Source organism: Gossypium arboreum, chromosome 10, assembly GCF_025698485.1.
Source record: "Gossypium arboreum isolate Shixiya-1 chromosome 10, ASM2569848v2, whole genome shotgun sequence".
Classification (NCBI taxonomy): domain Eukaryota; kingdom Viridiplantae; phylum Streptophyta; class Magnoliopsida; order Malvales; family Malvaceae; genus Gossypium; species Gossypium arboreum.
Genome location: NC_069079.1, coordinates 10,612,870 through 10,684,958, shown reverse-complemented (window position 1 = coordinate 10,684,958; position 72,089 = coordinate 10,612,870). Strand labels below are relative to the sequence as shown.

Sequence of the window (72,089 nt, the reverse complement as noted above, 5' to 3'; positions counted from 1 at the left end):
GAAATAAATGCTTTTTTGTTTAAAATTAAATATTTCAATTATTATATGTAATTTTATTCAAAACTATCAAAAAATAATAAAATTTTATTATATTTATAATATTAAAATTTTAAAATAAATAAATTTTAAAAATGAAAATTTATTTTTATTGAAAAATATAATTATATTTAATATTTAATTTTTATGAATAAACTGCTATTATAAAATACATTCAACACTTATAAAATTTTATATTTAATTCAAAATTGAATTTCAATACATGCTAATATCATACTATAATTCATTTGAATTTTTCGCGACAAAATTTAAATACGTATCATTTAAATATCAAACAAAAATTTTAAGCATAGCTCAAAGTCTTAAAAATAATTCATTAAATTTGAACTTGTTAAAATATTTAATTATTGATTTTGTAATGAAAATTCAATCCATAATTGTATTTCATGTTAAAGAAATTCATAATTAAAAAAAAAATCTTTAAAAGGAAAAAGGAAAGGTGATTGTGGTTGCACGCGTTAAAGCTAGAGTGAGGGTGAGAAAGAGAACCTACAAAATGTGTGAGAAGATGAGGATAACGTTTCATATTTAACTATATTGAAATGCAAATTTGGGATCCGAACTTGTTTATCCAATTTAACACTTTTTCTTTTTCTTTTTACTTAAAACCTAATTCTCAACCGAATAAATTAAGTTTAATTTGTGAATAATCCAATTATTTGTTTCCCATTCTTATCTTGTTTCATTATAAAATCTTTTCCAGTATTTTATTTATTTTGGAATCACATGAAAGATTTGTATTGGTAAATAATAGGTTTGAATTTTTTTAAAATTATATTTATAATTTTTCCTTTTTAAGAAAAGGACATAAATATGCTTATCTATACCTTTTATATTTAGTTAATTTTAAGTTGGATCAATTCAAGTTTTAGATTATTTTTATATTATTTTGAGTTAGATCAATTTTGAGTTTAAATAATATACATTTCTGAGTTATTTTAAGTTTAGTGGTTAGATTTTTTCAAGTTGAATTATTTAGTATTTAATCGCTTTGAGTTTAATTTAATAAAAATAATTTTGTTAAATCGAATCAATTTAGAATATCGATCAAATTTAATTTTTAAATTGATACTTACGATTAATTTTTCTCCTAATTTGGTATCTATTTGACCACTATTTTTATTTTATTTTTTTAGACCGACAATATGATATGGTGCATGTAATAAGTGAGACCAAGATTGTACAAATATCGAAGAAAATTGATGCAAAAAAAATTACATACTACTTTATTCAATTAGCTAATGTAATGTTAGTTTCAAGAGCCTATCAAAAGTGCTTTTCAACAATATTGTTTACTGTTATAAAAGTATTTTTTCCTCCAAAAACATTTTTAAAAAGTAATGAAAAACAAAGCTTAAGTGGTGATTGGTGTTTGCAGGTTAATAATGGACAACATGTTGGTTTGTCTACTACATTAGCTACATCTAAAGAAACAGACCAAAGATTGTAAAGAGGATATATCAAAAGCGTATGATAGAATTGAATGAAGTTTTTATTCAAGGATTCAATAGATAATAGCTTTTCATAATACAATCGGCTTCTTGAAATTAAATGGCACTTTGAAAAGAAAATGGGCTTCTTCCTTTTTCTATTGCTGCAATGTTGTGGGTTAAAGAAGGTCACTGAGACAAGTTTCCAATGGAAGCTTCAGCACTGCTTTTAGTTATGAAAGTTTGAAATTTACAATCAATCTTTACTTATTGTAAGGTACTGTTGGAGGCAATCGTGTAGTTTTGAGGTGGTTACTTTTAAACATGTTTTGAGATCCTAAAATTAATACGCCCACCACTTTGCTACTTTGGGTAGTGCTAATTCCTTTATATGGTGGCACCAACCACCTAATATGTGCTCATCTTCATCTCGAAGCACATTTTACATTAAAAACAATTAAATTTGTGATTATCACAAATATTTAACTTAATTAATCTATTCATTACTGACTTAATTATATTTAATTAAATTGAGATATAAAATTGGAATCCCAACTTTCAAAAGACCATAAATATAAAATTCGAATAAAAAACTATAAAAACCAAGTTGAGAGAAAATGAAAATTTCAATTACTAAAAACATATTTAAACCTTTTATATTTAACTAAATTGAAATGCAATTTTGAGATACAAAGCTGAACAATATTTTTGATTACATGTTATTTAAGTATATCTTTGTTAGCCCAAAATTAAACACTCAAATCTCGACTCTCAACCAAATAAATTAAAACCTTATTTAATATTATTTATTATTTATCGAGATAGAAAACACTTTTTTGATGGGTTAATTTAGCATTACTTCTAAGAATGGGTGAGCGTTCGATCGAATTGAATGAAAGAATTTCAAGTTAATCAAGTTTACTAAACCTATTTTATCATCCTAACTCTAATTTGAATTTTCTAAAAAACGAGTCAAGTGAGATGGAATTTGAATTGAATTGAATATATTTGTTCGAGTTAAATTTAAAAAAAAAATTTGGATCCTTATAACGACTATCACCCACCATAATCAAATTTATTATTAACTTTCATCTCCTCGTAATTTATTTATTAATCTTTTATATATGGGTTAGCTTCTTTGCTTGCTTAGTTGCTTCAATTATCTTCGATTTTTGTCACTATGTATTTTGAAATTAAAAATATATTAAATACAAAAATATGATTTTTAAATAAAATTTATCTTGAAAATAAAATGTGAAATTGATACCAACATAAAATTTTAACACAAGTATTTTATGGCACCATCAATAATTTAATTTTAATATAAATTTATAGAGATTTAATATGATTAAACAATTTAATAATATAAATAGTACAACATGTGAAATTTAACTTAATAATATAAATAGTAGATATAAATAAAATTATTACTATTTAGGTTTAGGGGTTGTTTTGGATGGTTTTTTATTTGGGGGTAAAAGGTGAAAAGTAAAAGTTTAAGGGAAAAATAAAGAGTTTTGAGGATTAGTGAAGTTAAATTTTAGGGGGAAAGTATCTTGGAAGAGAATATTCAAAAAAAAATTGAGGAGGAGGAGGGCGGGAAAGGGTTTGGGATAGATGGGGATGGGAAGGAAGTAAAAGTTTTTGGGAAAAAATAGAAGGGAGTAAAAATATTGGGCGGAAAGTAAAAAGGTTTGGGATTTTGGGGTAAAAATATAAAATATTATAGTTTGGTATTCAGTTTATTCGAATTATTCAAATTCAAAAATTAAACTCGATTCGAACTCAAAATTAAAAAAAAAATCGAGTTGACTCAAATAACTCGATTCATTTTATTTGAAATTTGAAAAAAATTTCGAGTCAAATCGAATTTTGTTCACCCCTACTTCTAAGAAGTATTTTTGGGACAAAAAATATTTTTAAGATAAAAATATTGCTAAATAATATGCTTTTAAGCTTTTCAAAAGTGCTTTTAAAACAAAAAAATACTTTGCAAAAATATTTTTTAGTCAAAAGTAGAAATATAAAATTTCAACTTTTGCTTTAAAAACATTTTTGAAAAGCAATACTAAACTAAACCTAAATGTTGCTAAACAATCCATTTATATTTATGAATTTCAAAAGTTAAGTGAAAAGAATTAGTTTAAATAGTTGAGAACCAATTAAGTTTAAAAACAACATTGTGGGAGAATTTTTGTTTTTGTTTTTTTGTTTTTATCATACTTATGATACATATTAAATTAATTTTATTTTATTTTATTTTATTTCATTTTACATGTTATGAATGCTATTAAGTTTATTATAGTTAATCTTTCATCTTTTACCATTCATTTTCTTTAACTTTTTACTTTTTATCTTCTTATAACCGTTTTTCTTATTTATGTATTAAAAATGAGGAATCTAATCACCCTATATATATATAGCACACTACTTATGATGTGTAGAAAAATAATAAAAATGCAATAGAAATCTCATCTATTCTTATATCTATCTCTTATCTATTATTCTTGTGTTCTTTACATTATTATTATTATTTTATAACATTACATTAATTTTGTCATTTTTATACAATACTAGAGGTGAGAGATGGGGATAACACAGTTTGAACTTGTGCCAAGTGAATATCTAGTAAGAGGTTTAACTACCGCTCCATTCAAGTCAAGACAATTTTGTCACATTAATTTATATGTATATGCTGAAAAAAAACTTATTTGAGAAATTATGTTGAAATTTTTGAAATTTACCGATCGGCGTTGTTTTTGGAGAGAGATAAAAATGTGCCCTGTAGGACGTGTTTTTAGGAGAGAGAATAAAAGCGCGCCCTGTAGGATGCTTTTTCACTTTGCTAAAAAGTTTTTTCTTTTTTTTTTCTTGTGATCGGAAATTAGAAGTTTGTAAATTTATTTTTGTTCGTGTTTGAGATAGACATTGTTATAGTTTTAAGGTATGTTTGAATTTATGGTAGTGTCGTAAAGCTAGGTGACCTACAAATTTTATCTGCCATATGAGTATGGAGCTATCACCCGAGAAGTTGGATTGCGTTGCAACTCAAGGTCACAGCTGACGATGATTATATGGTCTCGCGTTGAAGTGTAATTAGGGCTTCAAGTTTACAAAGGTTATGCTATCAAGGGATGGAGCATAAATGGGGCCCAGTTGACAATGGTTACGTGGGCATGACAACAAGTTTTTCCTCGTCAGAGGAGGATGCTTTATAAAACCCAAACAGAAGTACAAGGAAGAAAAACGCAATGACATTTCAATATAATCAAGTAATGGTTTTATCCATCACCATCAAAGGCAGTGACCCCGTTACTATAACCTATGACAGAATTGGGGTGTAACAGGTTTTACTAACAAGGTCACCGCTGTAACGCCCCGAATTTGGGCCTAGAAGTATTGGGCCTTGAGTATGGGTCCGTAAGGACGTTGTATATAAGTATTTAATTGTACAAGGAAATGACACAATTAAATGTCTGCTCAAGTGGTTAAGGGTCCTGAGAGGAGTTGGAAAAGTATTGGGTTCAAACCTAGGCTTTAGCAAAAATTTTGGTTTTAAGTAAAGCCTTTTAAATTATTGTGTTAAGTAAATGACACAAGGAAGCATGTGGTCTAGTGGTTGTGGCGTCATTAAGGTTGTAACGGAGCTTGGGTTCAAGTCTTAGCTCTTACAATTTATTTTGGTTTTTCTTTTAAAAGAACCTGGACTTTGGCCTATAGACATTATAATTAATTGAGGCTAAAATGGTAACACAAAGAGCCTTGTGGTGTAGTGGCAAAGTGGTGTGTTGTGTAACTGTGAGGTCTAAGGATTAAGTCTTGGGATGCGCAATGGATTTTTTTTTTTTTGCTGTTTGAGTTGTGTAGGAGGTGGAGTTGGACTGGAACTCTGTGGTTGAAGTGGTCATAAAAAAAATAAGGAATTTTCCTAATGGTAGAAAGGAACTCTGTGGTTGAACTTTGTTGGAAATCGGCAAAAGCCAAAAAGCTGAAACTTCGGCGTTTGAAGCTTCTCGAGCATGCGAATGCTTGTGGGGTAAACCAAGCCCACAAACCATAGGCGGTAGACTATAGAGGCCGCCACGAGCGTTCTCGTGTACTTGGCTTCGATGGGCCAAATAAGCCCAATGGGCCCCGTGGGCCTACTTGTGTAAATCTAACTGATAAGTGAGAAGTAGTTGGGCTTGTCATGTCATGTGCATGGCATAGGCCGTTAAGGGCTTCGTTGGGCTGGGAGGGCCTAACGGGCTTGTGGGCCCCATATAGATTAAATTCATGATAAGTGATAAATATTGGACCGCGCTATGTAGGTCACATAGCTGTAATTGAATTTGGGCTAAATGGGTCACACGAGCGTGTGGGCCCACTTGGGCCGAGTAATGGGCCTTGGGCCTATTTATACTGTTATGATCATTTAGGTTATCTGTGTTGCTGAGGCGACTGTAGACTTTCGGAGAGGTCGTTATCTGAGCTGAGACCCTAATATTGGTAAAATTACCAAAATACCCCTGTAGTCTAAAATGATCGTAATACCCCTGTATGGTAGAATGACGATTATGCCCTTATGTTCCGTATGATTGATGTGCTTATGATTTACATATATGATTGTACTGAGTATGACTTTGCATACACGTATTATTTATGACATGACATACTGCATGGGGTTGGGTTATTATTGACGGAAGAAGTGTACGGCCAGTAGCCGTTCTGTACAAGGCTTTCAGCCTTTCTGCGATACTTATAGCTTATAGTCGTTCTACTAACTGGCAGCATTACTACGATATTTACGGCCTTTAGCCATTCTGTCTACGGCATTAAGTCGTTCTGTTGACTTAGTGCCGCAACCGGTGCTAAGCTTGGTGTGTTAGCTGGGTGGGTCGATTTTATCCCCAAATAGTGTGTTAGTTGGTACGGGTGGTGTATTGGTTGGACTGGGTTGGATATCCGTCTGCATATCTGTATCTGATATTGATTCTGTATTGGGCTTAGGCCCATCTGATTCTGTTAATGGGTTAGGCCCAACTGTTACTAATATTGAGAATGGGCTAGGCCCAATTGATTCTGATGAGGGCTGAGACCTAAGTGAAATTGTACTGGACTTGGGCCCACACTCATTGTTCTATTACTGTAATGGGCTCCGGCCCAGACTAATTCTAAATTCTATCTGTTTACTAACTGTTTTAATTTAGGAGGGAATTATACACTGAGTTTTCATAAACTCACCCCGTCTATTAACTGTTCAGGTAATCCCCAGCCTTAGGTGATTTGGAGCCGCGAGAGACTCAGAGGTGGCCACACGACCGCTGATGCTCTGCTGTAGGCTTTTTATTTGAATTTTATGTTTTGGGGTTTTAATTCTGTAATAAGGCCTTTGAGGGATTAAATTTTTAATTGAGCTTTTGATTTCCTTATTTAAAACTGCTAAACACGAATTTTCAAAAATTAATAACTATTTTCAAAAACACTTAAAATAGACATTTTTATATTTCAAACTTTAATAGCTTCCGCGATTTGAAATAACTTAAAGTATCAATGCCAAACATTAAGTAAACGTTTTTAAAGAGATGATTTGCTAACCTCTAGCAAAAGGTTTTAATTATAGAAATGAACTTTTAACGACAACTCGATTTTTGAACGACATTTTGATGTGACATGCCAGATTCGGCTATAACGTCTAGGCCGAGTTTAGGGTGTTACAACTGCCTTCAGTGGAGATGGACAACACGAGTTACTTGATTATACTAGAAGGCCCCTGTGTTTTTCTTCCTTGCACTTCCGTATGAGTTTTATAAAGCATGCTCTTCTGATGTGGAGAAACTCATTTTCGTGCCTACATAACCACTGCCAACTAGGGCCCTAGTAATGCTTCATCCTTTGACAACATAAAATTTGTAAACTTGAAGCCTTAGTTACACTGCAACCTGAGACGGTAAAATCATCGTCAACTTGGACCTCGAGCTGTAATACGATCCCAACTTCTAAAGTGATGGCTCTGTACTCACACTGAAAGTGAAATTTGTAGGTTACTAAGCTCCACAATATAACCGTAAACCCAAACACAACTTAAAACTATGACTATGTCTCCCTCAAAGCTAAAGAGAAATAAATCTTTAAACTAGGAATTTTCAACACGTAAGAAAAATAAAAAAAAATAATTTAAAAGAGACTAAGATATATTGGAGTAAGGGATGAGAACGACCATTTATATAGGGGATAGAGTAGGGTAAAAAGGGATTTTTTTTAAATTTATCCCGGGAATCTCGAGTTACAGGGGCTCAAAAGCAGAAGTAATCAAGTTACAGTCGGGGTTGAAATGTGTAGAGAGAAAATGCCTCCTGTAGGGAGCGTTCTCAGCTGACATGGCAGTGAAACACTTTCTATAAGATGCATTTTCCATTGACATGTCAGATATGTGGCCTAAAAATATGCCCTGTATGAAGCATTTTCATTGTTATGTCAGCTTAAAACGCTCATTGCAGGAGGCATTTTCTCTCTTGGCATTTCAACCCCCACCCTAACTTACTTACTTCTACCTCTGAGCCCTTACAACTCAGATAAAGTTCATTATAGCTGTCTTCCTGGAAACACCACTACAGGGGAGTGTTTTCTCCCCCACAAATTTAAACTTTAACTATATACCTCAAAAACTCGTGATGTCCAGGGCATATGTACAATCCATTTAGTTTCCAAACCTACACTTTAATCGGATTGTTTCCATAAGGATACTTGGTATTAAGAGAAGAGGGTTGTCGTGAAAAACTTGAATTTTGTACCTCTGTTGTTATCCAAGCAAGCTAATTCATTAAATTACATGTAGGTCTTTTAATTTGGGTGATGAGAACTATATTTTTTTATTATTTTCTCAATTTTAAACAGGTGGAATAGACTGTTTTGTTCAAAATGAGCTGATGAGTCAAAGTTGTTATCCATTACAACAGTTAAATTTATGAGACCAAAATTGGGCTTGATTTATGAGACCAAAATTGGGCTTGTTTTTGTATCAACCCAATCTGAGTATCTGGCATTCAACAGAAGCATAAAGTTAAAAGAGCTTTGGATAAGGATTAGGTGCAAAGTGGGGATTTAGAAAAGAATTTTGATCCTGAAATGTAGATGTCTAACGTCATTTAACCTCGCTAGATATACCATTTTTGATATCACAAGGGACAACGAGTTGGAGACGGTGTTCGAATCTCATTGCTATAGTGGGAATGTTGTATTAGAGTTATATGTCGATTTTTTCAAAGAGGACAAATGTGCCCTGAGCTCGATTACACTGTGTCCTCCAAATTCCATGCCAAATCAAAAAGCAGAAATTTTGATCACACGATTGTGCAGTAGATTCACATCATTGCTACAAAGTGCCTACCAAGACACCTCGGAACCATCATCAATGACAATGCATTCATCGCTTTCACCACTTAATTGCAACTTCAAGGAATAGTCGAGCGTATTTGGTTATTGAGCGTACGACACACCTACATGACATTTTATCAGTTCCTTTGATTTCAACTTTGGCATGTCGATGTTTAACACCAGTAACACGCACACTGGTACGCCATCAAGTTACTGAGGTAGGCCAAACATAAGTGATTTTGGGATTGACATTAGATTTAGAAGAATGAATGATATACTCCTGACAACCTCAACAAATAAGGGTACATCCAACCCTAGACTTGTAATCGAGGTTGATAACAAAGAGGGACAAGAGAATGAAGAGGGGTTTGAAACTAATAACGACCCAATAGAGGAGCTTGGACCAAATGGCGCGAAAAGTACAATAATTTTATAATCGAGTCTCATTCCTATTGAACTAAAAAAATTTGGTTCTGATGGTGAAGCTTTAGACATTGCTCGATGGGATTACCTGGGTTTCACAACGTACAAACCCTTACCCCACATGCACACTATCAATCTTGCTACTGAAGGTGGTTTAGAATCCTAAAACCTCCTTCATAGAAAACTAGGGCAAGCGAATTCGACAACAAATTTCAGCGACTCAGAGGTTGGGATAGAGTATGACTCAAAAGATGGTTTTGTAGCTGCAATTAAGCAGTATAACATTCAGCTTGGCATCAACTTCACTGGTACATGCTCTCGATTTGAGAAATATGAGTAAAAGTGCGCAAGTGTGGAACAGGATGTCCATGGAAAATCATTACATCTATGAGGAAAGAGTCAACATTCTGGATGATCAAGAAGTTTACTGCTCCATATACATATGTTGTAGCCAGTATGTATCATGGTTAACAACACCAACTCAAATTCTAACCTCTTTTTTTTTTTTACATTGTATTACATATGGTGACCCGATTTTTTTTTTAGGCATGCTGAAATGTCATCCGAAATTGGATTCAGACATGATATCTAACTTTATATTACCCATGGTCAAAGCAAGTCTTAGGATTTCGGTTCAAATTTTGATCGCACACATCCATTACGAGTTCGATTACACAATGTCTTACCACAAGGCATGGTTGGAAAAACAAAAGGTGTTGGAGAATATGTATAACGGGTGGGAGAAATCCTACAATAGATTATGGCAATGGTGTCAGGTGCTAGAGCCGTACGTACTAGGTTCCGTAACAAAGCTTGCATATTACGACGATCGCTTGGTCCTTAGAAAAAGACTTTTCTATCATTTTTTGGTACTACAAGCCACTTGTCCAAATTGACGGCACATTCATGTCCAAAAGATACGACCATAGATTATTGTTAGCTATTGCACAGGATGGTAATAGAAAATCCTGCCAATAGTTTTTGCAATAACGCTCGAAGAATACGAAGATGACTGAGATTTCTTTTTAACTAACTTGAGAAGGCATATTGTGTTGCAACCCGATGTATACATCATTTCCAATAAGGGCATTAAAATACAGGTTGCATTTGATCGACGTTCAAGCCTATGGGATCATGCATACCATAGGTACTATTTACATCATCTAGGTTCCAACTACATAAGTGATACCATAAGGATGTGGAGCAGTGACATGTCATTAACATGGATACGTTGTGTATAGTATTTCTTTCTTGTATAACAGCTTGGCATATACATTTAGGTCGCGTTTCTTGAATACAATATTGATTTTCATTGAAAAGGCATGAACTCATCCAACATTAATTCCATGAAATATTGGAAAGAGTACGAGCTATAAACTAACTGGGTGCGACGTACCTTAATGGGATACCTACAGAACAGTGGACGTAATTGTATGATAGAGGACTACAATACGGGCACATGATAATGAACCAAGCGAAATACATTAATTTTGTACTAAAGGGGACGTGTCATTTGTCGGTAACTTTGGTGGTCAAGAAAACGTATTTCCAATTATCAGCTTTGTTTCCAAAGCGGGCTAAGACATGCGGGATAGATAAAGGACGGTCACATTTGGTGCGAGTCGGAGTTGAAAGATATTAGAGAAAATGTAGAAAGAGCAAACTCAATGTCTTTAGTGTGTCACTAGTGACCAAATCTAATATTATGGGTTACGTAGCCCTATAGACCCGACCAAGGAGTTATCGAGGGAGCATACCACATAGACCTGAGACAAATGACTTGCGGCTATGGAAGATTTCAAGCACTTGGTTATCCATGCACACATACAGTTACAACATGTGCCTTGGCACGTTTAGATTGCACAACCTACCTTGAAAAATTTTACAAACTAGAATGCATATATAATGTTTGGAAATTTTAATTCCCACATGTCCCGGATGAAAGCAGATGACTCCTTACCTCGTATGCTCCTTTCGAGTTGGTATTGTATAAGAACTTGTAGTGCAATCCAAAAGGTTTACCAAACTCAACTTGGATGAGAGGCAATATGGATATTGAGGAGTCGAGAGGCACATCGAGATTATGCGGTTACTGTAAAAACCCAGAGCATACGAAGCCAACATGTCTACACTTGTCGGAAACATCGAGAAGAAGAGCTAATTAAAACATTAACTTATTTATTGGAAAACACTAACTTATTCATTTTTTTCATTAAATTTTCTATTAATTGTAAGTTAATATTAATTATTAAAGTAAGATATATTACAATACGAAATAAAAAAATTTTGATCTTTTATCGTACCTTATCAGCAAATATTTACTTTTTGAAAATATTGTAATTAACAAATGGACGAAGAAAAACTTAAATTAAAAAGTAACAGAAATGGAAAAAAATTATTTAAACTCACCATACGGTATGGTACAAAGGAAACCAATTTAATAAAGTTGTGTAAATTGAAAAAAAAAAGTGTACATTTGGGATGTAAAACAAAGTATACATTTGAGATGTAAAACAAACTATGTGATTTGGGAAAATTACAAATAATACAATCATCGGCGTCCTGAATGTGTGCCACAATTGGGTGGGAGTCGGACATGCCTAGGGTTCCATCGAACGATTTGGCGAAGCGGCTCCTCATCATCTTTATCTTTACGTACACTTCAATGTTGATCGCCATATTCATCTTATTCCCTCATGATTGACTGTGTCTGGGTCCTACTCGCCCATCGTTCATCCCCTCTATGTGAATTGGCGGTTGCGAGGATGGCCCACCTCGGTAGAAAAATGATGTTGTGAGTGTTTGCGACACTATTGGAAATGGACACCATGGTGTCGCATAACCCGATTGCATAGCAATTAATGTAGAAATTTTCAGCAAAGATGGGTACGTCGGTATTGCTAGCAGAATTGGCGTGTAATATGGTGCTATGAGTGACGGTCGTGCGAAATATACACCTAGAGAAAGTGTTGATACAATGACAGATAGTGTGTGTTATGGAGTTTGTGTATAAGAAATAGGGTTAGGAGCAAAAAATATATATATATGAACCATACTGACCAATAGGTTGCACGACAATCAGGTCCTCATGTAGTGCTAGAGTAGATGTTGATCCCACCCCCATGAAATGTTCTCCCTACCTAGGATTGACGGGCCCTCGTCTTGGCCTCCTATGGTGATGTTTCCTACTTTTTTCTTTGCAGCCGACAGTAGATGCTACTTGCCGTTATGCATGAACCAATCCATGTATTCTGGAGATGTCGCTAACTCCTATATGAGAAATGATTCATGCGTTGGCAAGTAATCGTACCTATGCTGCCAAATCTTGATATACTTTTTTGTGAAATATTGACCAATCTTCCTCGAGTCTCCCCTACAAGTCAATCTTGTGTAGGTCATCGAACTCCTCGAGTGGCAAAGGAATACATTGAGTACACCCAAATTGTCACACCACTCGATCGAATTCGTGCATCTCGACCATTGCAAAAACGATCAATGGCACTTTAACATTCCAGATGTTGTGATTGGCCAAAAATTTGACTAGGATGCATTCTTGAATTCTTGGATTCGCATAAGGAATCCATACAAACTACGGTACGAATTTATATATTTTAGTACATGCCTAATATTTAATTTCAAATGTTGGAATTAATATTATCTAACTTTGAAATTCATAAACTAATATCTTTTTCGATTTGTTGATCTAAAGCTAGTCGGACATCCTCAAGATCAGTCGGTATACCTGTGTGTTTTGCAAGATTGTTTCACCTATTCAAATAATATGTTATTTTAAAATTACAATAATGAAAAGTTATAACGATAATGATATTATCAAATTAATTTTACCATATCATGAGTGGAGATTCTTAAGGAGGTCCACTCGGAGGCATAAAAATGGTAGTCGATACTTGCCCACGATTGAAGAAGGAGCATGCAACTGTCGATTTTAACTTTTTTGTTCCGTTGCTCGACACATTTCTCAATACAATGTCGCCAGCATCGTTGATCCCCAACTAAGTCATCTCCCTTCCTTCAAGTCGGCTAGTAATAGTAGCCACTTTAAATGTACCAGATTTTGAGATTTATCTGGCATAAGTAGACCCCCGATCAACCTTAAGATGAATGTGCATGCGAATTTTTCTTTTCAACGTCACTTGCGTAAGCTTCAATATTTTGGAAGTTGTCCTTCAACCATCCCATCTCGATTCGACTACCCCTAAACTTGTTCGACAGCTTCCCTAGTAGTTGTTTGCATGTTGCACTTGAACCGGCACTCACCACTAGCCCCGTAACAACTTCCCCATCAACTGGTAGACTAAGTTGTAAAGTAAGTGTAAGTCCACACTCACCCCAAGGAAGATGAAATGTGTATGTCTCCAGTTTCCATCTTTCGACTAAAGCATTGATAAATGAGGGATCCAATTTAGTCCCCTCGAACATGCGAGTAATATATAGAAATCTTGCATCTCGCAAGTTTCAATAAATGACATCTGATGCACATTCGATTAAATTGTTTATGTACATGTCCAAAATCCGATCTTTGATTTGAGTATATAAACATAAAAATTAAGAATGTTGACAGTATAATAATTGATTATTTAAAATTAAATAATTTAATAATTTTTTTTTACCATTTGTAATTGAACGTCAGAGATATGTTAGTCATCCAAAAGAATAATTTGATTTGTCATTTTAAAAATTATAAGGAATAAAATAAAATTGAAAAGAATAAGATTCAGAGAAAGATTTAAAAATATAACTGAGAATTGAAGATTGAGAATTAAGTACTGAGTTGAAAAGAATGAAGTTTGAAGGAGTTTATACAAGAAAAATTACGGCTATTGGAGCTCTTGTAGCTGTTGAAAAAGTTACTGTTGAAAGGAAAATGCATCTTACAAGGCACATTTTCACTGATGTGGAAGTGAAAACATGTCTTATAGGACTCATTTTTATTCTCTCCTAAAAGCACGTTCTATCAGATGCGTTTTCACTGATGTCTGTAGGACACATTTTTCTTTCTCTCTTAAAAAACAACGTGGATTGGTAATAATATTAATGCTTTATTACTTATATTTTATATCATTATTTCACATGCATTCATATATTACATGTCACACTTTATAATTGTTACATTTTTTTAATATTAATGTCTCGTTTGATTAGTTGTGTAATAATATGAGAAAAAACTTATTTGTTATATATGTATTATAGTAATTTGACATAAAATAATAAAAATTAGTACAATATTAAAATTAAAATTAAAAAAATAGTAAAATCTCTTATAAAAATAACAAATAAGTCTACTTCCAAATAAGCAAAAAAATTTAATTTATTTGCTAAAAATAAATAATAAAATTGCTAAATATTAAAATATACATAAATAATAATAATTCAACCAAACATAGTATAATTGTTTTAAAACTATTGCATAGTTCTTTTCTTTTTAAAGCACTTTTTAATATCCATATATTTTAATTATGTGTTCTATTTTTAAAATGTAAAAAGTAAAAATATTTTTATATATATTGTTTAAGATGGAACTAAATTTCTCAAACTTCTAATTAATTAAATTGGAGCAACATTATGCTTTGAAAATCAATAATAATATCAATTAAGTTAATACTTAGATAATAAATAATTTTATTTTCAATATATGTAACTATTAAGGAGTTGAGTTTTGGACCTTCAATAGAAGGTATTATCTCACTCGGGGTTTTGGACCTCACTTGGAGAGCGCTTCGGTTGATAGTTAATATAGATACGATTTGTAAGCTCATTGAAAAGGTGTCAGTATAGTTATGAAAAGTGCACTTGGTTGGTATAGGGTATGCTAAGGTAAGACATATGAGACGTTGATTGATGGTTCAATCCTCGCATAAACACTTTCTATAATTAATTTCTAATATTTTTGACATATTTCATGTAAATTTACCGTTCGTATCTACATCAATCATCAACCGATACACTTTTCTGAATAGAAAATAAAACCTCCTAATAAGACAATACTTTACGTTGAAGGTTTGAGTCCGAACTCCCCAAACCGTAAATCATATATCATTTTATTAGCTGCATTCATTAAATCAAAGACTGCACTCATCAAATCAAATATCTCTTTTTCGTAAAAAAATAATTTTATTAGTTGCAGAAGAAAGTAGAACTAGAAATGTTTCAAAACAAATAATAAATATACAAGTTAATAGTAGATTAATTCAATTAATGAAATTTAGAAAATATAAAATATAAAATTAATCAAATTATTTATATAACTATTTTAAATTAACTTTAAATTATTTTAAAAAATTACTTGCATTTTTATCAACAAGAAATTTATTTCCTAAATGTTTTAAAAAGGGTATTTATTATTGACTGTATTTCTACATGGTGTAAAACATACAACAACCGGAAGCAATTAGAAAACAGTACTAAAAACCCATATTCCACATGATACATTTAAAGCAGTAAAAGAGATAAACAGGAAGGAAACATGGTTGGTATTCATTTTCCACAAAAAAAAAAAAAAAAAAAAAGATTTTACTTTAATTTCCAGCTTGCTTCAAGCTTATGCTTTTTCAAGTCAAGAAAGGGAAAGACAGGTGCCCAACATTGCCTTACCTGCTCCAGCTGCTTCTTGGACTGAACCAAAACAAGGGTCATTAATGTCTCTTTCTCCTGCTCTGGCTCATCTTTCTTTACCCTCTTCATCAACCATCAAAGCTTATTTGAAAGCTCTTCTTATGGATATCTAACCCTGTTTGTAAGTTATAATTTTTCACAGTGAAAACCCCATCATTTGACAACTTAATATGCTCTTTACATTTCCAGTTTATTTCCAGAATGGTTGGATAATTTGCACGGTGAAATAAATCAAGCTTGTAGTTGGACACTCCTTTGGTATTTAGACAGTTTAGCTTGCTTTCTCTTCAAACTTTCTTGTATTTGTTTACAGAATTGAAGACTTCATGCAACTAGGCAGAAAAACTGTTTTCTCACTGTTACAATTCTATCTTGTGGGATATATAACCAAAAACCTAAAGAAACTTTTTTTTCTTCCCTTTTTTGGTTAGTTTTTGGTAGATTTTTTCCTTTAACTCTAACCAGTCTTTCTTGTAGCTTGAGCAAAAGCTTCAACTTTTTAGAATCTTTGCCTGATATTTTGAATACTACATAGCAAACTTGACGCTGATCAACTTGTATTTACAGGAATTATGGGTTTGTTCAAAGTTAGAACCTTGTGTTTCGGTCTACTTTTGGCCTTCAAAATCTGTATTGCTGCAGATCAACTTGTTGGCCGGTTATATCCAGGATTCCAAGCATCTCAGATGCAATGGGTGGAACATGATGGCAGGTTCCTCTTATCCAAAAATAAAATATTTGGTTTTGGCTTCTATACTGCCTTGGATGCTCAAAGTTTTGTCTTGGTGGTCATTCATGTTCAAGCTTCCCAAGTTGTTTGGACTGCTAATAGAGGAGGCTTGTTGGTAGAAAAATCTGATAAGTTTGTATTTGATAGCAATGGAAATGTATACTTGGAAAGAGGAGATAGGTTTGCTTGGGCCACAAACACTACCGGAGAAAGGGCGACATCTCTGGAATTGCTGGATTCAGGTAACTTGGTACTTCTTGGGGACAATGGAAGAACTCTTTGGCAGAGTTTTAGCCATCCCACTGATACCCTTTTATCTGGCCAGGATTTTGTGGAAGGAATGAGACTCAAAAGTTTTCCCCGAAGGAAAAAGAGTGATTATCTTGAATTTGAGTCTGGGGATTTGGTCTTATACACAGGGTTTCAGATTCCGCAAACTTATTGGTCTTTGTTACACGAAATCAAGACAACCGGTAAGAATTTTACTGGCACAGTTTATTCTGCAGTTTTAGTATTCAACTCATGGAACTTTTATGATCACAATAAAGTGTTGATATGGCAGTTCAACTTCTCTCAGAATTCTGATATGAATGTCACATGGGCTGCCAAATTAGGATCAGATGGAGCAATTGTGTTCTATAATCTTCATCAGGGAAGAAGAGTAATTGCTGAGGCAAAAAAGATACCCCAAAACCCCTGCAACATTCCCGAGACTTGTCCCCCATTTATGGTGTGCTATTTTGACACTGTGTGTCAATGTCCTAAACAACTTCTTGCGCAAAGCGATTGCAGTCCACCAATAACCTCCACCTGTAATTCAGCAGATCTACTCTATGTTGGTGAGATGCTTGATTATTCTGTGCTTGAGTTTGTCAAACCCTATATGAACGCCGACATAAATGCTTGCAAGAAAGCTTGCATGGGAACGTGCTCTTGTTCTGCATTATTCTTTGAAAACAGCACAGGGAATTGCTTTTTGTTTGATCAAATTGGAGGTCTGAAGCGTGCTGAGGTGGGTTCTAGTGGTTTTGTTTCATTTTTGAAGGTCTCAAGGAATGAAAGTGGCTGGCAAAATCATGCTAAAGGAAGCACAAATGAAGCTAAGCATATTATATTTCTTGTGATAATAGTAACAGCAACGATTCTGGTTATTGCTGGTCTACTTTATGTAGGATTCTATTATTACCGGAGACAGAAGAGATTGCTTGAATATCCTACAGAAAACTCGGAGGACGATACTTTCCTGGACAGTTTTTCAGGGATGCCTGTTCGTTACACTTATCGTGAACTTTGTAAGGCAACTAAAAACTTCTCTATAAAGGTTGGCCAAGGAGGATTTGGCTCAGTCTACCAAGGTGAGATGCCAGATGGCACCCAATTGGCTGTTAAAAAATTGGAGAGCATAGGACAAGGAAAGAAGGAGTTCAGAGCTGAAGTTAGAATCATTGGAAGTATCCATCATGTGCACCTGGTCAAGCTCAAAGGTTTCTGCTCTGAGGGTGTTCATCGGCTTCTTGTCTACGAGTTCATGGGCAAAAGATCTCTAGATAAATGGATATTCAAGAACAAAGAAGAAAGTAGCATTTTGAATTGGAATACAAGATTCAATATTGCAATGGGTACAGCAAAGGGATTGGCTTATCTGCACGAGGAATGTGAATTCAAGATTGTGCACTGTGACATAAAACCTGAAAATGTTCTTCTTGATGATAATTTCAATGCCAAAGTTTCAGATTTTGGCTTGGCTAAGCTTATGAGCCGTGAAGAAAGCCTGGTATACACAACCCTGAGAGGTACAAGGGGATACCTTGCACCAGAATGGATTACCAACAACCCTATATCAGAGAAAAGTGATGTATACAGCTATGGTATGGTCTTGCTTGAGATAATTGGGGGTAGGAAGAGTTATGATCCGGGAGAAATTCCCGAGAAAGCTCATTTACCTTCTTTTGCCTTCAAGATGTTGGAAGAAGGAAATCTGAAAGAAATCCTTGACCCTAAGCTAGTCATTAATGAAAATGATGAAAGCATTGTTTCTGCTATAAAAGTAGCGCTTTGGTGCATACAAGAAGAAATGCGTTTAAGACCACCAATGACTAAAGTGGTTCAGATGCTTGAAGGTCTGTGTGATGTACCTCAGCCCCCAATGTCTTTGGGCCCAGGTGCTAGGGCTTACTCAGGCTTCCTTAGATGGAGCAGTAACGAGGGTACATCGTCAGGACTAACAGAGTACAATAGTGATGCACTGTTGTCTGACATTAGACTATCAGGTCCAAGGTGATTCAAGCCATTTGTAATGGGACATGTATCTACGAAGTACAAAGATTTGTAAGCGTAAATTTTTGCAGTATGCATGGTTTATATGATTTCATATATGGTGTAAAAGTTCTCACCAGTATGTCCAGGTTTCTATGATTTTTGGCTCCAGTTCATCAATTAGTGGCCTTTAAAAGGCACATTTTTGTAGTTAAAGCTAGTCATTGGTTGTGTGTTCGTCTTTATAACCTTGTTTACATTAAGTAAAGATCCAGCCAACTGATGAGATACGTGTAAAGATTGAATGGGGCATCCTGGTGTAGTACAGGAAAATGAAATATTTAGGGTATGAAAAGCCTATGATTCAGTTCCATTCTGTCTCAAGTTTTAATGCAAAATAAGTAAAGGAGGTTGCAGCTGAAAAAGCATCCAGGATGAAGGTGATATCCAACCAACTCCTGTTTTTGTCATAAGCAGGTTACTTTTCTCCCAAGAAAGAGTTTTGATCGGACCCCACTTACCTGCCCTCGAGAGAGGGGGGAACCAATTCTACTAGATATCATGTGAGACGATGTAAATTAATAATGGCCATCTCAGAAGAATCTACATCATTTATTTATTAAGCATGTTTATGTTATGGTTTTGATGGATTGAGCGGACAGCTATATGGCCTTACGTCTCTCTCTGTTTTGAAAAGTATGAAGTTACAGTAATGGACATAAAGTAGGTAGTGGTATTCAACATTAAGTCCAAATTGTGGGGCTATTTTACCAATTTAACCTAAAAAGTTTCGATATTTATAAAAATGACTCAAGTTTAAAAACAATCATTAAAATGACCTGAAATGAACATTAAATTAGGGTTTTGAAAACACAATGGCCGGCACTACCTAGTATTTTGGCTCCATGATTATCTAATGATTGTGTTAGACTTTAAAAAATTAATTTTTTTTATTTTGGTAACCCAATGGCCTGCACCAGGGTTTTTTTTTAAATCATATCATACTGATATATAAAATACCAGTATTTAAAAAAAAATTGGTTCTGGTCATTTAATGGCTGAAACCAGAGATGTAAAAAAAAATATTGTTGTATGGCCAGCACCAGCTACCTTTTTCGTATCTCAATACAATTTTTTACTTTGGTACACTAATAGTCAGCACCAGTTAAATTAAAAAATAATAATTTTTTGGTGATGGTCGGCACCAGAAATGTAAAAAAAAAAAAAAGGGTACTAGCCAGTAGATGGCCAGCACCAGATATTTTTTGTGTCTCAATGCATTTTTTTTTTACCTTGGTACACTGATGGGCGGCACTAGAGATGTAAAAAGAAAAAATTCTTAGGTGTTGACCATGTAATGGCCGGCACCAAGTACAATTTTGGCTCCCTATGCAAATTTTTTTTTTGAAATATTGATGGTCGGCACCAATGTATTTTTTTTAAAAAAATGGTGTTGGCCATGTGATGGCCGCACTAGAGATATAAAAAATTACATGAAAAAAGATAATTTAAATGAAATAAGAAAAATTTAAATTTACATGGAATAAAATAATTTAAATGAAATGACAAAAATTAAATTAAAATAGGAAGATAGATAATTTAAATGAAATGAAAAGAATTTAAATTTAAATGAAATAAGGAAAAATTAAATTAAAATGGAAAGAAAAGTAATTTGAAATTTTACTCGTTGTGATTAATATGAAAAAAAAACTTGTATATTAGGAAAAAATAAATTTAAATGAAAAAAATTAATGAAATGAAATGTAATTTGTAATGAATATGAAATAAAATGAAATGATGATTATGAAATGGAATAAAAGTTTAAATAAAAATAAATTATAAATTTAAATGAAAATGAAAATAAAAACTGAAATGATAAATAAATAAATTTAAATAGAAAATTTAAATTTAAATGAAATGAAATGTAAATGAAATGAAATGGATATTAAAATGAAAATGAAAAAAAAAAGTTGAAATGATGAGGCCTGTGCCTGTGTCAGGCCTGCGTCACTTACCAAGGCCAATTTGGCCTTCCAATGGCCGACAATAGAGGATGACATTTAACACAATTTTTTTTCAATTTTGCCCCTACTTAGCCACTATAGTCTCTCTCTATAAATTGGCTACTTCAACCCATAACTGTCAACCATCGCCAACCGACGATCACCGATCACCTCCAAACACCTTCGTCAACCGTCGGTCATCGTCAACCATCGCTGACCACCGCCGATCACTCCATGGATCTTAATCTTAATATAATTTTAAATAACAACAACCACATTGCAACCTATGTGCATAAGGTAAACGAGAAAAAAAATATCTCATTTAATTTTAAATATTAATTAAATTTAAAAAATACAAACATTTTAAGAAATTAATACACGAAAATATAAAAAATGAAACCTTAAATCCTAAACAATTACATTAAATTTATAGATATAAAAAATCTAAAAAATAATACAATTATTTTGAATAGTAGTTTCTTCAAAATTAATCGTCTTCTGCTTGAATCAAGTATACGTTGCATCAGTACAGGATAATTGGATAGTTGAAACGATTAGCAAAGTTAAAAAGAAACAGAATACCAGTTGCATAAACCAAGAGAAAATTAATCATCTTCTGCTTGAATCATGTCTACATTACATGGTCAGCACCAAAAAAAAAAATTTTTTTTACATCTCTAGTGCCGACTATTACATGGCCAGTACCCAAATTTTTTTTTTTACATCTCTGGTGTCGGCCATTACATGGTCAGCATTCAAAAATATATATATATATATTTTTAAAATTAACTGGTGCCAGCCATCAGTGTACCAAAGTAAAAAAAATTGCATTAGGACACAAAAAAGGTCTCTGGTGTCAGCCATCTACTGGTTATAATCAATTTTTTTTTAAATACTGGAATTTTTGTATACATGTATGATACGATTTAAAAAAAAATACCCTGGTTCCGGCCATTAGGTTCCCAAAGTCAAAAAAATCAAATTTTTGAAGCCTGATACAATCATCAGGTAATCATGGGGCCAAAACACTAGATAGTGCCGGCCATTGGGTTCCCCAAACCCCAATCTACTGTTCATTTTAGGTCATTTTGCTGATTGTTTTTGAACCTGAGCCATTCTTATAAATATTGAAATTTTTTGGGTTAGATTGGTAAAATAGCCAAATTGTGGAAGAGGTATATGGCTGTGCTGAGTTTGATTGTCTACTCTCATCAACATGAGACTGCTGATGAAACGTTAAGGTTTTAGCTGTGCATAAGTGACCGATTCTAAGGGTCAAATTACAGGCATGATAACTTTATAAAAAAGTCATTGATTTTTATTTAATTTTTCATTTTAACTTAATTTTCGTTATTTATCAAATCATCTCAAAATAAATAAAAAAATTAACATTTGTTAAGTTTCACAATTAATTAAAATTTTAAAAATTAAAATATATATTTATATTTTTAAGATAATTTTAATATTTTAATATTTATAAAAATTAATTGCTAACATAGCAATCTATGTGTATGACACGTCAGCAAAGTTAACAAATATTAACTTTTCTATTAATTTTGGGATGATTTAACAAACAACGCAAGTTTAAAAGACGTAAAAATTTAAACGGAGAGCTAAAATGATCATTTCTTGAAAAATTGGAGGGTCACATAAATAGTATGTTATGTAGATTTAATAATAACTAATGACTAATTAAAACTTAATTTGAAGTTATATATATTACGCATGCCAATATATCATGACAAATAGAAGTTAAAAGAGATAAATGAAGCTAACCAAGATTGAAATAATATTCATATTTATATTATTAAAATAGTCATATTTTATTATATCAAGTGTTTATTATTGATTGTTTATAAACTGTAATATATATTTATTACTAAAATATTAATTTCAATAATATATTAAAATACTAGTTAACATTTAAAATTATTATTAACGGTAAATTTTATTTTTGAAATAAAAGTGTATTATTAAATAATTTTATTAAAACAATAAATCATATTAATTATAATAATTGAATATATGATAAAATATAAATATGTATGTTTAATAATATTAAAAATTAAAAACTTATTATTAATATAATAAAATTTAACTTTATTCAAAATTTTCATATAAAAATCAAGTTAATTATAACAACATCCATTTAAAAATAACGAAGTTAATTTCAAAAAAAAAAGAAATTTATTTTTATTGCCAGTAAACTATTTTCTATTAATCAATTTTTTAAAAAATATGAAAATATAAAAGAATATTTTCCATAAAATAAATACTCTTACTGTTTCAAAATAATAGTCACCCTTTGTTGTAAATCGTTGAACTCAAATAGTCAAATGGTACATTAAGAAAGGGATGAGTTATTCTTTAAAATGAACTTGGATCATGGTCATGGGCTTAATGGGCAATGCCTTATCCAATATCTGGAGTTTGGGGGAAAAATTAGAAATTATTTTAAGAAATCAAAAGGTTAAAATATGGAATCAAAATATTTTTAAAATATAAAAATTAAGAAATTAAAATTACTAGTACCTTTTTTAAAATATTTAAAATAATTGTTAAAAATGTCGAAAATTTAAATTATTTTAATCACTTTTTTTTTAATATGGTATCTTCATTCTTAAAAGTTATTTTTATTCTCATAATTTTTTTATTACCTCCTAAAACTCTTTCACTAATGTATCAAATAATGATCTTATATATAATTTCGTTCCCATACATGGATAAAAGACTTTCAGCCGTTGATTTTAACCAAGCATTTTGGTTAAGATACTTTGTAAGTTGAAAGGCAAATAGAAGCCACAAATCTCAACCATGGAAAACCAGCTATTTTTTCCCTGATAATACTCCCAAATCACGTTGTGGACATCATACTGCCACTTCACCATGTTTTCACTTCCATAACTTCTAATATCTCTGCCTATTTCTGATTACTGAAGAAAATTTAAGCATCTTTTTGCCTACACAATATGAAGTGGAATTTAAACCTGCTTCCATATATAGCCAGTCCATTTAGTGCCAACTAAGTTGAATCCATCTTTTACATAGACTAAAATGGAAGCTAATTCTCCAAATTCACAGTCACACTAAGCCAAGCTTTACCTTCTTTGATGAGGCTACTACAGAAATTGGGCCTTATTGATGCTCAAAATCATCAACTAATTAGCAGCGATACTATAATATTATACAAGAGAACAGTATTTTTAAAGAAAAACCCAGTTAGAAACATGCAGCATTCTTTTACATTACATACCTATCTAATATGGCCATTTTATCAAATATTGGATATTTGTCATTCCGACAGACATTTAAACTTACACTATCATGGCCTGAGAACTACCAAAGGTGAATATATAAAACCTCTCTTAAATTCACACCAATATACATACCACGAAAGACTCAATGTCACAGTTCATGACCTTGGTTGTTAGTGATTTATCAGGTTAACATAGACAAAGTGCAGGAATTGAAAAAGAATAATATAATCTGTTAGAGGCTTTAATATACAAAATCACTGCAAAACATAGGTTATCAATCTTTGTATCATAAAGCGAACCCACACCCTTGTTAAGAAATGCCCTTATGTCATAATTCATGACCTCGTTCGCTAATCAATAATCCAACAAATAAAAGATATAAAACCTCAATCATAATCTAATTGGCTAGCATCTAAACCATGCACTGAAGGGAACGATTAGTGATAAACATGCAATTCATGCATTCAAAACGTGGCTGACTGGCAGTATCAAATTACTCTAATGATATCTAATTAGGAACTAGATAAAAAAGAGTACCTATGAATGTAGGCAAGAAAAAAAGCAAGTTAAAGGTGTGTTGTGACACCATAGAGTAATTGCAAGAAAGTGTCATTACTAGAGTAGTAATTACACCCTCTTGTAATTACAAAGAATTATAATTCTCTATATGTGTTTTGGCTAGTAGAGTGTAACTACATCTTAAAGAAAAAAAAAAGCTAAAGAAGTATGAAAGTCATCAAGACTAATTACTTGCATAATTCCTCCAATTCTCAGCACCTCGTAAGAAATGGAGCAAGTAATTAGGGTGCTACAATTATACTCAATTCGATGGGACTCACTAATTACAATAATTACCTATACATACCAAACATAGGTAATTAGAAACGATTACATTGTGTGGCATCTCACTTTTATCTACCTCTCAGAAGGTAAATGAAAAACCTTGATATTTGATTCCATAAGATGTTACAAGAATATGTTTCCCTAATATAAGAAAAGCTAATTGGAAATGAAAGAAAACAAAGTACAAGTTCTTTACCTATATTTTAATTTTCTTCCAGTATTTCTAGTACTAATCTATCTGAGTCTGATATTTATATACAGAACCAAATTTCTTACTAGGTTATCTTCTAAATCGAGATCCTTTGTTAGGTTTACCAGTATTCCTCCCATCCCATGAAGAAGACCAGAAAAACAGAGACATCCAGAAAAGAACAGCAAAGAAGATCCGTGCACGATCCTGAAATCTAGACAACTTTCCCTCTAACCCTGTTCCACAGACAAAAGAATCATAAGAATACCAGAACTGGTTGCCTTCAAAGCAGTTTCAATGGAATCTTGACTTCAAATACAACAAGCAAACAAGAAAGTCAAATTTAGCTAAGGAAAAAAATATGGGTCTTTTAATACCGCCCTTTGGTCGCATTACATTGTCATGACAGATATTTCTGATATCTATTACCAAAAATCACCATCTCCATAGCAACTTTCAAATTGGTACACACATTCGTGATCCCATTAACATATAATTTATTATAAAAATCATCGAATAAAAGAAACAAATCACAAGCTTCAAATTTTACTTATGAGAACACAAAACTATATAAAAATTCCCAAAAGAAAAGTTTTACATTTAATAAATCGTATTTCGTTCCTACTAAGGAAACAAAGAAGACTGCCCTATGGAATTGTGAATTGGTTCTAGTTTTCAATCCTCGAACCAGACCAATCCGCATTCCAAGTAACATTGGTTCTAAACAGTTGCTTTTACTCTTATGATGCATTAACGGATGATGTCTAAAATTAAGCACCAGTTCTTGTTAAAAAATACACTACTAATCTACTATGTGCACTTGGGTGTTAATTATGGAAAACAACAACAAACAAAACACTCATCCACTTTTGAAGAGCCAGAAATGTTACTGGTAATCTAAAATTTTTCTTTTCCTTTTTTGATTCTTAATCCAGAAAAAAAGAAAATAAAGAGAGAACGAAAATATTAATTGCTACACTAAGCTTCTGAACTTACAACTAAAATATTTGCAATTTCAAGACTAAATTTTAAAGGAAAAAGAAAAGAAAACAACTTGACAACTAGATAGGAAAGACAATTTATGAGCAGAAAATATCCAAAGTCTAAAATTTCCATAATTATTCAAACACGCAAGAAAAAATCAAAGAAATTAATCCAAATCCAACTCCAATCGCATGAACACACAATCAGCAAACGTTAAAAAAAGAAAAAAGAAAAGAGAGAAAAAGGTGGAAACCCGGGGGGTCAGAGTCAGGCGGAGAAGGTGGAGGGGAGCCGGCAGAGAGACAACGTGGAGGGCGGGTAGGGGAAAAGGAACGGAGGCTGACGGGAAGGGAGGGAGAGAGGGGATGAAACCTGGGGGGAAAGATCAAAGATTTGGAAAAGGAATAAGAGTGGTGGGGTGAAGGTGCGAAAGGGGTAAGCATTTCCATTTTTCTGGTATCCATGCAACCAACTCACTTAAACTCCCCAAATTATCGTTTATATAGTTGTGGGCTTGGACTATATGGCTAATTTCATTTTTCTCATCTGACATTGGGCCTACCAATTTGGTACTCTCGTTTTGGTGGGAGTTTTAATTTTTAAAGATTTTTTTTTTTTAGTCAATAAAGTTTTAAATTAAAGGAGGGGTTGATTTGATTCAATTAAATGGCTCACAAGATTTTAGATCGTGAGTGAAAATTTACATAAACACACAAGATATTTTTAACAATATGACACAAATTTAATTTAATTGATATCAATATTATTATAAGTGTAGAAAATATGAATCTAAATATACTAAATATGTTTATCCATTTATTTAAAGATTGGAAAATGATTATGCTTAGTTTTATAGATTTGTTGAAATACTTTTACTAATGTTTTTATTTAAATTATAATGTATTTATTCCATCTAATCATTCATATCTTAATTCATATATATATATATATATATATATCTGGTAATATTGGATTAACATAAGAAATTTATAATCTTTTCACAATCTGAAAAAAGATTCTTAGTATAATAATTAAAATTCCAAATTTTATTTTGAAAGTGATTGATTTATTAATTTTAATTAAAATTTGATATCATCAATAATTTATTTGAATTTAAGTTATTCAAATCTTAAATTCATTAATGAAATTTTGGCTTGATTTAAAACTTTGAATTTTTAGAAATTTTAAAATTTCAAGTTCAAGTAATACATACATAAATCATATGTGAGTAAATTAATTTGAGTTAAATTAGTTTCATCCATGTAAAGCTTCAATAATTTATTTAAATTTATTTGTATTCAACTTATTCAATCTTCATTTCACCATTAAGGCCTTGAAGGACACATAATCAACAACTCAAACAATGCTGACCTTTACGTTGACTCAGCCTGAAAAGAGGTTTAGTTGGACCATTTGCCAGGATCAGAAGAGTACCAACCCTTCATTCCCTTCAAAAAGGCTAGCTATCCGCTTTAATGGTGAACATTCTTTTAAGTGTAAACACACCTTCAAAACAATAAGGGATCTACTTGAGTATAACAACCATCTATTAATTGAATAACATATTTAGTACATGCTTTAGTACATTTGAATAACATATTTAGTACATGCTTTTTAGAACATGCTTTATACAAAGAAGAATAGCGGCAACTACTGCTAACAGATTCTAAACAGACTAACTTCTAAGCAAACTAACTACTCCAATTGACACTCAGTTACTCTAATATTCACCCATCACCCACGTCTTGTAACACCAAGTTTGCTCCGCAATTGAAAAAAATGTGGAGGATACGGCTTGGTAAGTATGTCAGCAGCTTGATCAAGCGCTGGAACTTCACCTACAATAAGTCTCCCATAAGCAACTTTCTCACAAACAAAGAACAAATCAAGCTCAATGTGTTTGAATTTCAAATAAAGAACTGGATTGGCTAAAACAGCAATGGCATGTGAATTGTCATACCAAATAACAAATTTGTCGTTCGAAACCATGCAAAGCTCACTCAACAATAACTCAAGCCATGTAAGATCAGCAGTAGCAACAATACTCTTATATTCGGCCTTTGTTATCATCGAGACATAACTTGCTGCTTTTTAGAACACCAAGAGACGAGATTACCATAAAAAAACACACAATACCCAGTTGTGGATCGACGATCATCAAAATCGAGACCCCAATTCCCATCAGCATATACAACCAAAGATAACTTGTCAAATCAATAGTGTCATAAAGATAACGCAAAATTTGTTTAGCTGCAACATAATGAACATCAGTTGGGGCATGCATGAACTGACAAATGCGGTTGACAACATAAGTAATGTCAGGATGAGTGAGAACCACATATTGTAATGCCCCAGCAATACTTTGATACTCATGTAGATTTTCAAGTGATCCTTCCATATGTTTAGACAACTAACAAGAACTAACTATAGGCATAGAACCTCCTTTTGCATTCTCTATATGGCATCGCTTTAACAAATTAAGCACATACTTCCACTGGCTTAGATGTAGCCCACCACTATCAAGATGAGCAACTTTAGTGCCTAAGAAATAATGAAGATGTCTTATATCTTTGAGTGAAAACTCAATATACAACATACTAATAAACTCATCAATTTTTGTATCTGAGTTACCAGTAATGATTATATTATCCACATAAACCAATACATACATACGACATGTGTCGGTAACCCGAAAAAATAAAGAAGCATCAGATTTAGAAAACACAAACCCGGTGGAAATAAGAAATGTCTTCAACTTGTCAAACCACGCTCTTAGAGCCTATCATAACCCATACAAAACTTTATTCAAACAACAAACAAGTTGCTGACCATTAGCATCCTTTTGAACATAATCGGAAGGTTGTTGCATGTATATCTCTTCAGTTAAATCACCATTAAGAAAAGTGTTGTTCACATCCACTTAACACAAGTACTAGCTATTTTTAACAACAACAAAAAGAATAGTACGAATCGTAGTCAGTTTAACCATAGGACTAAATGTTTCCCAAAAATTTTAGCCAAGAACTTGATAACATCCTTTTCCAACTAATCTCCCCTTTCGTCGAGCCACGGTACCATCAAGATTATATTTCACCTTAAATATCCACTTATAGCAAATAGCTTTGCGACCCGAAGATAATGGAACTAAAGCCCAAGTATTGTTGCAGATTAAGGCATCATATTCCTTGTAAGCAACTTTCCTCTATCCATTACTAACAAAGGCCTCTTTAATATTGTGAGGTTCACGTTCATCAAGCTCAACAGTCAAGACCTTTGGTTTAAAAACACCTACTATTGACCAGGTAAACATAGGATGAGTATTAATGGGAGGAACCAGGGGTAGTGAAAAAATAGCATCATCATGAATAACAAGAGTTGGAACTCTAGGTGTAGGTGAACACGAACTAAACCCATCATTATGTGCAATACCACCAATCTCTGTAAATGGACTAGTAGATGAAGAAGAAGCAAGAGAACACCCTGATGACTGATTAAGACATGTAATAAGAGATGCTAAAACTTGAGTACCCAAATGAGATGATGAGACACTATGCAACTTGGGTATAGAACGAGGGTATACCACAGGAACACATATGGTAACATGATCCGAATCTGAAGGTGAACAACTAGTACTAGTTGACGGTGCAAACAAAAATCAATTCTGTTAGCTCGATAATTCAATTCGAAATCACCAAGAAGGGAGGTAAATTGGCCTCTTAAAAATTTTTGGTTGCCAAGAAAAGCATAAAGACAATGAAAACTTTAATTTATAGTGGTTCGGCCCTAATTACCTACTCCACTACCTTAGCTTTCAACAACTAAGGATTTTCCCAAATTCACCAATTTAATAACCTTGGAAAACAAGGTTTAACCTTACAATCTCCCTTAAAATTTCTAGCCAAAATCTTAATATTGCAATTACTTTAAGGTTTTTACCCAAACCTTAAGACTCAACCCCTTTAAACAGTAAATACAAATAGTAAACTAAGAAGTAATCCTTACAAGATTAAAATGTTTTCCAATTAAGCACAAATAAACAAGAACACACTTAAGCTAAAGAATAAAAATGAAGGCTCACAAGTATGTACAAGAAATATATGAAAGCATTAAGCATTAAGGTTATATTGATTAAACTTTTGGTTTGATTATCTCTTTTGTTGTTATAGGACCTTTGGAAGATGATATTTATACCCTCTAATTTATTTCCAACCATTGTGGTTGTTGGAAACATGAATAGAGTCGTTGGGATGAAAATATCAAATCATTAAATTTATATGCTATCATTAAATTTCATGTTTGATTCAATGATTGTTAAAGTTAGTTTACAATGATACCGAATACAATTTATCAATACCTGGTAAAAGGTATCGATACTTTTTGAAAAGGTATTGATATTCTGAAAACTATCGATACTTGATACTTTTTGGCTTGGAGCAATACTGACTTGTTTTAAAATAGTTTTAACTTGATTGAAAATGTTTACCTCAATGAAACCATTTTAACTTGATTTTATCATTTTTTTTAAATTTGTTCAACTTTAAATTTTATTCAAAAACATTTTAATTTGTTGTATCAAAACATATTATCAAATAAAGTTAGGTATAATAGATTTTCATCAAACACCAAATGACGTGAAACAAACACCTAGCCATCAGTAGCAAGACATTGATAACCCTTGTGTTGTGGACTATATCCAAGAAATGTGCACGGATGAGATCGGAACTCCAACTTGTGACGATTAAATAGTCATAAGTACGGGTAACAACAACACAAAAACACCTGAAGATAAGCGTTATCAGGATGAATACCATGAAGAACCAAGTAAGGTAACTGATTTTTTAGAATCAGAATAGCCAAACGGTTAATCAAATGAAAAACACAAGAAAAAACATACCCCTAATACTTCATTAGCAAGTGAGTCAGAGTAAGTAATGTAAAACTAACCTCAACTACATGACGATGCTTTCATTCAACAATATCATTATGTTCTGACGTGTGCAAACAAGTGACGCAATGAATGATACTATGTTGAGCAATATAAGAAGTGAAAGGCTAAAATTCACCACCCCAGTCACTCTGAAATTGCTTGGTTTCTTTATGAAATTTCACCTTAACAAACTTCTAAAAATATATAAAGCAATCAATAGCTTGAGATTTCTTTTTAAAAAGATACAACCAAGTAAATCGACTGTGCACATCCACAAGTGTAACATAATACCAATTTGACTCAGAATCCACAGGAGTCAGTCCCCACAAATCAGAAACCACAAGATCAAATAGAGTATTGTAAACGACAGTAGAAGCTGAAAATGGAAGCTTATGAGGCTTCCTTTGATGACACACAAAATAAACATGTTGCATATTATTAGTAACAGAAAAATTACCAAATTTTAAGGTAAATTTTAAGACCTGAGATGACGGATGCCCAAGTCACCGATGCCACAACTCAAATGTAGTACAAACAATAGAAGAGTTATGACTATCACTAACTCGGTGTTATTCATGTAATGCCTCAGATTTTGAAGCCTAGTAGTTTTGGGTTTTGAGTATAGAGACTATGAGAAGGTTGCACTTAAGTGATTAGTTATGCAATTTAGTGTTAGAATGGGCGTGCTGGTCTGGTGGTTAAATAAGTGTCAGTGAACTTTAAGGTTATGGGTTCAAGTCTTCGGGTGTGCATTTCTTTTATTAAGTAAGGCAATTTATTTTTCTTTGTTTTAAGTTAAATGTTTTTAATCTATTTTATTTTATTTTCTTATCTTTTCCACGTTCTCCTCTTTCTTCTCTGTCTCTACTGTTATTTCTTTATTTTCTTTTTGCTTGTTGGTTTCGAGAATTCCGCTCATCTGTCGTCACCTCCGATTGCTTCATCGTTGAAATAAGTGTGGATTCAAACTTTGTCTATGTTACTTTATACATTTATTATTCTTGCAAATTTCAATTTGGCTTTTCTAGACCGAATGCTAACTCATTAGTTTCAGGTTTTTAGTCGATGGAAGTGATGGGAATTCATCACTTTCTATTATATGTTGATAGAGCAAAGATTAGGGATGATTTCGGTGGCTTAGATGGTGGTTTTAGGTTGTTTTAGGGGTGGTGTCGTGACCTCCCTAACGACCACACTGGCGTGCGCTGAGGCATACAGCCGTGTGGATTTGGGAATTACGATTCAGGGTTAAATTTGGTACCACACAGCCTAGTCATACGGTTGTGTGGCCGATTTAGGGATTTTGTTGTTTCTTACACGGCTATGTCCCTTGGTCTACACGGGCGTATGAGTTTGGGGATTAATGTTTTAGAGATTTGGTGTTACACGGCCGTGTGACTGATTTGGGGATTAAGAATTCCACATGGGCGTATGTTTCGAAACACACAGTCGTGTCTTATGGGCACACGGGTGTGTGAGACCCTCACATGACCGTGTCTTTCCTGCACCTTATTTTAGTGATTTTGGGCAGTAAGCTACACGGCTTGTCCACACGGCCATTTTCCTGCACCAAACGGACATATCCCACTGTCACACGGCCATGTGCTACCCTTTATACGGGCGTTTGGACCCCCACACGGCCTGGATTGCTCCACACAGCCGGAGCACACGGGCGTGTGGCCCTATCTCACCAAATATTGTTGTTAGGTCAAAGTTACTGGTAATTGCTGCTCTATATAATCTAACCCTTGGTTAAGCTCTAGTGAGGGTATTTATGACTCTGATCTGAGTTTGAATAATGTGCTCTTTGTGATTAGGTATGTGACATGTTTGATTTTGAACCCGATTAATTGGATGGGTGCATGTGCAACTGGTTCTGTCTGATTGGTTGGATATAAATGTCTGCTTCTGATTAAATATCTGAAACTGGTATTCTAGTTGTGTACATCTGACTGCATACATACATACATATGCATAAACTATTTTGGGCGGGATTGTGAAGAGAAGGGAGTCTGATCTAAATTGGCAGCTGCTCTGCTGGTTATTACTAATAACCCCTAATGTAACACCCCCTAACCCCAAACCGTTACCGGAACGAGGTTATGAGGCATTACCGGACATATCAGACAACTTACGAATAATTTACAATTAATATAACTTTCATAGTATAATATAATAATTAAGTCCCTATCTTGAACTCTCGAAGTTCAAACACGTATTAAAAGTAGAACGGGACTTGTTCGAGTATTCCAAATTTTATTTTTTTTATAAAAATTTCGACAGCATTTCTGCTTATTTTTACCTAAACCTTCTGCAAATTCAAACCAAAACAACTAACACCAATATTTCACATTCATATAACTAATATTTATATCATTAACAAAATTTTAACTTAATAACTATCATAGCATCATTCAAAATTGATTAAAAACTTCATTCATTTAACAACTTAATGTTCATGTATCAAAATATCATGTACTTTCCTTACCATTTCATTTAACCATCTAAATTTTATAATTCATCCTTCACTACCCAAAGTAATATACATATTCAAGTGACTAAATAACACCTATGTACATGTCACCTTTACCCAAAAAAAAAATATACATCACCAAATTTGTGTTGAGTCGGGATTGTTCGGATGTTGAGCGAACACTTGACTTCTACTAACTCGCATACGGAAACAACCGACATTGAGTATGGATATACTCAGTGGTATTACTATAAATCAAGACTATTTAATATTAATAAATTACAAACATCAACCATAAATTTTATAATTATTTAAACTACTTTTATATATAATTATTTTACTTCATAAATCTTAAATTCATAATTCATTTTTCTCATACTAACTCAATTCATAATTTAGTTCATACATTCTTTCTCGTACTTTTCAATAGTGCTAAAACAAATAATCTCATTTTCAAAATTTCATTTCAATTATTTACCCTATTAACAAAGCTCGACTATGATGATATACGGATTTCATCCAAACACACCGAATATCCAACCCAAACACACCCGAATATTGTAAATCCTCCATAACACACCGGTATAATATATCCTCCCAAACACACCAATAAGGCATTAAATGCCTATTCGGATAAACCAAGTATATAATAATGAAACATCCTCTCGATCGAACTACAATCTCTTCATCATATCACAAATCCAATGGCATGCCATTTGTATCGAATCTAGTCCGACAAGTTAATAGGGTATTATTTTACTTTTCTAATTTCAATTTCATTTACACAAAATTTTCAATACTCATTCAATTCAAATATCTATTATCGTAATTCATATACAAATTAATTTTCACACAAGTGTATACCATCAACACCATACATTTGTCACAATTTATTTATTTTCAATCAATACACTTTTCAAATAATCACATATTCCATAATTCACTTATTCAATTCAATTTGATTCAATTTATATCACTTTCATTTTCACTCAATATTCATATCAATTTCACGTACTTACCTCAAGTCTTATTTACCATACATAACAATTAAAATTTCAGCAATCAATAATAGTTAAAATTTGAATTATAGTAATACACACCGTAATTCTCCCATTTTAGTCCTCGATGACTTTCTCCTTTCCTTTCGATGATGATGCTTCAGGTTCTTTGTTGGCTACGAAAATAATAGTAATTTACATTATTATTTACAGCATTAATTATAATAAATAATTAAATTTCTAAACAACTCCTACCTTATTCCCAATTTAATCCTAACTAAACTTAATTATTTTCTTAATCCAATTCACTCTCTTTTCTATTCAAATTTTGTCTAAACTTATATTTAACTATAAAATTTCCAGCATATTTCCCTAATTTCGAAATTTCTTCAATTTAGTCCCTACAACATAAAACTTATAGCCTAGTTTACAATTTAATCCCTTAATCAATTCTAACTTAGAATTCATTCAATTAAATCCATAATTCCATAATTTTTCCAACATGAACCCTACTTAGAAACATATGAACTCTTGAACTATCAACTTAATTTCATCAAAATCTTGTTTCAAAGCTCCTAAAACATCAAAATTAACTAAAAAGGACTTAATTGACTTACCAAATTAACTCCAAGCTTCAAATCCTTAGTTTTCTCTTTTATTTTTCTTTCCCTTTTTCTTTCTCTTTTTCTCCCCTGCTTCCCGTTTTCAATTCTGTTTCTATTCCCTTTTGTTTCTTTATTTCTTTAATTCTTTTATACTTTATTATTTTATTAACATAATATAATATTAATATCATATATTAAAATATCTTTTACTTTAATATTAAGTAAATTAATAATTATATAACAAGTGTACATATTTATATTATTACAAATGTCATTATCTAATTTGCTTATTAAATAAAAATCTCATGATTTAATTAATACAATTAATAATTATAAAATATCTTTATACTTAAATTATAAGTAATTAAATATTTAAATTACAAATGTACCAATACAATTCTTACACATGTATATTTTATTACCATACAATTGTCTTTTATTTAATTTATTTATAATATATTATCAATTAAATAATCATAACAATTTAATATAAAACCATAATAATAATCATTATAATATATAAAACCTAAAAAAATCTTTGATTTTATTTCACCAATATGCCACCTCATTTGTAGTCAATGGCTTAATTGCCATTTTAATCCTTTTTATTTTCTATTGCTTTATAATTAAACTTTTACCCTTTATTGAATTTAATCTTTTTTATTACTTACTCTAAATTAAGCTAAATTCACTTAATTAGATCCTAATTAGACACACCACTAGGCTCATAAATATTTTTAATAATTATTTTCGAACTTATTTCACTAAGACGGAGGCCCTATAACTCACTTTTCCGGTGCCCGTGAATTTCAGGTCATTACACTTAATACCCAGAGGGTTGTGGGCAGTCCCAATACCCTGAGGGTCGTGGACATTACTGATAATGGTATAGCGGATTACCGCCTTACACTGTACCACGTGTACGATATCTACTCTACGTACCACTATCTGGTCTGGCAATTATACTGCATGCCTATACCACGGGTTACTGCATTGCACAGTACAACTTATACGCTAGTTTTGCTGCGTAATATATCTGATCTGAAAGTTCATACTGCATGTCTGTACCACAGACTTCCGCATGGCACTGTCAGCTTACTGATAGCCCCTAATACCCAGAGGGTCGTGGGCAGTCCCAATTCCTTGAGGGTCAAGGATAATGCTGATGTCCTTTATTTTCGGGCAACCCGGGATGACATTATATGAAGTGTAGGGTTAGATGGATGAGTTGATTATATACTCACATGGAGTGATCGGTTGGATGAGCATATAGCTCTATTGAGGTGTGATGGGGGACAAAGAGGTGTGTTGGCTGGATAGGTGGGTTTTTTTAGCTCAACTACACTCAGAAGCATTTTGTCGACTATTTTTGAGAATGCGATCCGAAAAACATTTCTGACACTGTGTACTCTGGTTACGATTGTCTGACTGAGTTATAGCGACTGTGTGATTGAGTGTGTTTTAATATGTGCTAAATACTGTTATCCGCTGGTACGACAGTTTAGAACGTACCAACTGCGTATAGTTCTGTAAGTATGTTCCGCTTCTAAATTGCTTCCAAGTTTCCTGTACTTGTTTTTGTAGTTAGGTAGTTGATCTCACACTGAGCTCGAATAGCTCACCCCCTCTTCTGTTTTCCCTTTTAGGTACATTTTGGGTTCTAGATGCTGGACTCGGTACGCGGAGGTTTCGAATAGTGTTGGAGGGAACGAGCTATAAGTTTTATTTTAATTTTTAAATTGCTATTCGGATTTAGTTGAACTGTAAAGTTTTATAATACCGTGGTGCTACTTTTGTTTTAAGTTTTCATTCGTACATTTTATATTGTTAAACTTACTGATAGAATTTAAATGATTAAACGTTTTAGACTTGGTTCAGGATAAACGATTTCGCAAATAAAGTTTTGAACGCCTTGATTTGTAACATTTTCTCACGATCACTTTAGTGATCAATGTAGCATTCTGGATTCGGTTTGAACTTTTAGACCGGGTTTGGGGTGTTACAATTCAAGCACAAGTCCGGATGGACTCCGAAGCAGAAAAGGAAGATATCAGAGAAAATCTATACAACCCGTCATCCTTGAAGCAATATTTCATTGGTCTGAATATCCTTTACAAGACAATGAAAATGATGAAACTCGAAAAACACATTCATCAAATGCAATCATTTGTTTAAAGTAGATATAGTACTATGACCTAAATGTGCAAATTAGCATGGGTACCATCTCCCATGAGTAAGGGTGCCATACTTGAGTATTCAATAGTACCATATAGCAAAAACAAATCATTACAAACATGATTTGCTACCCTAGAATTAGGATATCAAGTTGTAACGACGATGTAACATCCCGATTTTGGGCCTAGTCAGAATAGTGGTTTCGGGACCACAAATTTGAGGTCATATAAAATTATTTTAATATTATTTTGAGGTCTCTAGCATGATAATATGATTGTGTAAAAATTTTGTTAATAAATTTTACCGTTTGAATGCTTAATTTGTGAAAATAGACCAAATCGCGTAAAATGCGAAAGTTGTGTTCCATTAGCTAAAGGTGTTAAATAGCTATAGAACTTAAAATTTGAGGTCCTTAATGAGTAAATTAGGCCATTATATATGTGTATGGCTGTAAATGAAGTGTAATAAATGAAAATTCAAAAAGTCAAAAATTGGGTTTGGGTTGGTATTTGATAATAAAAGCAAAAACTAATAAAATAAAAATCAAATGGTCATCTTTTTCTCCATCTTTTTCCACTGAAATTTTAAGGAGAAAAACCTAATGGAATCTTGACATTTTTAGCACAATAATCCCTTTACATGTAAGTCATTTTGGTGATAGTTTTTGATGTTTTTAATGTTTTTGAGATCCTTGAAGCATAATATAGTTCTTTCTACCATTATTTTGGGCTAGGGTTTATGTTCAAAAATTCACCCGTGTGTGTAATGCAATGGAGGAATATGGAAGTTTGGTGATAGATGAATATATTTTTCTAAGCGATTTTTTGTGAAAACACTTAAAAGGACTTGTTTGTAAAACATGTAAAAATAGGTGTTAAAAATGTGATTTGATGAAAACCGTAGGTTTTTATAAGAGGGAATATGAATTTTCTATGCTTAGGTGACAAAAAAACTGGCTGCATTTTATTTTTCGAGCCTAGGGGCTAAATTGTAATTATGTGAAAGTTTAGGGGTAAAATTATAATTTTTCCAAAATATTATTTATGGGCTATTTTGAATAATTTGGTAATTAAACAAGTGAAATTTTCTATTATAAATCAAGAAAAATGGAATCTAGGCCTAGACCGAGGAAAGAGTAAGATCTTAAACTAAATTGAATTAGTTGTCCATATTTTGTACCAAGGTAAGTTTGTGTGTAATTGGTATAGCATCCTATTATGTATTTAACATTTAATGTTGCATGAATTGTATATTTGTTTTTGTGAGTATTATTGATATTGTCCAATAAAAAATTAAGGTGATGAAAACTGGTTGAACCTCAAGAATACTTAAGGTACAAATATCATGATATTTGGGTTGATGAGATCCCGAGTAAGACCATATCTGGGCTATAGCATCTACATCGGTATGTGTTATCATGTAAGACCATATATGGGATATGGCGTTGATATGAAATCCCATGTAGGACCATGTCTGGGACATGGCATTAGCATCGACATATGAGATCCCATGTAAGACCATGTATGGGACATGTCATTGGCATCGAGTGGTAATCCCATGTAAGACCATATCTGGAACATGGCGTTGGCATCTTATTATATGAACGGGGTTTCCCGAGTATCCGTTAGTATTCCAAATGGTTCAACGGGCAGTCCGAGGATGTGTCAGAGAAATGATAAGGTATGATCATGTTGAAAGGGTATAGGTATGTACGCTAAGCTTGTAGTATTGAGATTACAACATGATAAAACTTTGTTAAGAGGAGAATAAAAAAATTATGATATTGAGTTCTATTGAATATTTTGTAAATTGAATGAGGTAGGGTATGGCTATAATGATTATTGAGAATGAGATGAGTCAAGTTATGTTATGTATGTGTATGGAAATGCATATTCTTATTACTTATTAATTACATGCAAGTTTACTAAGCTTTATGCTTACCCTCTCTATTTTTCATTTTCTTATAGTATCGTCAAGCTAGCTCGGGGATCAAAGTATGCCGGAGGCACGTTCACACTATCGATTAACTTATTTGGGTATAGTTAATCTCAACATTTTGAGTATGACATGTATAGGGACCTAGTCTTTTTATTATATGTCATATTGGTTTAGCCAAATGTGTTGGCTTATAATGATAGTTGATTCATTTTGTGTATGGCCATAAAATATGGCTCATAATAATTATTGGGTTGTAAACCTATCCATATATGTATGTGCCAATTCCATTATGATATGGCTTATGGTTAATGATGATTAAATGTTGATGAATGTCATGTGTGTGTATAAGATGGTGTGAAAATGCATGCATGCAAGTCTAAAAAATATTTCTTATTCGTATATATGTGTTTGAACAAATAAGGGTGGCATTTGGCTTGAAAAATAGCCTTAAAGTGGCCCACATGGGTGGGCACATGGGCATTTATCTAGACCATGTGTGACACATGGCTTCCCCCATGGGCATGTGATCTGGCTGTGTGTCCCCTGCACCCTAATTAATGCAAAACAGAATGCTCAGTAACAAACACACGGGCAGAGACACGGTCGTGTGTCTCAACCGTGTGAGAGACACGGCCATGTGTCTCGATCGTGTGAGAGACACAGCCTCAGAACATGAGTGTGTGCCCTGGCCGTGAAAAGTCTGCACCTGATTTTAGAATTTAATTCGCCACACAGTCTAAGGACACGGGCGTATGCCTTGGCCGTGTGACCACATTTTGTGCATGATGCCATAATCAGAGAGTTACACCGATTGAGGACACGGGCATGTCTCAAGCCACACGGGCGTGTGAAATCCACACGGCCCAACCATACGGGCGTGTGGCCCTTTATAATGTGAAAAATTTTCTAAGTGTTGTAAAAGTTCCAAAAGTTCTCAATTTAGTTCTAAACCACCACCAACGTGTGTTTTAGGCCTCGTGGGCCCATACAAGGAATGAAATACTTGTTAACGAATGGTTTTAATTTGGGTAAAATTTTATGGCCCGATTTTGTATGTTTGCTTACGTTTAAGTGCTGTAATGTCACGTATCCTATTCTGGTATCGGGCATAGGTAAGGGGTGTTACAGTCGATAAGTTTGTTGCTATTCAAAAAAGAATGCATAAAAGTAGGTTGGATTAAACTAGATTCTAACAAACCATGAGAACCGACAAGCTGCCCATGAGAATTAATTGAAGACCCAAGTGGAATTTGAGATGGGCCATAAACATTCGAATGAGGCGGGCTCACGTAAGTAGGTACCAAATTTGAAAATTTATACTAGCCCATGGAAGAAGCTGTTGCCCATATGACAATAATGAGTATAGAGACATGATTGGTCTACATCACAGGCCTAATATGAACCAATAAGCCATGTGACATAGGCATCAATGGTGGGCCATGTGAATAACAGATTGCATCATTAGGGTTATACCCAAGCTAAACCCTTTCTCTATTAGCAGAGAGTTACCAAGAGACTGATCAAGCCAGTAATAGCATTTTTTAGCAACATGTCCTAGCCAATCACACAGTTGGCATTGTGGACAACCACGACCACCCTGACCTTGACCACGGTGTGAAAAATCTGACAAACGAGACTCAATCAAGGAATTTTGTTCTACCATAGAAGACCCAAACGGAGCAGACTGTTGAACCAGATTCACCTGAATCGGAACCTCAATTACAAATTGTTTCTGTCGACTCTCACATTCAAAAAGCATGTTAGTGGAACAATCCAATGGAAGAGGTTTAGAAATATATTTGGCAAATGTCAAGACTGAGTCAAACTCCATCAAAAGACCAGTAAAGATGATGCTCACTTGTCATTCATCAGGAACATCATGACCGGAAGCATTAAAAAAATCACAAGTGGCCCTAATTTTGGCCAAATATTCCTTCACAGTCATGTGGTCTTTCTTTAAAGAATGCAATGAATGCCTCAAGCGCCTTGGTGTTCGACACCACCGCAAACCAGAGACAAGCCTTGCTCTAAACAGCATGAGTCGTGGTAGTGCCTGTCAAGTAAGGTAAGATATCGGTACCGGCAATAAATCACAACCAAAAATCCAACAATTTATCTTGCTAATGATGAGTAGCAAAATCAAGATTCGAAACCAACTTCTTCTTTTTTTTTATCAGGAACAACCGGAGAAGGGGTGGCCATTGTGCCAATAATAAAGTCGGTTAGCCTATAACTATAAACAATAAGACTAACCTGATACTTCCACTGAACAAATGTGCTTTCTTGAAGCTTTATTGTATCATGACAAGGAAATGAGTGAATAACTCAAAACGCAATGCCTCCCTCTAAGAAACAAGAAGTCGAAAACCACTGAATAATGATCGAAACATCAGAATCCTCTCCATCTATTGAAACTTGTTGAGCAGTTTCCATCAAACAACCAAATATTTACTTCCTAGGAACTTAGCTCTTGATACCAAGAAAAAATGTACCAAAAACAACAATGAATATAGAACAAAAAAGAGACTAGATCTGATTTATCATTCAAGAATAGAGAGAAAACCTTACTTTTCAAACTGTGAATAACATATAACCTGTGATAATGTGATATCTTCTGACTTTGATGAGATTTGTTTTACTTAAAGATAGAGATGCTTTCCCAACTGAGCTAATTCCGATAATGTTGAAAGCGATACTCAAATATATAAGTAAAAGTTGATTATAATGAGTCAGAACTCATAAAGGTATGAATAAATGTTATATTTAAATTTATGTGTATAGTAAGTAAAATTTTAAGGTAAGTATCAATATTGAATTGAATTTGTATGGATATATGTGATTGATGTGGAAATAGAATATTGATATATGTTATATTTGAAAATTTTATTGATTGAAAATGTGATGAAATTGATATGAATATGTGATTATTACGAAATTTGAATATTTGTTATTGAAAAATGAATTGAATTGAGAATATATGTGATTAATTGAAATGTGTATTGATTAGAAACTGGAAAGTGAATTGAATACCCTATTAACTGTACCGGGTTAAGTCGGATGTAGTTGGCATGCCATAGGATTGGAAGTGTTCAGGGATACTTCGACCTTGAGTCGATAAGGCACTATAAGTGTCGTACTGTTACTTCGACTTCGAGTCGATGAGGCACCCTGTGTGTCGTACTGCTACTTTTACTTCGATTTAATCTGATGAGGTACTGAGTACCGTACTGTTACTGTTTTACTTCGGCAAAGCCGATGAGGCATTGAATGCCGTATTAGTGTGTTGGTTGGATCCGTGTATCCGCCAAAGTCCGAGTCTTGTTAATAGAGGTAAATATGAATATTAAGTGAAATTGAAATGAGAATTGAATTCCCTATTAACTTGTCGGGCTAGTCGGATATAATTGGCATGCCATAAGATTTGGAAGAGTACGGGATATATCTGCTTTGCCGATCAGGCACTTTATGTGTCGTATATCAGGCACTTTATGTGTCGTATTTCAGGCACCTCATGTGTAGTATTAGGCACCTATGTGTCGTATACTGATCAGGTACTATGTACCGTTTTAGGCACAATGTGTCGTACTGGTGTGTTTGGTTGGATCTGTATCCGTTTGAGTCTGAGTTATGTTAATAAGGTTGAATAAATGAAATGATAAAATCAAATGAATTTAATCGATTGAACTATTGAAAGTATGAAAAAGTGGAATCATGAATTGAAATGTGAATTAAAATTGAGATATGAGATTGAAAGCTTGATCCAAAGGTTCATGAATTGATTAAAGATAATATAGATGATATATGATGCCCTTTGATGGAAGACTATTGTTGAGATATGAAATTAAATATAAATTAACACATATGACTTATAATGTTACATGTTTGATGTCTATTATTTATTATAGTTTTATAATTTGAATTATGGTAATACCACGAGTATAGACATACCCAAAGATACGGTTGTATTACTATAATTCAAATTATTTATTATTAAATGTTAAATTTAAATTATGTACATGGTAAGTGAAGTATGAGGTAAGTGTTATTGTTGAATTGAATGGATATTAAATTGAGTGATGGATAAATATTAGTGTTGAATTGTATATTGATGAGAAAGTGAAATTGGAATTGGATAGTGATATATGAAGTACATGATAAGAATTATTAGTAAATTACGAATGACTAGTGCATTTTGAAATATATTACATGAATTAAAGATAGAGAATATATAAATATACGGATTATTGGTACAAGGATTAAATTGTAAAGTATTTAAATGTATGAAATTAAATTGTAATGCTCAAGTAGACGGAATTTAGAACTACTAGAATATTAGTGGGATGCCATTAAGGAGCACATATGTGCTATATATATAACACTTTAGTGCTCTTTGTTTAATAGTGCATAATAATGCACCTCTATATTAGTTCCGTATATTCTAAGTGTTCTGTTTAGTCTAGTGGGCCTCTGTTAAAAAGGTAAACAACTTTCGTTACAAGGTAAAGTATTATCTTTGATTTGTGTTTAAAAGATTGAATTAAAAACAAATTGTGAAATGAAAGGATAGAGAATGGATTAGTAAGTAAAAATGATTATGACTGAGATATCAGACAATTTTTCTGAGGATTATTCATAATACGCGATGTTACTGTTAAGAAAGAAGTTATTCATGAGTAATCGATTTATTCAGGTATGGTATCTACAAAACGAATTTACTGGAAATTTCTTCTAAATTAGTTCTTTTAGTGAGCTGTATAATGTAGAATTATTGATGATTTTTGTAGTCAATTGTACAGTGGTAAAATGGAAAAGATATCTGACTGTAACTGTTATGATTATATATCTTACAGCAATCTTTTCTGGGTATTCTACATGATTTGTATATATATAGAAATCTATGTAATTGTTCATTTTTAAATGTGATTACTATTTTATAGAAAGGTTGGCTGATCATGATGTTAAATGGAATTATTGAAAGTCTGATTAAAATATGAGTGGTACTGCTTATCTCTTCTCTGGTTTTCTAATAAATTATACTTGAAGAGAAGATTTGATAAAAAGATTCATATGATGTTGTTTTCTACTTCTATTGATTGAAGCTCTAAATTGTAAATATAACATAATATATATATTCGAGAAAGATATTTATTAGTCGGAGACCATTACATTTACTGTCATAACTCCTGATTCGAATATGGAAGTTTAGTAATATGAATCACAAATTGTGGATATCATGCTATTGCATTGGTTGTTATTGGGACTATTTTTAGTCTTTTCTTTTTTGTTTGGAAAGTACTATTGATATTGAAGTATTATTTTATTTCTAAGGTTGAGACGCTGACCTTATTATGGTACTATGGTTTCAATTGGTATGATAGTTACAACTTCAGAAAATTAAGAGCTTCGGTGTTAATAATTGATAGCTATACTGATGATACAGTTATTACAGAAAGATGTAAGATTTGAATGGTTTAATAAATGTTAGCAAAATTTTGACCAGATAAAAGTTCTGTTGATCAAAGCATCAATTCTGGTTCAGCCTAAATCAGGTAAGAAAGTTGTGATTTACAGTGAAATATCATTGAGTGGGTAAACTGTGTTTTGATGCAGTAAGACAAAGTAATAGTCTACACTTTTAAAACCGTATGAAAAGAATTACCTAATATATGAGTTAGAAGTGGCAGTTAATGTTTCAGCTTTGAAAATTGGTGATACTATTAGTTAATGAAAAATATTTGAACCTCTCCTCCGAAGGAATTTTCGAGGACGAAAATTCTAAAAGTGAGGAGAGTTGTAATAGCCCAAATTTTAGCAATGTCGGAAATAGTGGTTCATAGACCACCAAATCCAAAAAATGAACTCATAGATTATATTATTTAATATTTATGAGCCAAATATAGCTTTTAAAAGATTTTTGAAATAGTAAATTATGTTTTATAAAGATTTATTTGGTCAAGAAATTGAGAAAAAAGTATCAAGATCTCAGTGTTATAAATCGAGCCATAAATATTTTTATAAATATTTATGGAGTGTCAATAAGATAGTATTAAAATTTCGTTAGAAAATTTTGACGTTTAAGTGATTAATTAAATAAAAAGGACTAAATTGAAAAAGGTGTAAAAGTTGCTAGAAGAATTAAATAGCTCAATTGTCAAATGAGGAAGGACTTAAAGTGAAAAAAAATCCCAAAGGAGATATTTTGGGTGACAATAGCTGAGAAAAATCAGGAAATGAGTGAAATAAGGGAAAAATTATAAAATTGTCAAAATTAGCTAAATAAAAATGGGACCAATTTGGAATATCTAGAATTCTCTTCATTTTTCTCTTCATTTTCATCAGATGAAAAATAGCCATGGAAGAGGGTTCAATATGGTTTTCATACTCTAGCTTCATGTAAGTTTAATTCTTGCTTTCTCCTTGAAATTTCTAAGATTTGGACTTTTACAATTGGGTCCAACTTACTATGTCATTAGTTTTTGATTCCATGGCTAATTTTTAAAGTTTCTATGGATGAGTGCTGGAAGCATATGATGAATAAATATAGAATTGAAGCTTTAATTTTGATATATGATGATTTTATCGAGTAAAATTGATGGAAATTGATTTTAGGACCTAATTATGAAAGAGTTTGGAATTAAGGTCTAGTGCTAAAGTTATAATTTTCAGAGGTTATAAAGTAGTTTAAAATGATAGACTAAAGTATTGAGGGGCTAATTGAGTAAGGACTGAATTGTATGAACTATGAAATTTGGGGTAAAATGGAAATCAACATTTTGCATTAAAACTATTTTGGACAGCAGCAGTAGTCTAAATTTGAAAAATCACCAAAAATTTTAGAAATCGAATGAGAGGATGAATAAAATATGAAATTAAAGGCTATTGAGTCTAGTTTTTTATAGAAGAAACAATGTAAGCAATGAAATTGTAAATAATGAGATATAATAAATTTTGTAAGACAAGTTCAGAATGATTTCAGGTTCCCCTGTTCTGGCTTTGGAAAATCATCAAAAATTGAAAAAAATAATTAGGGACTTAAATTTATATGTTTATAATCCTAAATGAGTCTACTTTCAAGAGAAACAAACGAGAACATTATTCGAATCCCGTACGAGGAGATAATTAATTTTTAGTGAAGAAGGGTAGGAACTGTCAAATAGCAGAATATAGGTGATTTTAAAGAATAAACTATAAGTATTGGCTAAACTAAAAATTCTGAAACTTTTATAGTACGAAGATATGTGAGTCTAGTTTCAGGGAAAATTAGCGGATCTTAATTTGGAGCTCCATAGCTTAAGTTAAAAATAATTCAGTGGCTATGACACGGATGGATAGCTTTGGAATATATTTTACAAATGTGTTCGTTAATAATTATAGAATTGTGCAACTTAAGTGTACTATTTGTATAAAGATAGTATTTCAAATGATTTGATGAGTAATCTCCAATGTGAGATAGTTTGAAATCAAGACAAATTGTTATGAAAGCGTATTTAAAATACATAGATATGATTGTTATAAATTATGTGAATAAATGATGTGTAAAAGTATATGCATATGAGAAATTTAATGAAAGTTGAGCCCATACATGTTTCTTGATATTTATATGAATTATATGACTAACAATGTGATAAGAATAGGTAGTAGGGCTCATGATCAATTCGAATAATTATGCTTTGCATAATTATGTTGAAAATAATTTAGTGACTATAACACATTTATAAAATATATTCCAAAGCTGTCTATCTGTGTCATAGTCACTTAATTATTTTTAACTTGAGCTATGGAGCTCCAAATTACGATCTGCTAATTTTTCTTGAAACTAGACTTACATTTCTTCTTATCATAAAATTTTCAAAATTTTTCATTTAGCCAATAAGTACATTTTATTGTTCAAAGTCACCCTTGTTCTGCTGTCTAAGAGTTCCGACCCTTCTTAATTAAAAATTAATTATCTCCTCGTACGGGATTCGAATAATGTTCTCGTTTGTTTCTCCTGAAAATAGACTCATTTAGGATTATAAACATATAAATTTAAGCCCATAGTTTTTTTTTTTTCAATTTTTGATGATTTTCCAAATTTAGAATAGGGGAACCCAAAATTATTCTAACATTGTCTCACAAAATTTATTATATCTCATGGTTTACAATTCCATTACTTACATCTTTTCTTCTATAAGAAACTAGACTCAATAACCTTTAATTTCATATTTTATTCATCCTCTCATTCAATTTCTAAAATTTTTGGTGATTTTTCAAAGTTAGACTACTACTGCTGTCCAAAACAGTTTTAATGCAAAATGTTGATTTCTATTTTACCCCAAATTTCATAGTTCATACAATTCAGTCCTTGCTCAATTAATCCCTTAATTGAGCTAATTTTTCTCAATTAATACTTTAGTCTATCATTTTAAACTACTTCATAACCCCTGAAAATCAGAACTTTAGCACTAGACCTTAATTCCAAACTCTTTCATAATTAGGTCCTAAAATCAATTTCCATGAATTTTACTTGATAAAATCATCATATATCAAAATTAAAGCTTCAATTCTATATTTATTCATCATATGCTTCCAGCACTCATCCATAGCAACTTTCAAAATTAGCCATGGAATCAAAAACTAATGATATATTAAGCTGGACCCAATTGTAAAAGTTCAAAATCTTAGAAATTTCAAGGAGAAAGAAAGAATTAAACTTACATGAAGTTAGAGTATGAAAACCAGCTTGAACCCTCTTCCATGGCTGTTTTTCAGCTGATGAAAATGAAGAGAATTCTATATATTCCAATTTGGTCCCATTTTTATTTAGCTAATTTTGACAATTTTTCAATTTTGCCCTTATTTCACCCATTTCCAAATTTTTCTCAGCTATTGCCGCCCAAAATATCTCCTTTGGGCTTATTTTCACTTTAGGTCCTTCCTCATTTGACAATTGAGCTATTTAATCCTTCTAGCAACTTTTACACCTTTTTCAATTTAGTTCTTTTTATTTAATTAATCACCCAAACGTCAAAATTTTCTAATAAAATTTTAATACTATCTTATTGAAACTCCGTATATATTTATATAAATATTTATGGCTCGGTTTATAATACCAAGATCTCGATACTTTTTTTTCTCAATTTCTTGACCAAATAAATCTTTATAAAACACAATTTACTATTTCAAAAATCTTTTAAAAGCTATATTTGGCTCATAAATATTAAATAATATAATCTATGAATTCATTTTTCGATTTGGTGGTCTCAAACCACTATTTTCGACATCGCTGAAATTTGAGTTATTACACTCTATATAGAGAAGAATAACAACAACTGCCGTTAACAGCTGCTACTAACAAATTCTGAACAGACTAACTTCTAAACAAACTAACTACTCCAAATGACTCTTAGTTACTTTGGTACACTTTGATACTTAAAATAATAAAATTTTAATTTAATATTTTAAAAATTATAAAAATTATAAATTATTAAAATAATAAAATTACATTTTTACTATCACAAAATTATACAATTTAATTTCGCACTCTCAACAAATTATGTGCGGATTCACATATTTATTTTTATTATAATATCATCGTGCGTGAATTATGTCCGGACTTATTTGATCTAAATTCGAAACTATTCTAATTATTACTTAGTTGTAATGCTTGATAATGATTATAATTATGCCATATTTGTATAATTTACTCGTATAAACTAAAAAAAACACACACACATTTATACCAGGTCAGCCAGTACTTCAATCTGCTTAGATCCTAAATTCATTTATGCTTAAAAAATTCAAAACGGTAGCAGCTAAAACCCTAAAATTTTAAAACACAAAAATTTAATATCTAAGTAACAGCCGCTGAAATCCAATACACACCACCCAGTTAAGCAGTCTATATCCAATATATGTTAGGGTAAGGTTGACGTTTCCGTGTTTACAATAAAAAATTTATGAGCTGAGGTGCAGATAAGATCAGTCTTTTCATGCAACAGATTTGCATGAAATGAAATTCGATTATTGGAAGTTGGAACACGCCACGTTGGTACTTCTCCAAGAGATTCCACACATTTAAACTTAAAAGTTTTCCCTAAAACTGAAAATTACAGTACCATCCATCTTCCCTCAAATCTCAAATCTCTACCAGTGATGGTTAACTAGCCATTACAAGAAGCTTACTCCTTATATTATATAGATACATACATCAGGGATCAATGTGTTATGAGCTGAAAGAAATGGTGGTTCATAGGATCAAGGTTGAAAGAGCTTATCCCCACACTTGCATTTCCAGGAGAGGAGGTAATAGTTATCATCTCCATCGCCACGGTTTGTTGCTTTGAATTTGTTCCATTGGTGGGAAGGAATGACAAGAGCAGCCATGCAAGGCCGGCAACTCAAGCACTTGTTCACACAACGGGGAGGCCTTGACCCCAACACCATTTTACTTTGCTGCAACCATCTCTCACTGTCACCTGACTCTACTGCCCCAACTGCAAAACCTAAACTACACTATCAAATAGGAATAAAAAAAATAGCTGAAACATAACCCAAATAGTTTTTAGATTTAATTACCTGAAGGAATCAGAAATGTAATACAGAAAATGAAAGCCAGGGTGAGTGCAATGGGGTAAATTCTTGATGAAGCAGCCATCACTGTTTGTGAGGAAAACTGTATGTGGGGAGTAGAAGTGATAGAGCATGCATATTTATATGCGTATGTTTGAAATAGTTTCGATGGGTATCTGCCTGCGGTAAAGGAGACATGTCTCTGGGGCTGATGGCTTGTTCACCAATTAAAAGCCTTTCTTCATTGAAAAAAGCAACAACTTGTTTTTCTTGGTCCTTTTGGGAAACTGGTGCACTTGACTTTAAACGCTTCAAACGACTTTGATCATTGTTTTTGGTGACCCTCCTTAGCTGACTTGACCATCCATTAATATTATCTCACCCGACAGATGAGGGAAAAAAAAGACTAATGTTACTAATAGTGAAAGCAACCCAACAGAGAATTGAGGAAGGTGCTTTAATCTGGGAAGTTGCCTTTATTGTATAGTTAGAGTGATATAGCAATATCGACGTTTCTGATCGAGCTTCAGAAATATCCTGTTTGTGCTAGAAACCAGCATCATCACCCTCTCAAAATTAACCTTTCTCTCTCTTAGGTAAAAGCATCATAAAATAACAACCATAAATATATTATGTTACTGATGCTTCTAGTGCTGTTTAACTCCATACCACAATCATATATAAAAGATCTGAAGTAGTGCACTTGCTGGAGGGTGTTTCAGGACAGATAATCCTTTTTCTATTCCTTGATCAGTTTCAGGGTTATTACAGAAAAAGTTTGCTTTACATTTACGACAATGTGTATACTGATATACATATTTTCTGGGGAAATGGCAACTGGGTGTCGTATTAGAACCGTGCATGCATACATGCATGCATGGATGCAGTGTGTTAGCCATATGGGGAGGAGCGAAGGTGAAGACAGTGAAGTTTTGAAACAATGCCAAGCTTGGCAGGCTTAGTTAACAGCAAGAAAAATGAATGTGGAGAAAAGGGCTATCCTATATGTATGTGTTAGGTAGGTAGGTCTCCCTTTTCAGTTTCAGTGGTGCCTTTTCACTTTCCTTGTTTCACACAAGGAAAAAAAAAATGCAGCTGCTTTCCTGGAAGCAGACCATTTCCTTTCCTCTACATTCTTATATTTCACTTTTTTAATGTTATAAATTGAAACTACTTAAGACCTGTTTTTAAATTCTTTTTAATGCTGACCCTAAACCTGAAAATTCCATATACTTTATCCACTCTGATCCCATATTATTGTTGCAGCTCAGAAAGAAATTGTGGACGAATTTTCTTAACAAATTTGGTATTGAGTTGAAGTGTATATATATGTTTAGTTTTATCTTGATCTCCTTGTTAAGAGCAACAAAAAGTTTACAGAAAAGAGCACTTTCACCTACTAAAAAAAAATACTTGCATTTGCTTTTGCTATGCCTTTTATATGGCATGGACATGATAACAAAATAAAACAAATAATTAAAAATTTAAGTCTAAAATCAACCTAAACATATGAAATCTAAGTTTAGATGAATTTGATTTAAAAATTCAAGTCTAGAAGAATTTAGATAAATGGACATATAAATTTTTATGAATATGTACATTTATTTATCCATGTTCATTTGAACATGAACATTTATTTGTTTAGATTCATTGTAGATGAAATTTGTTAAATTATAAAAATATTAAAAATATTTTAAAAATATTATTAAAACTTCATAAACATTATGAAAATTATAAGAAAATGAGAACTAAAATTATTTAAAATATTTATGTTTAGAATGAATCTAAACAAATACACATCAAGGCTCATTTGAATATGGACAAATGATATCTAGATTCATTTTGGATATAGTTTCTAAAATGATAAAATAAAATGTTAAACATTATTAAAAATTAGGGATGCCAATGGAGTGGGATGGGGGAGAATATTGCTAAATCCTTCACCGCTCCGTAGTTGCCATGCTCTGCTCCACCACTCGCCCTGCTCCACTATGACGGTATAATCTTAAAAACTACTACCACCTTCGTGAATGTTGGATACATCCATCTTAAATTTTCCTACTTACCTCTAATATTAAAATTACTTTTAGAGTCAAGTAAATATTTAAACATAATTCTTCAAAAATATTTAAAGATAAAATATATGAACTTTTTCTATATTACATTTTTACTCTTTTAATAGTTTAAATATACAATGATAAAATGGTAATTTCATATTGTGAAGCGGGTTGGGGTGGGACAAGCAATTACTATAACTTCTCTATACTCACTATAAAAAAGAAAAAATCCATCTCACCCCGCCTTGCATTCACTTTTTAAAACAAAAAGTCCACTCCAATCGAAATGAATCGAATCTAAATTTATCAGACGGTTCAAGTTTAACCATCCCTATGAAGAATTATAAAAAAGCAAGGAATGGTGATTCTATATTTATTGCTACCTCTCAATAGGTAAATCACACATTTTTATAAGTTTTTGAATTTTTTTTTGTTGTTGGTTTTAATCTAATTTGTTAATTGTGGTATTAGTGTTTAATATAGGTTATTTTTTCTGTCAGCATTTAGCTAATAACTTCAATGAAGGATGTAAAATTGTCTAGAATAAATTTGGACAAATGAATATCCAAATTTAAAATAACTTGGATGTCAATTTATCTAGAAATACCCATAGCCCCTCCACAACCCATAAATAAGAGTATAATGCGCTTCAATGCACTTGAACCCACGTCCTCCTACATAAGCAACAATGCTCATGCCAATTAAATTAAGACTCAATCAACAATTTATCTAAGTTTTGGAATTGAGATTTTTAACAATTTTTTGAATTTTTTATTTCTCATTTTTTTATATTTCTATTTTTTTTATAATTTTAAAAACTACATCTAGGATGAATATGGACAAATGAATATCCAAATGCAAATGAACTTGGATGTCATTTTGTCTAGATTCAAATGAACCTGAACATGATTTTTTAAAAAGAAAAATTAATAATTTTTATTTTGTTGATGTGGCGGTGCCATGTCAGCAACCATTGTTGATGTGCACCACATGTGAGCATCATGATGGCTAACTTAGTTATCATTAACAACCGCGTCAACACAATAACGATCAACAATGAAAATTATTGGTCAAAAGGATTGATTGATAAATTTTTAACTGTACAATTTTTATAAAATGATTTAATTATTTTTTTTAAGAAATTACAAAAGCTTTTCCTCTTAAGCCAAAGTAGAATAATAATTAACTAAAGTTGTCATTTTATTTAAAATTCATTTAATAAATAAAACATTTGAGGGGTAGTGGAATTTTTATCAAACTAAAGGGGTAAGCAAGTAATTTGCCAATAGTGTGTGGATTTTTCATCAAATCTCGTGGGGAAGAGAAGGGTTAATACTTTTCCGTAATTTTCAAAGAGGACAGATTCAATTCCATGTACGAATGGAAGAAAAAATTTGAGACCCAACGGGTTTCAACTCGACCCGATTGGATAGGGTCGGCTTTTTTAAAAAGATGGATTTTTGACCCAGGTTTAAGTAAATTAAATTAGTTAAGATGAGTTTAGATTAGGTTTTAATAACCAAGATATTTATTAATATATATTTATTTAAAATATAAGAGAATAAAATTTGTATTAAAACTAGAAAATAATTATTAGTATCATTAAAATATAATAAAAAATAAAAAGTATTGTTCTAGTTTGATAAAATGATACAAGTGGTCTAGCACATTTCAAAGTTCATGATGGAGATGAGATTAATTTTCCTTAAGGTCCAATCATGAGATTCAAATTTAAGTAATTGAAGTTAACTTAATCGTTTAAGACTTTATCACAAATAAATTTCAAGAAGAAGAGTTGAAGCTTCAAAACGATAAGCTTTAGAGTTTAAAACGGAGCAATGATGAATTAGGGTTGACCAATTTTGTTTGTGAACTTAAAATCTCAATCCATGATGATAAACTCATGCGGAAAATATTAATAAGTTTAGGCGTTATACTTCAATGATCCCAATCAAGTCCACTCGCCTAATTATGTTACAATCAGTCCACTTGCGGTCCATTTTGAAAGAGATACAGACATTTCTAGGTTGAAATGTCTTCATAGCATTCGAAGATCTATCTCTTAGCTTCGAAACACATTTTAATCATTCGGTTTCAAGTTCAAACCATTTTAGTAAAGACTACACTGCGTAAGCAGAATTTTTTAACAAGATTATTACAAAAATTACGAGTTTTGAGCTTTTAATTTGAGTTTAAATCATATTGGGTTCAATTATTAGACTTAATTTTTATTAGACTTAATTTGAGTTTAACTCGATGCTTCTTCATTATTCATTAGAAATACAATTGTTTTCATTAATACAGTTTTCACTCTGTGAGTTAGTTTTTTTGTACAAGATTTTTTTCTTATGATCTCAAGTAGTAGTTTTATTCTCGATTTTCTTCAATAAGTCAGGTGAATTCATTATTCATCCTTTAATTTACCAAGTATTATTTATTGGAAGGTTAATTAGAGTCATTAATTGAATTTGTTGGGGTTTATATCTCAAAGGATTCAATTCGACACTTATCCATCTATCCATCATATCTATCGGTTTATTCGTTTCATCTTCTACATTTTATTTTATCATTTCTTTATTTAGTTATTATTTTAAATATTTATTATTTGTTCTTAAATTTTTTTTTTTCTTTGTTTTTGGTTTTTCTTAAATTTGTTTTGTTTCTTCTTTTCATGTCAGATTCGAAATATTTCTTTCTTAAGTCGAACAACTTAAACATAATCTTAACCGCTATTTTTTATCGTAAAATATAAAACAATTAAAAATTATGATATCAAATTGGCACGGATCAAAGCTGAATATAATTTTAACTTTTCATGGCAATAAATAAACTAAATTCGGATCGGATTAAGTCGAGGGTATATCGAGTGGCAAACAAAACACTCCTATGCCTCGTTAGCATCCTTGACATTATACAAAAAGAAAAATATACGTGAAAATTATCTATAAAAGAAATTAAGTATGGATGGGTATTATTTAAACATATTTATACTTCAAAACTATAAATAGACATTAACATTTTCAATTTAAAAATGCATAGAATTTTTTCTTTTATTTTGTGTTTCTTTAATTAAATTGAGGTAAATCTTGAAATTATATATAAACTTTGATTTAATGTGTAATTTAATATATAAATTTTGATTGTGTATGATTTTACACGTAAAATTTTAATTGTAATTTTAATGTATATATAAAATTATAATTTTGATTCAATTGTACACATTTATATTTTCATATTAAATATATATAATTATTTGTATTATAATATGTAAACTTAAAATAGTGCTATATCAATAGTTATTTTAATAATTTTCAAAAATTAAATTAAATTTGTACAAAATTAAAGTTTATATATAACATTGTACGTTGAACTAAAATTAATATTTAATTTTGAGATTTATCCCTTTTATTTATACCGAATCATTTTCAAAGATAGGTCAATAAAGGAAACAAAGTCAACAAAAAAAAAGAAGAAGAAGCAAGATAATAAAAAGAAACATGTCGAAACATGCATTCTTCGATTAAAACCGAATTAATTGATCGAGTCAATTAGTTCGATTATTTGATTGGTCATTAAAATTAATTCAGTTGAGAACCGATTAAAAGTTTTGTAAATGTTCGAGTATCATTTAATTCGATTTGAAAGTAGATAATTAAAAATTAATGGACCTATACTTATTGACAAGTATAATAACTTATTTTTAAAAAAAATTATTTTAACTATTTATTTAAAATTTTACATCTTTTAAACCTTAAACTTACCCTATTTGTCACATCACCTCTAAGATATATAAAAAATTAATATAAGTTAACTTTACTGACATCACATGAATGTCACATTAACAATTAATTATTTTTAATATTTAAATATTCAAAGAAAAATTAAATAAATCATTAAAATAATTAAAAATATAAAATTATTATATTTTTAATTTAAAAAATAATTAATTATTGATGTGACATACATATGTATATTACATAAGCAAAATTAATAGAAACTTTTCTATCCATTCTGAAATAGTTTGACAAAAATACAAATTCAAAGAAAAATCTTTGAAACTTCATTGAAATAAAAACTAAGAAAAGAACATTATCATCATATTTTCAATTAACCGACTGGAAATTAAATCGTTTAAAAAAAAAATTCTATCCGATAATGGTTAAGAAATCTGAAATTTCAATTAACTGTAGTTTAGTTCGAGTAAGCACTCCTAGAAATATGATTATGGCTGCAATTTCTTCCTATGATCATATCGTAATTAGTAAGCAACAGTCCAAAAATTTGTCATGATAGGTGACCATCAAATATCAATGAATTGCCCTAATAAATAATGATGATAACGAAGAGTTACTGAAATCTGAAGCAAAGTAAGCAAATCACAATTAAAGGCAGCAGCAATTCAGTCAACAAAACCAATCCGATTATAAACATGTAATAACTTGAATTTAATAATTGAACTCGTAACAAACTGAAAAACTCCAAATCCACCCAATAGATACCCCTAAACATCTACAAATCTAGAATCCCAGATTGGTTTAAAGCTCTAAAAGCATCTATAAGTTTAAAGGAGCTAATCAAAGGTACCCATAGCTTGTGAATGGGAAGGCCATAAGCTATAAATGAACAACTTTGAAACAAACCTCGTATAGTTTGTTAAAAGCATCCCAATCCTACCTTTTTTTTGCTTCCCTAATGGAGCCTTATTCCACAAAATCCAGGGAGCATACTGAACATCTGGGATAATTTATCATCACATTTGTTCATTCATTGCATGTTCAAACGGATCAAAGCAAATAACACTTGCACTAGGATGTAAGGTAGCCGTAACCAAAGCACAGAATTTGGCAATAAATTAATGATAGAAGATTTTGCTGCCCTGAAAACCAAAGGGCGCTAGTATTTTCTATTTTGGATTAGTTCCAGTTCAATAAAATAGCATGTCTAAAAGGTCTGTTGAGTTAGAATGGAAAAAAGGACACCAGAAGCAGGCATGACCCTGAAATTGTTACAGTTAATATACACACCAGGCTATGCTCCAATGCATTTACTTATTGAAGCAATTAAAATGTTACAACAAGTCCGATAAATATTGATATCTCACCATCTCTCAAATGTAGTTGTACTGTTGTTGCTCAGTCATACAACCCTTCCTGCTCCCAAACATCCACGAGAAAATCTATCATTTCCTGACATTTTTCATGAGAAACACAAATCAGGTAAGCAAGCAATTCATTGATTATAAAAGCTTGCTGGTGCTGGGACTTACAGAAAGAGGAATAGGCTGAGGGAATGGCTTGTTGCTTCCAAGTAAATTTTCATAAGTTGCATTCCAACTGCAAAGCCAGAATTGTTTAACCATGCTGAGACAATGAGTGCTGACAAGATAAGCAAAAGGTTCATAAATGATTGACGGGCTATATACTTGCATCCACAAGTGATTTTCCAGAAGTACAGAAAATGCCATTTCAAAGTTCAATACCTAAGATCCAGGTTCTCTAATGATAAATCTGGATTTTGCTAAAATCAGAATGCTTGACACAACTCCTAAGACACTGGAAAATTATGCAAGCACCATGCACTATTAAAGGTACCATTATTGTCTTGTTGAAAGAGAAACATTAACCTTTTTGATTCTTCATTATAATCTTCAAATCTTACAGGTTACAGCAATAGATGCTAGGAAAGTAAATATCAATATCAGAGAACCAGTGTTGTCAAGGACACAAGGCACTAGAACCCTTATATTGCCTTAAGTGCAAGGTGCAAAAAAAGAGCTAGCTGGAGTGAAGTATAGGGAAATATGTGAGTTTTTGCAAGTCTGTGTGTATATATAATATATAAAGCTTAAGATATATAGTAAACTCTAAAGTGTGGTCTAGTTTATCTACAAATCATGCAATTCTTTTATTGGTCAATATGCATGGTTTCCTTATGGTCAATGTTTGTTGTTGAATGCTCAAATATTGAGAGGTACAGAGTTAATATTATCCCTTTCATACTGGTAAAGGTATATCAAATAAAATAGTGAAAAATAAAAGAAATTAAAGAGAAGTTCAGTCAGGCTAGCTTTTTTTTTTTCTAATACCTATTGCCTTACAAAAAAAGTACGACTATGTGCACCAGGTAAACACCTGATCAAATGGGCCTTGCCTGGAAAGGTCTGAGGCATTTTTGCTGTATAAGGCGCAAGGTGCAGGCGTGCCTAAGCACACACCTTGACAGCACTGCAGAGAATAGAGATGTGACTTAATGAAAGCCCATGTCAGGGGCTGAGAAAAAGACCAGAGAAATGATTGTCTAGTAGATAGTAACTACAAAGAGGGCCTCACTTTACTGAGCTCATAGAGGATATTGTTCTAGGTAAAGCGAAGTGGCTGATGTCATGCAGCACACTTCACATAGGTAAACTTTTCATTATTGCATTATTATTTAAACAATTTTATGATTTGGTAGCATAATTCATCCTTTCCAGGTCAAAGGCAGCTAAAATGTTGAAAATTAAATCCGCTCCCCAGTCCAGAAGATCTGAAGTTGAAAATTTAATGTTGTAGAAATGATGATATCTTCTTTTATGTCTTGTGCCTTTGTATGGCCCCGAGGAAAGAAAGAAACAGTGATGATAACATGGTCGTCACATAAATTAGTTAAATGGAAATTGTTTCATATCTAGTAATTCCAGACAAAATGCAGACTTAGATGCCTTCCAAAATTCAAACAATACATAGAAGAAAAAAGAAATGGAACTAATTAACACCCTCAATACTGTTCTCTTAAATGAAAATAAACAAATCTGTAATCAGATCATTTTGCAAGTGGATGAGAGCTCATGGGAAGAAATGTTTTGGAAGATCTTAAAACCAAGATTAATGAAAACACTAAATTTATATTTCCTGACAACAACTCACTTTAGCTTGGGTTCTTGAACCAATTGCTTCCGATTTTGAGACCTCCTGTTTCCCACCCAGCTCTGCCTAATTTGATTCCAGAGAAGAAGGCCTGCAACAAAGTGCAGTTGTGATTGTGAGATGGTGCATAGACAGCCTCATCTTATTTTAGCACCAAAAGAGGTCCTCAAAGGACTATCCAGATAGGAAGGTAAGTAAGTTCATAAAGCTGTCAGATATAAATGTTACTCCAGACAAAGTAACTTAGGAGCTGAGAACTTGCCATGATTTACAAATTCAGCTGGGCCATTAGCAGTTGCAACACTGCCATGCAGATCAAGTGTCTGGTTGCTTGTGCTGATCGATGAGATGCTTCCCTGTGACTGCACAGCACTGTTGTCCATATCACAAGTGCTAGTGGTCCAGAAATCTTCTGATATGCCGCCTTTCCTGGCTGTCTGACCTTGAACGTTTAGTCCTTTTGACGACTCATTCACCAAGGGATTGAAACTCGGCTTCTCATAGCATCCTAGACAACCACTGCTCTGTTACAAATCACACACAATCATATTACATGATTAGTACCTGTATCGACCCCTGTTTTATCACATGTAGCAAAACCATATTTGCAACAAAAAGCAGTACTCATAAAAATGCAACATTATAACACTTCAATTCAGAGTGTCAACCTTCTGGATCAAAGCCAATTAGCTATAAATCTTACAAGAAAGGCCCCCAAAAGAAGTAAGTTTTATTTGAATACTTAACCAATCAAATCTATGGTTGACTTTGAACAATGATGCCCAGCATTGTGGCTTGGTTACTAAGTAAACATCCCTCAATTCTGGGCTCAGAAATTTAAAGAATTTGAAATTGAAACAGTTACAGCGGTGGGGTATTCAAGTTCCTCGTGTTGCCTTGTCAATTTCTACAAAATCATTACTCGTCACTTAATAATAATAAATAAAAGCAATGTTATCTGCTACACCAGAATCATTAGACAACATCAGAAAGCTTCCTGATTTCTATCACTAAAAAATGGCATAAAACTCCAAGACTATATCCTATATGCCTAAACCAGTAACTTATAACCATGATTGTTAGGAAGGTGAGAAAACTTCCTTTTTCTAGATCTTTTGTTTTTATTTATCAAATACAGGCATAGTGGTTGCAAAGACACTAGATACATATTTTAAAAAAATTTACAATCAACATAATTAATCCTACAGAACCATACTATTAAAGAACCATTACTTATAAAAGGGCAGAATGAAAACAGATAATCAAATGGGCTCCATTTCTTTTCACCAAAATGTTTAGACTTTAGACATGAACGGTAAACTCCAGAGTTGAAATGTTTTTTTTTTTCCCCTCTTTTCCTCTATTGTCAAGGAAATTAATTAAAAAAAAAAGGTGCTCCATTTACTCAAACCCCATATTAAACCACAAAGAAGAGGAATGAAATAAACAATAAAAGGAAGAAAAATAAAAACTTTTCAATCTTGTCAATAAAAGGCCAAAAAATATCAAAATCATAGGAGAAAACAAAAACTAATAAAACTTACCCCATATATACAAAACAAGGACTAGAAGAAGCAAAAAACAGATCTGTAAATCAATGGGAATCTGATTTCCTGAAATGAAACACCAAGACAACCCTTGAGGAACCCAAAGAAGAAATGAAATTCACGGGAATGAAACAAAAATCCACAAAAGACATAGCAAGCAAAATATATATTTAATAAACATGGTAAAAGAAAATAAATTTACCAGTAAAACGGTGACAAATTGGGTTATCGTTGTTTTGATTATGCGTTTCAGATGTGGTATTTAGCCTTTTGCATTTGTTTTCCTTTTTCTTTTATATTATTCTTCTTCTCAACTAGTAATTTGGGAAAAGAAAGAGAAAAAGTGAGAAAATAGTATTCTACAGACTATTATTATTTTGGCAAGGGAGAAAAATACTATCGCTTCTAAGCTTCCTGAGCTGTTCCGTTTCATCTCTCCTGCTTCTTTATCATTCATTCATGCCTAGTAAATGTATAAGAAGGGATAATTTTATTTTTTTACTCCTCCTTTTGGTAATTTTTTTCCATTTTAATACTTAAATTTGATAGCTATATCTATTTTGGTCCCTTAACTTGAAAAATATAAAAATTTATCGATACGACACTCTAAAATTGTGCCGCGTCATTACTTAAATATTAAAAAATTTATATGAATTTTTAGGTGATAATATAATACAATCTTAGAATGTCATTCAACATTTTAATAATAGGACCGATGATTGAACATGTTAGACCATCAATTCTCGATTCAAACAGTTCGATTGGTTCGACCATTGGACCTATAATATAAATTTTGGACTTTAGAGATGACATGTACTTAGGTTTGGTAATGTAAATATGAACTATAAATATATAATAAAAATGTTATAAAACAAGTGTAAGAATGTGAAAAGATGGTTATGTGCTTAAATGTAATATCTCTTGCTTGGATCTTTTATTGGATCGGGTGAGAGGTGTTACATTTCTACCACACTTTATCAAGTAAATTTTATCAATTATTTATTTAGAGCGTAAACTCTAAAAATTGTGACTCAACTATTAGCATGTTTCTGTTTTGGTCACCCAAGTTTAAATTTTCTATTTTAGTAACCAACACTATCAAAATTTAATATTTTGGTCACTCCTTTGTTAAATCACTAACAATGACATTTTTTTATTGGCTTAACAAATTTAGGCCTCAAATGTTTACTTTTATAAATTTAGTCATAAATCTAAAAACATTCAATATGCAACACCCTTAACCCGTATCTGTCGCCGGAATAGGGATTCAGAGTATTACCAAAAGTTACAGATCATTTAACAAAAATTTCGCTTCACATAACATTCATACCTGAAATCAATCAAATTTAATCATAGTGCCCCTTATGTGAGCCATCGAGGCCCAGAATATAGATATCGGGACTTAACCGAGAACTCAGAAAATTTTTCGAAAATATTTAAAATTTTTCAACACTGCAAGGGGTTACAGGCTGTGTGGTCAGATCGTGTGGTTCACACAATATTCACGAAGTTATCATCAATTCATATGAAATAACACATCATGAAATTCATAAAATTAACAAATAGCCACTAAAATTTAGTTATACAAACTCACAAGTACGATTTTTGTATTATAACGATAATCATAATTTCATAATAAATATTCCAAATAAAACATTATATCATTTCTAATTCAACATTTATCAATTATAATCGGGCATGTGATCAATTTATACACAAGTCATTCATATATATATGTATATTTTCCTCCTCCTCCTCTCCATCCACATCCTTAGTATAAACAACACACTTGTAGGTAACATTATCCATAATTTTTACTATCTACTTATGTGAATATTCAAGCTGTCCATTTGTGTCATAGTCACTAAATTTTTTTTATCTTGAGCTACAGAACTCCAAATTTAGATCCATAAATTTTCCCAGAAACTAGACTCATATTTATTTTTACTATAAAAATTTCATAATTTTTGGTTGGGCCAATTAATACAGTTTATTCATTGAAGTCTACCCTGTTCTGCTGTCTGACAGTTCCGACCATTCTTCACTAAAAATTAATTATCTTCTCGTAAAGGATTCGAATGATGTCATAGTTTGTTTCTCTTGAAAATAGACTCATTCAGGATTCTAAACATATAAATTTAAGCCCCTAATTATTTTTATCCAATTTTTTATGATTTTTCAAATTCAGAACAGGGGAACCCGAAATCATTCTGACCTTGTCTCACAAAAGTTATTGTATCTCATGATTTACAATTCCATTGCTTACATAATTTCTTTTATAAGAAACTAGACTCAATAAGCTTTAATTTTATTAATCCTCTAATTCAATTTCTAAAATTTTTGGTGATTTTTCAAAGTTAAACTACTGCTGCTGCTCAAAACAGTTTTATTGCAAAATGTTGATTTCTATTTTGCCCCAAATTTCACAATTCATACAATTCAGTCCTTGCTCAATTAACCCCTCAATTGAGATAATTTTCTCAATTAATACTTTTTATAGACATTATAAGTTATTTCATAACTATTGAAATTCAAAATTTCCACATAAAACTCTAACTTCAAACTCTTTTACAATTAGGTCCCAAACATTCACTTTCTATTCAATTCTTTCAATAAAATCAGAATATAAACAATTTAAAGCTCTAATTTCATGCCAAATCATCATATACTTCCAGCACTCATCCATAAAAACTTCAAAAATTAGCCATGGAATCAAAAACTAATGAAATAGTAAGTTAGACCCAATTGTAAAGGTCCAAAAACATAAAAATTTCAAGGAGAAAGCAAGAATTAAACTTACATGAAGCTAGAGTATGAAAACCAGCTTGAACCTTCCTCCATGGTTGTTTTCCAGCTGATGAATATCAAGAGAAATGAAGAGAATTCTAGATATTCCAATTTAGTCCCATTTATATTTAGCCCATTTTGGCAATTTTCCAATTTTACCCTTATTTCACCTATTTACTGATTTTTCTCAGCTATTGCCGCCCAAAATATCTCCTTTGGGCTTATTTACACTTTAGGTCCTTCCTCATTTGACAATTGAGCTATTTAATCCTTTTAGCAACTTTTACACCTTTTTCAATTTAGTCCTTTTTATTTAATTAACCACCCAAACGTCAAAATTTTCTGACTAAATTTTATTACTACCTCACCAACACTCCATAAATATTTCTAAAAATATTTATGGATCAATTTATGAATTCGAGGTCTCGATACCTCATTCTCGACCCAATTTACCTAATTAATTCTTTTAAATCACCAAATTCACTAATTAAAAAATGCTTTTATATTCACATTTGACTCATAGGTATTAATTTATTAAATTTTCAACTCACTCGTCGGATTTAGTGATCTCAAATCTCTATTCCCAATACCACTGAAAATTAGGTTGTTACACAATAAATTTAACTTCCAACTTTACACATTCTGTCAATTTAGTCTTGATTCTTAAAATTTTTAAAAATATTTAAAAGTTCATTTTTCAATAAAAATACATACTATATTTATTTTCTCTTTTCTAACATGAATTTTATTTATTAAAATAATAAATTTATAAATAAAATAATAATCTTATAAATAAAACAAATTAAGGGGAAAAAACATGATGACTTATACAGATTCAATTTTCTTTTTCTTTTTTAACATTAACGACCACCACGTTCAGATTGGGTAAAATATTGTAACCTAAGGTCGAAAAGGATGAGAGATGTTTTTAGGTTGTTGCTAGAATTGATTTATTGCATTTGAGATTATACTTGAGGGCAAGCATGATTGGAGATATATAAATGAGGATATGAGATCTTGAAGACCCAGTAGGTGGAAGGTTATGGCATCAACTCCACAACCAATTACTAATTCGATGGCGTAATGATGAAGGATGTAAAAAGCAAGGAGTTCGAAGTAGGGGTTATTGGTGCCGATAGTTGTGGGTAAAGGCAATGTCTAGTACTTGATAAATTTCACGAGGACTAAGGAGCAATGTCGGATGTATAATAAAATTTATTATTTATAAAATAAACAAAAAAAAAAAGAAAAAATTTTGAATCTACTTTAAGTTTTGTTTGTGGGTTTTTCTAAAAAAATAATTTATTTATAAAAGTATTATTTTAATAAATAAATTTCATGTTATAAAAGAGAAAAATGAGTATTCATTTATTTATAATTTTGTATGTATTTTTATTGGAAAATGAACTTTTAAATATTTTTATTTCTTAGTTTTCAATTTTGAATTTTAAGAAGTAAAATTAAGTTGATTGAATGTGTAAAATTGAGGCTAAATTTGTTGATTTTTAGAATTGGGACTAAATTGATAGAATCAGTAAATATTGGAGATTAAATTTATTATTATTCTAATAAAAGGGTAATCATTAGTGATTTAAGAGAGAAGTGATGAAAATATTAAATTAAATAAAAAAATTAAAAGTAAGCCAATATTTTTATAATTTACCGTTGCAATTCATCAATGAAAACATTGTAATTGTCCAAAAAATTTAATCTTAGGATCAGAAATGGTAATTTTAAGCTTAGAATAATTATCTTGGCTTTTGCTTCAATATAAATCACCGTGACAATCAATGAATAACTCTTATGGGAATCCCACAACCAAAATTGTTTCCAACCCCCCAAATTTACCTTCAAATTTTTGAACTACTCCTTGCTATGAAATTTTCGGCTTTGGGGTTGGTAAATAACTATGCCTGGGATTTGGACAAATAAAAAAATTATATTTGAACTTGGTGGATTTTCAAAATTTAAGATTATTAAAAATATATGATAACCTTTTTGTTCTCTTTTTCGAACCGAACAATAAATAATTAATTTTAATTATAATATATTATTAAAGAAGCTTCATGCATTTAATTTAATACAATACCATAATTTTCACATTTTTAAATTATAAACCCTAATTTTATTTTAACTCAAAAAATATAAAAATAGAAAATTACATTATGTTTGCCGAGGCATAATTTTTTAAGAAAAAGACCTCTTTAAAAGAATATACCGAAGCAATTAGTTCTATCCTAAATTGTTCATAACAAAGTTAAAAATATTTTTTATTCAAAATCAAGTTTTAGAGCTAAACTAGTAGTCAAATTGGTCAAGTTATCGGTTTGCCCAATTCGATTAAATAATTCATTAAAATCATAAAAATAAGGAAATATTAAAAAATGGTAAATGATAGTATTAGTATAGATAAAAAGATTATATATATTTTTATCTATATACTATATTTAACCTCTAATTGAGTTCGAGTCATAAGTTAACTTGACACTAAATCATTTGAGAAATTAAAAATTATTTTAAAAATAATAAATATTATTATAAAGGTAATTTTGTATTTTTATATTAAATATGTAAACCTAAAGCCTTGATTTTAACATTTCAACAAAAGCACATTTGATTTATATATGTTAAGGGAGGATCAGCTCCTTCAAGAAAAGTCTTTGAAGTGTCATCCTCAAGGACGACGACCGATCCCTCAATAATGGAAGGTATTGTCCCTCAGGGAGGGTTTTGTCCTCCTCCGCAAAGAGTCGTGTACAATTCACTTATTAAATGAAATTATTCTTTATCAATTAACTTACATAGAAATGATCTTAAAGCAATTTTGTAACACTTCAAAATTCGACCTAGAAGTTTACAACGAATCCCAGAGGTTACATTGATCATCGAAGTGATCATAGAAAATTTCTACAAAACGAGTTGTTTTAGACTTTGTTAAAAAACCGTTGCTTCAATCGAGCTCAATCATTTAACAAAATATGTCGAATTCAAATCAATAATTAGGATACGATGAAACATGTTCGAAAATAAATCCTTAATTTCCAAACTTCAGTACAAATAACACTTACGTGTATATGACACAAAATTCGTACCATAGTTTTCAAAACAGTACTTACAGTCCAAAACCATTTATTTATACTCTGAAATAAAGAAAACTTATTAGCTTGACTCAAACATAACATTCTGAGACCTCCAACATGCCGAGTCCAATTTCAGAACACGAGAGTACCTGAAAGGGGAAACACTGAGGAGGTGAGCTGTACGAGCTCAATGTGAGTTCGAAATGTAACAGAAAACGGAAAACGGAATGTTATGACAAACAATCCGCAACCAGAATATGAACACAACCATACATGGAAAACTTAATCGCTAAACCAAACAACATGTTGTTACCAAAACATACCAAAATGCGAATTAACAAAAAACTTAATTTCCAAGTACCATATCACTAACACCTCAATACTCGCATAATCGTACACATATATTAAGACATATAATCAAATGTGTATGAATACAACAAATAAAAAACAACCCACCCCACCAATCAAACACCTCTCCGACCACCCTGCACACCACATATAAGCTAATCAAGCCCAACCAACCATGCACACCACATAGGACCTCGAAAGGCCCATCCATCCTACACACCACATACGTGGAACTAAGCCACTCAAATGACAATATGTAGCTGAGCTGACATATGTAAAGTACAGTGTGGTAAATTGTTGTACAGATGTATTACAGTTGAAACTGCCAAATCAGATCAGACTTCTTTCTCTTCGCGACCAAACCCAAAATTTTATGCAAATGTATGTATGCAAACATAACACCAATAGACTTACAGAAACACTGTACATAACTTACAATCAGTCACACATCAATCAAATAGAATCAAAGGTGCATATATTCAAATGACCAGATCCAAAATCAGTTAACGATACTTAGCTACAAGGTAACATCACTTATCACTTAAAAATAACTCATTAAATTAGTGCTATAATTACAACTAAAGCTTAAGTCTGGCCAAAACAAAGTCCTAATGACCCTTACTAAGGCCTAGCTGAGGGTCAGAACACATAGGAACACAAACAAGTCAAAATTCGACACAGAACAAAAATTTACGAAATAGGGCCATACGGTAGTGTGCCCTAGCCGTGTCGAAGTGCCTAGGCCGTGTGGGGGTCTACACGCCCATGTGAAGGAGGCACACGTTCGTGTGAAGATGACACACACCCGTGTGTCCAGGGGACATGGTCATGTGAACAGCCTGTGTAATTTTCTGTCCAAATTGGCTAAAATAAGGTGCAGGGCAGACACAGTTGTGTGAAAGTCTTCCAAGCCCATGTGCCCACGGGACACGGCCGTGTGTTCAGAACACACGCCGGTATGAAAATCGACTAAAATCCCCAAATTCAACCACCAAAATTTGCTCAAAAACCTTAATTCCTAAATTGCACACGGTCGTGTGATCCACCCATGTGCAGCACACGCTCGTGTGGCCACCTGTATGGTCACGAAATCGCACCGAAACTTATTGTAGAACATGCATTTGTCGTCAAAATAATCCCCAACCCTTGATAACTCAGAAATACACCAAAAACACACATAATTTCAAGCTATTCCATGAAAATTGACCCTTCGATTGGTCAATTTCAAAAACACACAAATTATGTCAAATTTCATGGAAAATAGTCAGAAATTTGATAACGAAATAAAAGGATCTCAGAATGCACACCTGGATTAGGGATTAAAGCACCCAAAACGATCAAAACGTCACCACCCACCAAACTGAAACCTCAATTCCATAAACATACCAATTTATAAGAATTTGACTAATGAAATTGAAAGCAACAACAAATATAAATTAGTTAATAAACCCAAAGGACGACACTTACCTGATACAACACTCAAAGGTTCAAAGATCAACTTTGAGAAGCTATAACTAGCAACCTCAATTTGAAACCCAAAAGAAAAATGGCAGAATCACAAAAGGAAGAAGATAAAAAAAATAAAACAAAAGAAAATGTTGCAACAGAAGGGTGTGTAAGAGGGAGAACGTGAGAAGTTATTTTTGGGATTACTTCTAATTTCAAATTAAAATAAAAATAAATAAATAAATAATAAATGTTTAAAACTTAAAAACAAAACTAGAATAAAATTAACCATTCTAAACACACATGATGACTTGAACCCAAAATCCAGAAGTAAACTAGCACATAACCAACCACCGGACCAGCAGACCCATTCTTACATAACAACGCGAAAATGAACCCAATTGTTCGACCTACTCACTGACCCTTACTACAAACTTCAAAACTTCTAACCCCAAATTCCAGAGTGTTGCAGATTTTATTTAGACAAGGCACATCCTTTAAGTACCTTGATGGTTATAAGATCGTTGATGTGAAAAAAGAACATTTTCATCCCCGTGAAAATGATGAACTCCTTGGTCCCAAAGTACCATATCTCAATGCTATAGGAGCATTGATGTACAGGGGCGAAGCCAGAAATTTTTTTTAAGGGGGGCCGGATGAAATTTTAATTTTTATAGTTTATATTTTTATAATTTGTAAAGGATTAAATTGAATTTTTATAATTTTAGGGGGGCCAAAGTGCAATTGTACTTTTACTAATTTAAATTTATTAAAAAATTTCAAGGGCCTAAAATGCAATTTTCTATTTTAGGGGGGCCGGGGCCCATGCAACCCCCCCTGGCTACGCCCCTGTTAATGTATCTTGCTAATAGTACACGTCCAAATATATATTTGTTGTAAGCTTATTAACAAGATCTAGTCCTCCTTTGATGCATAGACACTAGAATGGAATTAAACAAATATTTCAATATCTCCGAGGATTGATTGATATGGGATTATTCTATCCAAATTGTTTAAAACCACAACTAATCGACTATGTAAATGTAGGGTACTTATCTGATCCACATAGAGCTCATTCTCAAACAAGTTATGTATTTACATGTGGAGGTACAACTATATTATGACACTCAACAAAATAAACCTTAGCTACTACTTCATGAAACCATGCAGAACTAATTGTATTGCATGAAGAAAGTCAAGAATGTGTTTGGTTAAGAATGATGACCCAACATATCTAGCAGATGTGTGGTATATCATTCGGAAAAATGGTTCCAACTATTTTGTACAAAGACAATGAAGCTTGCATATCTCAATTAAAAGGAGGGTACATAAAAGGGGACAGAACAAAACATATTTTGCCAAAATTTTTCTTCCCTCATGACCTTCATAAGGATGGTAGATATAGATGTTTAACAAATTCGTTCATGTGAGAATTTGTTGGATTTGCTCACTAATGCACTACTAACTAGCACATTTGAAAAAGCTTGTCAATGGAATTGGTATGCGCCGACTTAAAGATATTATGTGATGTTGTCATGAGGGGTAGTAAAATATGCATTGTACTTTTTTTTCCCTTAATTGAGGTTTTCTCCTATTGGATTTTCTTGGTAAGTTTTTTAATGACGCAGGATGATATACATATTATAGATAAGTGTACTCTTTTTCATTCATTAAGATTTTTTTCCCACGGTTTTAATAAGGGACATTATTTACCAATGCAAATCCAATGAGAATGTTATGAATATCTTATCATTAAGTGGATGTCCATTAAGATCAAGATAAGTTTAATATATTTTAGGACTCTAATATTTATTAGATGTAGAGTTTCATTTCATTTATGCTTCTTATGTCTTAAAATATAGACTCTAGAGAATCATTATAATCATTCCTATTTTAATTAATAAAACCTCAAACTTTTTTTGCTTTCTCATTTTCTTTGTTCTTTCTCTTTATTTTATAACAAAATTAAAATTTTATTCAAGTACTCCTTAAAACAACTTTATTTAAATAGGCATAATATAAATTTAGTTTTTAATGTTTATAAATATATTTGTTAATTTAGCACTTATTTTTTTAGCTAAATTTGACTCCCAATCTTTAAAAAAAGTTGAATTTGACTATTAATTTTACAAAAGAGTTGAATTATTTTTTAATGGAAATATTGACTAAAACATTAAAATTTTAAACATAGCAACTTGCATGTCAATCTACATGTATTTTATATATATTTTTTAATTTTCATGAATTTTTATTTTATTTTTGAACATTTTATAATTTTTAAATTATTTATCAAGTGATAAATAAAACAAATAGTATCATATCAACATAAAGTAGATGTGGACTCACTTCCTTTGAATGTCTTCCTTAATTATGATCTCAACTCTTGGTTGTCCTTTAAACATGAGTACAACTATTTTCTCTTGGAATCAGGGGCGAAACTAAGGGATTGGCAATGGCCTCGACCTCCTTAAAATGAAATTTTTTTTCATCTAAATCCTTTAAATTTTAAAAAAAATTTAAATTAGTAAATATAAAATTGCACTTTGGCGTCCCTTAAAAATATAAAAATTTGATTTAATCCTTTAAAAATTATAAAGATATATTAAAATGGTAAAATTACTTTTTTACTATTATAAAAAATACAATTTAATTTCGACCTTTAACAATTTTTTTTTTTAATTTTTCCGTTGCCTAGAATAGAAGTAGAACTGTAGTGTGCTGCATCTGGAGGTTTACCTCAAGTAGGTTTTACATCTATTAAATTTCTTTGAATGTCTTTCTTCATCTTCTTTTATACAATAACCCCAAAAATAAAAACAAAATAATGAGTGTAAGACCCAATTTTAGTCCGGGCTACCTAATTCCAGCCCAATAAATAAAACCCAAATAATCCACATAAAAAAATCCAAAATTACAAAAACAATTAACCCAAACAGCCCCAAAATACCCCAAACCCAAAACACTTTTCAGCAAACCCTAAACACTAGAAGCCTCATTTGCGCCGCAGCCACGATCGCCTCCGCCATACACGCGCGCCCTGCTCCACGTTCGCACCCACGTACCACATCGCCCTCCTCCGCGTCTTCATGACCTGCAAGTTGAACAAGAAAACAACAAGAAACAGTCTTGTACTTGGCTATAAAACCTTTGAATTTTTCATTGTTTGGGGGGGTTCTTTCTTTTTTTGAGAGAAATACAACACAGATTGAGGAAATCAAACAAATATACAGAAATTAACAAAAGCAATAGAATACGTTTCAAAGGTTATTTATCGTCGTTTCTACTCTGTTTTATTTTTTTTTATTCGAATCTACAAGTATAAAATATAAGAGAGAACGAGAGGCTTACCGGAGTTATATCGCGTTCACACCGTCGGTGGGCCTTGCTCCGCTGGTCACGATCAGATTTTGGAAATGGTTGGGTTGAAATGAGCCTTTCGGCTGGAGAATAAAGGGAGAGTAAGGGAGATGAGATAATGTCTAAGGCATTTGGGTTTTTTTTTTTAAATAAAAGTTAAAAAGTTTTCTTTGAAGCATAAATTTTAAAGCAAGTTTTAGGTAATAAAATGAAACAGCAATTGGGGTGGGGGGAAGTTTGTCCACGTCTTTTGGCTAGGAGTGGGGGATTTGCGCATTTAGTCCCCCACTTTCGTACCAATGTTCATTTCGATCATTAATTTTGCATTGTTCTCGTTACTATTTTTCTGTCCGTCGTATTTTGCGATTTATTCGTTTAAAATTTTCTTTCATATATTTCTATATTTAAAGATCTATATATGTTCAACTCAATACGATTATACATGTATATACGTATCTTATACTAAATTATTTTTACTCAAAATATCGTTATTGATTTCCTATTATTTTATGTAAATATTTCTTTTTTGTATATATATTATTGATTTTATATTATTTTATGTATATATATTTTCTTCTAAGGACCCTATTTTTATTGTATATTTTATTTATTTTAAATACTTTCCTATATTTGTATCTTTGTTTTTATATATAAAATTTTCATTTCATATATATTATTTATTTAGATTGACAAATACCATGTTATATATTACTTACTTATATATATATATACA

At 31.9% G+C, this 72,089-nt stretch overlaps 4 protein-coding genes across 5 annotated transcripts; 1 reads left to right on the top strand and 3 right to left on the bottom strand.

Moving 5' to 3' along the window:
- Nucleotides 1-15,689: 15,689 nt before the first annotated feature.
- Nucleotides 15,690-19,310, top strand: LOC108489633 (G-type lectin S-receptor-like serine/threonine-protein kinase SD2-5). Its single transcript, XM_017794307.2, has 2 exons — nt 15,690-16,020; nt 16,467-19,310. The coding sequence occupies exon 2, from the start codon at nt 16,472-16,474 to the stop codon at nt 18,908-18,910; it is 2,439 nt and encodes an 812-aa protein (XP_017649796.1). The 5' UTR covers nt 15,690-16,020; nt 16,467-16,471; the 3' UTR covers nt 18,911-19,310.
- Nucleotides 19,311-25,054: 5,744 nt separating this feature from the next.
- Nucleotides 25,055-26,641, bottom strand: LOC108487624 (uncharacterized). Its single transcript, XM_017792008.2, has 2 exons — nt 26,416-26,641; nt 25,055-25,414 (listed from the first exon to the last, which is right to left on the bottom strand). The coding sequence occupies exons 1-2, from the start codon at nt 26,624-26,626 to the stop codon at nt 25,269-25,271; spliced, it is 357 nt and encodes a 118-aa protein (XP_017647497.1). The 5' UTR covers nt 26,627-26,641; the 3' UTR covers nt 25,055-25,268.
- A 22,873-nt stretch (nt 26,642-49,514) lies between these two features.
- On the bottom strand, nt 49,515-49,914 carry LOC108488330 (EPIDERMAL PATTERNING FACTOR-like protein 8). Its single transcript, XM_017792612.1, has 2 exons — nt 49,836-49,914; nt 49,515-49,753 (listed from the first exon to the last, which is right to left on the bottom strand). The coding sequence occupies exons 1-2, from the start codon at nt 49,912-49,914 to the stop codon at nt 49,515-49,517; spliced, it is 318 nt and encodes a 105-aa protein (XP_017648101.1).
- A 6,838-nt stretch (nt 49,915-56,752) lies between these two features.
- On the bottom strand, nt 56,753-60,797 carry LOC108487407 (uncharacterized). Of its 2 annotated transcripts, none has more exons than XM_017791743.2 (6): nt 60,541-60,797; nt 60,336-60,404; nt 59,054-59,310; nt 58,792-58,882; nt 57,153-57,261; nt 56,753-57,072 (listed from the first exon to the last, which is right to left on the bottom strand). In XM_017791743.2, exons 2-6 carry the CDS (start codon nt 60,338-60,340, stop codon nt 57,019-57,021), a joined length of 516 nt encoding a protein of 171 aa, XP_017647232.1. In that variant the 5' UTR covers nt 60,341-60,404; nt 60,541-60,797; the 3' UTR covers nt 56,753-57,018. The 2 variants fall into 2 exon arrangements, with proteins under 2 accessions (XP_017647232.1, XP_017647233.1); XM_017791744.2 differs by having other exon boundaries at nt 57,153-57,219.
- Between the last annotated feature and the right edge of the window lie 11,292 nt (nt 60,798-72,089).

Coding starts and splice junctions, on each gene's coding strand:
- LOC108489633 (XM_017794307.2), top strand. CDS start 16,472: ATGGGTTTGTTCAAAGTTAGAACCTTGTGTTTCGGTCTACTTTTGGCC.
- LOC108487624 (XM_017792008.2), bottom strand. CDS start 26,626: ATGGATACCAGAAAAATGGAAATGCTTACCCCTTTCGCACCTTCACCC. Junction 25,415..26,415: donor GCCTGACTCTGACCCCCCGG/GTTTCCACCTTT, acceptor TCTGTGGAACAG/GGTTAGAGGGAAAGTTGTCT.
- LOC108488330 (XM_017792612.1), bottom strand. CDS start 49,914: ATGGCTGCTTCATCAAGAATTTACCCCATTGCACTCACCCTGGCTTTC. Junction 49,754..49,835: donor TACATTTCTGATTCCTTCAG/GTAATTAAATCT, acceptor TAGGTTTTGCAG/TTGGGGCAGTAGAGTCAGGT.
- LOC108487407 (XM_017791743.2), bottom strand. Junction 57,262..58,791: donor GTTCAAGAACCCAAGCTAAA/GTGAGTTGTTGT, acceptor TTATCTTGTCAG/CACTCATTGTCTCAGCATGG. Junction 57,073..57,152: donor CTCAGCCTATTCCTCTTTCT/GTAAGTCCCAGC, acceptor GAAAAATGTCAG/GAAATGATAGATTTTCTCGT.